General features: G+C 37.0%; 2 protein-coding genes and 1 long non-coding RNA gene across 3 annotated transcripts; 2 read left to right on the plus strand and 1 right to left on the minus strand.

Moving 5' to 3' along the window:
* The first annotated feature begins 22,799 nt into the window (after positions 1 to 22,799).
* LOC111905443 (uncharacterized) lies at positions 22,800 to 25,592 on the plus strand. The gene has a single exon (XM_023901139.2). It carries the CDS (start codon positions 23,020 to 23,022, stop codon positions 25,321 to 25,323), a length of 2,304 nt encoding a protein of 767 aa, XP_023756907.1. The 5' UTR covers positions 22,800 to 23,019; the 3' UTR covers positions 25,324 to 25,592.
* An 808-nt stretch (positions 25,593 to 26,400) lies between these two features.
* On the plus strand, positions 26,401 to 28,685 carry LOC111905406 (uncharacterized). The gene is made up of 3 exons (XR_002854854.3): positions 26,401 to 27,355; positions 27,701 to 27,749; positions 28,504 to 28,685. It is a non-coding gene; the product is annotated as an uncharacterized LOC111905406 (long non-coding RNA).
* Positions 28,686 to 30,706: 2,021 nt separating this feature from the next.
* Positions 30,707 to 43,317, minus strand: LOC111905407 (DNA polymerase epsilon catalytic subunit A). The gene is made up of 47 exons (XM_023901108.3): positions 43,000 to 43,317; positions 42,845 to 42,910; positions 42,707 to 42,766; positions 42,491 to 42,586; positions 42,198 to 42,358; positions 42,012 to 42,100; positions 41,694 to 41,911; positions 41,528 to 41,614; positions 41,307 to 41,441; positions 41,077 to 41,199; positions 40,905 to 40,988; positions 40,639 to 40,803; positions 40,360 to 40,536; positions 40,150 to 40,263; positions 39,969 to 40,073; positions 39,635 to 39,753; positions 39,416 to 39,554; positions 39,226 to 39,320; positions 39,032 to 39,137; positions 38,858 to 38,937; positions 38,590 to 38,766; positions 38,408 to 38,495; positions 38,225 to 38,305; positions 38,002 to 38,145; positions 37,805 to 37,900; positions 37,415 to 37,615; positions 36,620 to 36,674; positions 36,384 to 36,526; positions 35,670 to 36,248; positions 35,384 to 35,581; positions 35,089 to 35,163; positions 34,790 to 34,980; positions 34,521 to 34,704; positions 34,383 to 34,447; positions 34,063 to 34,297; positions 33,895 to 33,978; positions 33,320 to 33,394; positions 33,157 to 33,216; positions 32,814 to 33,076; positions 32,684 to 32,732; positions 32,428 to 32,588; positions 32,258 to 32,324; positions 32,052 to 32,171; positions 31,794 to 31,964; positions 31,512 to 31,694; positions 31,322 to 31,428; positions 30,707 to 31,244 (listed from the first exon to the last, which is right to left on the minus strand). Exons 1-47 carry the CDS (start codon positions 43,159 to 43,161, stop codon positions 30,878 to 30,880), a joined length of 6,600 nt encoding a protein of 2,199 aa, XP_023756876.1. The 5' UTR covers positions 43,162 to 43,317; the 3' UTR covers positions 30,707 to 30,877.
* Positions 43,318 to 72,089: the final 28,772 nt, after the last annotated feature.

A 72,089-nucleotide genomic window follows, 5' to 3' on the forward strand; every position in this document is an offset into this window, starting at 1 on the left:
TAATCGAGTAATGAGATTAGGGTACTTCCTATTTGAATGTTCCTCGCACTCCCAAGTGAACTCCGGTCTTCGCTTGGCGTTCCAGCGAACCTTCACTAATGGGATGCGGATTCGTTATGCTCGCTTGATTCCTCGGTTCGCAGTTTCCTACGGGTTTTTTTCTACGAAGTTAGGGTTCCCAATGATTGCTATTAAGATGATTGGGTTTATACAGTCACGTCAGAAAAATGCTTTGTCCATGCTGGAGACGCGAATAGACTATAGTGGAATTCATGGAATTCCGAAAGTAGTCGTGGTCTGACAAGGGTTGGACCAATTCCTATAAAGAATCTCGAATGGTCCTAAGCTTTCGAAAAGATAGAGCTTTTCATTTCTCAGAACATAATGTACTTCTATGGTGGGATCATCACTGGTGTGATCGCCATTTTGAAGTTCCAAACGTTCTCTCATATTAGGGGTGTAGTGCTTCGGGTTGGTTCTTAGAAAGCTCATGTCGATTTCGGATTCGTGTTTCCTACTGATTGGCTTTTGGAGGTTTTCTGGATCATCGGATGTATTGGCTACACACTGGCATGTAATTGATTTCGTGGAATCTATCTCAACTTAGTGCAAAATGGACCTGCACTTCTGATTCTTGAGGTGTTTCTAACGGAGACTCTCAAAGTTAATGAGATAGGGCCTTAGCAGACGATGGTTAGAGGGTTTTAGATTTCTTTGTCATCTAACAGATTCTTTCATAGTATGATTCTTAACTTGGAAGGAATCACGCTCTTACTTGCTTCGCTGTTTCATGGATAGTAGCCTCTGTTCAGGCTAACTTAGTCCTTGGAGATTTTTTGAAGTGTTGGACTATCTCGGGAGGTGGTTCTACTATTTCTGTGTGAGATAGTATCCATGGAACACCTAGTAGCCCAATAAATCTCTAAAACATGCCCTATTCTCTAAGGCGTCGGTTTATTTCAGTTGCAGAAAGCGCGTGTTCTTGTATAACCCATCGACTAACACCTAGACTGGTGTCAAGTCTATAATCTCTTCGGGATCTAGGTTATAAGGCTTAACGCAACCTACTTTCGCACTTAATTCAAGTATTCTTGGCTGCGGAGGTTATCCTGTGGTTCTTGGCATTCTAGGATTCACTTCGGAGAATACAGTCTATTATCTATAGGGCAACGGTGACTTCTTCCACTTGAGGAGGTGGAGCGTCCTAGGCACTACTTGTCGGTAATGGGGTGGATGAAGTGCCTGAGTAGTGCGAGCATCTTTGGCAACTACTCTTCCGAAGGTTCTGAGTTTTCTCGATCTAGATCAAATCTAGAGAGTATAGGGTTCCGTCACTCGGAACTCTAATCTCCTCATCCACTCTTCTCAGAGTTTAACTTATCGCAGCTTCCCGCTTTCCGGGATATCCGTTGAGATGCTTAATTCGTGGGATTAAGCGTGAATGGATGGTTGTAGTCAATGTCCTTGACTTTTACGACTCATATTTCTTTACCAACTGAGGGTGTTAGCTACTATGTTGGCTTAACCGAGATGACAACAAATTTCGGGTTTGTGGTCATATTAGTAGCTCAAACTGCAGGGGTTCTCTTGACTCTAGTTCCTATTCTATGGGATAGGATGAAGGGTTTTACTATGAGGTTCGTGGTAGAGCTCATACTTGGCTTAATCACTAATACTTGGTGTATGCAAGCCGTATATAATTGGGGTTCTCTTGACACTAGTTCCTATTCTATGGGATAGGATGAAGGGTTTTACTATGAGGTTCGTGGTAGAGCTCATACTTGGCTTAATCACTAATACTTGGTGTATGCAAGCCGTATATAATTGAGGTCGACAAGATGTTCAGTTGTGCGGCTCCACCCCAAACCCACAACCCAACGAGGAACAGGGAGTAGGGAGGAAGCACACATCTTAAATCTTATTGATCTGAATTATATACCACTCTAATGCATATACTCGATAGGAGTACATTAACCCCATGAGTTCTTCCCTCTTGGTTCACGAACCTGATTATGGGGTGCTAAGGGTCTCTTTGGGGGATCTACGGAGAAAGCTTCGGGTGGTTATCGTCTTCTGGAATGCCTGCAGTGTCATTCGCTTTGGGTTCTATTTGTCTAAGGAAGGGTTGGTTAACAGCGTGTGATACCCTACTCCGGGGTATTTCGGAAAGTTTTAGATAAGAGAGATGACTAGCGGGTCGCATTAGGTTTTATTATTAGGTTCGGAAGAATCTTTATTTGTCGAAATGGCTATGGTGAAAGTTCTTTTTACACAGCACTAGGAATTTAAACATGGTTGCACTAAGTCGAACCATGATTGATAGAGTTGTCGAAGTTAGCATACATCGACATGACATAGAATGAGGGTCGATAGGGCCATGTGCCGAAAGGGCACACAAGTTCTTGGCGTCTCAGGTTTTGTCCCGTGTATCACTGCTGCGGATACTTGGACCGATAGAGTCGACGCAGAACCATAGAGGGTCCTGAGGTTTCGGAATAATGTACTTTTCATGAATGGATTCTCACGAGGCATCTCTATAATCGCCTAGTATATACTAGTCATGTATAATTAAGGTGGGAAGGATTGTTGACTGAGCGACTCTGCCCTAAATCCACAACCAAACGAGGAACAGGAAATGAGGCAGCATCACTCACTCGAGGTCTATCCATCTTAATTATACATGGCTTTAACGTATATACCGAACCATTATAGCTTTACCTGATGAAAATTTTGAATTCTTACTACAGTGCTGCGACTTTCGCCTTAACGAGAGGGTAATTACATTTAGAATTAGCCTTTTAATGTTTTCGGTTAGCTATCTAGGATTGATAGACATACCAAAATCTACCGGGTTCCTTGATGCTTCTCCCAAGGCATTGGAGTTAGACTCCTCCTGTGCCCTTGTCGTTTCCTTCAGTAGGGCAGTCCTTCTTGAAGTGTCCAATTTCACCACATAGATGGCATACTATGACATCCCCAAAATCACGGCCAGAAAAGACCGATTTTCATTTATGCTTTTAAATAATTTCAGAGTAAATCCTTTTGATTTGAAAGAGTTGCGGAATTTGTTCCCAAAACAAAACATGATAAAATAATATTTATCAAAGCATTTCATCAAGAGATGCATTTTTATTATATAATCAAAACTCGCGATGTCATGTTCCGATACAGACCATAAAGCATAAACGATAACATTACAAGTCATTCAACAAATATATACATATACAGACTTGTAAACAAAACAACAAGATGATCCATCCATCTTACGCCCTTGCGCCACTACCTGTAATACAAATAAAACTGAGTGGGTCAGGCTTGGGAGCCTGGTGAGCATATAGGGTTTTCAACCCACAATAAATAAGTTATATTTAATTTCACCAACCAATCACTATCCCGATTACCCATTCCCGTTATCCTCACTTTACGTCCCTAAAATAACATCTATCTCAAGGGACCTATACTAGGATTTTCATCGGGACGGACATCACTGCGAAGGGGTTTCCTCAACAATAGATATCCTAAAGGCAACCATGAGGGGGATAGAGTACACCGGTGAACACATCGTTCACAACACCTACAGGTTATGAACCTGCTAGCGTTCCACTGGACTGTCTAGAAAGAGTCTGTGGTCGTTATCCATACTCCGCTGAATAACTAGATCAACAACAACAACAACATCGAGGCCTCTCATCTGTTTATTACACACCAACTATCTACCCATGTTCTACCCAACATATTAGTAGATAAAATATATATTTTCATACATAGTTTAAAACCTGTATATCATTTTCATTCAATATATATTCCACATAACAGATGAGGCATACCACATAACACGTATTTCATAGAAAGCAATTCAGATCTATGAGATGGAATAAAGTGAATATCCATTCATGCATACAATCACGAAATATACACATAACAAGTATATCGCATATAATACTTCATAGTTACTTGTTAGAAGAAAGTAACCGCACCCTTACACATATAAACCACCATTTACTTAATACATTCGAACCATACTTGTATTATTATCGTGTTTATGAAAGGTAGTATACACTCACTTGATCAGAAGACGATCGGACAGCACTACGACTTGCAGAAGTAGAAATCCTCAGCAGATCTGGAAGATCTTCACAAAAATCGAACTTCTCACGGGTAGAGCTTCGACTCGGGAACCGCACTTCTCGGGATCTTCGGGATCTCGGGACTTGCCTCGGGGCTAGAGTATGATACCGGGGCTTCGGGGTATTTCTGGCACGCAAAACGATGCAAAACGGGAGAGAGAAGAGAAGAAATTGGCAAAAGACTCGGCTGCCTTCGCATCCTATTTATAGGAGGCTGGAGCCTCGGAGTACGCGGGGTGTACAGGCGTACGCGGGGAGTACTGGCCTCCGAAGTCGTCACTGCATGCGTCATCCGAAGTGTCGACACTCTTCGGAGTACGCGGGGCGTACTCGAGTACGCGGCGCGTACCTCGGATCAGATCGATGACTACTCTTCGGATAAGGCTTCCGATTTAATGATTTAATTTAATTCCAAAATAATTAACAAACTTCAGAAATTCATATCTTCTTCATACGAACTCCGTTTTCGACGTTCTTTATATCCACGCGAAGGTGAGACTACGCTCTACAACTTTCGTTTAGACTCCGTCGGCGAATTTTGAATTTATTTTTTATTATTTATTTTTAATAGGCCGCGACAGAAAAACTTCGTTATAAATTCATAACTTCTTCGTTTGACTTCCGTTCTCGCCTAACTTTTTATCGCTTCGATACCAACAATGAGACCTTCGATCCTCTTTTAGAATGCTTCGGCTAAAAACCGCTCGATCTCAAATCGAGTATTTCAGGCTGCATACCGCTAAGTCGAAACTTCGATAAATCATAACTTTCTCATACGAAGTCAGATTTGGGCGTTCTATATATATTCGGAAACCTCGTTTCAACTACTATAACATTATCCAAAGATATTAACTTTATTTTACACTTAAATTTTGACGCTTATTTTTATTCTTAATTAATCAAACCAAATAATTAAGCAATTAAGCACAAAACACATAATACTCAAATAATACATTCTTATAATTTCAAAACGGGTTACAAAGGTTAACCTAGACTATTACATTGCTAAAAATGGCAAGCCCGGAAACACATGCGTTACAATTCTCTCCACCTTAGAATGATTCCGTCCCCGGAATCACACATCAACAAACAAATGCGGATAGCGACCCATCATGTCACTCTCCGTCTCCCAGGTGAGATTCGGCCCATTCGTGTGTTTCCATCGGACAAGCACCAACCCAACCATCTTGCGTCGCAATTTCTTAGTCTTTTGGTCAACAATTGCCTCTGGTTCCTCAATCAACCTTTTGTTCTCATCAATTCTCAATTCAGAAATTGGAATTATGTCGGGAACTTCTCCCGTGAACTTCCTCAAATAACACACATGAAAAGTGTTATGAATTCCATTTAGTTCTTCTGGTAGTTCGAGCTTGTAAGCTTGGTTCCCAATCCTATGAAGAACTTTAAACGGTCCAATAAACCTTGGACTCAACTTTCCTCTTTTACCAAATCTTATAAGTCCCTTCCACAGCGAGACTTTAAGCAAAACCGAATCCCCAACCTCAAAAGTCATCGGTCTTTCCTTCTTGTCAGCATAGCTCTTTTGGCGATCCTGAGCTGCTAACATTCTTTCCCTAATTATTTTCAACTTTTCAGCAGTTTGATGAACCAACTCCGGTCCCATAAACTGCTTTTCCCCAGCCTCAAGCCAACAAGACGGCGTACGACACTTCTGTCCATACAAAGCTTGGTAAGGTGCCATCTTTATGCTCGAGTGAAAACTATTATTGTAGGAAAATTCTACCAAAGGTAAATGTTCATCCCAATTACCTAGGAATTCCAAGGTACATGCTCTCAGCATATCTTCAAGTGTTTGTATCGTTCTTTCGCTCTGACCATCAGTCTGCGGATGGTAAGCTGTACTTAAACATAACTTGGTACCCAATTCCTCTTGTAGACTTTTCCAAAATCGCAAGGTGAAACGGCTATCACGATCCGACACAATCATTAACGGAACACCGTGAAGCCTCACAATTTCCTTCACGTAAGAATTCGCAAGCTTCTCCATAGACCATTTCTCCTTGGCCGCTATGAAATACGCACTCTTAGTGAATCGATCAACGACCACCCAAATCATGTCGTGACCATTCTTTGTTCTGGGCAGTTTAGTGACAAAATCCATAGCAATATCTTCCCACTTACCCATTGGCACAGGCAAAGGTTCTAAACTCCCATACGGTTTCTGATGTTGTGTCTTTACTCTCGCACAAGTCACACACTCAGCCACATACCTTGCAACATCAAGCTTCATCGTCGGCCACCAGTAGTAGGGTTTCAGGTCCCTATACATTTTAGTGCTACCCGGATGAATCGAGTACATGGTCTTGTGAGCTTCTTCCGTCAGAAGATCTCTAATTCCTCCGGACTTAGGTATCCAAATCCGATCTTGGAACACCTTCAGTCCATGACTGTTTACACCGAACACCTACGTTTTTCCCAAACGTTCCTCTTTTCGGTCATTCTTCTCAGAAGCTTCGCTTTGAGCTTTCTTTATACTTTCCAAAATGGTCGAGACAACTTCAATTCTCAACGCTCTTGGCCTTTTCCTTTCAAGATTGACTTTCCGACTGAGAGCATCAGCAACAACATTAGCTTTACCGGGGTGGTAAAGTATCTCACAGGCATAGTCTTTAAGTAATTCCAGCCAGCGTCGTTGCCTCATATTCAATTCCTTCTGATTAAAGAGATATTGGAGACTCTTATGATCAGTGAAAAATTTGCACTTCGTGCCATAGAGGTAATGCCTCCATATTTTCAGAGCGAAAACTATCGCTGCCAACTCCAAATCATGAGTCGGGTAATTCTTTTCATGCTCTTTCAGCTGTCGAGACGCATATGCTATCACCTTTTCTCTTTGGGTCAAAACACAACCCAATCCAACCCCAGACGCATCGCTATAAACAGCGAAGTCTTCAACTCCATCGGGTAGAGAAAGTATCGGTGCCTCGCATAGCTTCTTCTTTAGCTTCTCGAATGCTTCCTTATGCTTATCACTCTAAGCATAAGTAGCTCCTTTGTGGGTCAGAGCTGACAATGGACTAGCAATCGAAGAAAAGCCTTGGATAAACCTTCGGTAATATCCAGCTAATCCTAAAAAGCTTCGAATCTCCGTGGGACTTTTCGGTTGCTCCCACTTTGTCACAGCTTCAATCTTTGCTGGATCAACCATTATCCCTTCTTGGTTGACCACGTGACCCAAGAATTGGACTTCACAAATCCAAAAATCACATTTGGAGAACTTAGCATACAGCTTCTCCTTCTTCAAGACTTCTAACACTTCTCGCAAGTGTCTACCATGCTCCTCTTGGCTTTTCGAGTAAATCAGAATGTCGTCTATGAACACTATCACGGATTTATCAAGGAACGGATTACAAACCCTATTCATTAAATCCATGAATGCTGCTGGAGCATTGGTTAGTCCAAACGACATAACCAAAAACTCGTAGTGTCCATATCGCGTTCTGAATGCAGTCTTCTCTATATCCTGCTCTCTTACCTTCAGCTGATGATATCTTGACCTTAGATCGATCTTCGAGAAATAGCTCGAACTTGCAATTGATCAAACAGGTCATAAATCCTTGGCAATGGATATTTATTCTTTATTGTTGCCTTATTCAGCTCTCTGTAATCAATGCACATTCTCATGCTTCCATCCTTCTTCTTCACAAATAACACCGGAGCTCCCCAGGGTGATGAACTAGGTCTAATGAAACATTTGTCCAATAACTCCTGAAGTTGCATCATTAGCTCCTTCATCTCCGTCGGTGCTAATCGATAAGGTGCTTTCGCAATTGGCGTTGTTCCTGGCAACAAGTCAATACGGAATTCCACTTGTCGATCAGGCGGTAATCCAGGAAGATCTTCGGGAAATACTTCCGGATAATCACACACAACTGGAATGTTCTGCATCACCTTCTTTTCCTTCTTAGCATCAATCACGAATGCTAGATATGATGTACACCCCTTGGTCAAACATTTTCTGGCTTTCATCAATGAAATGATTCCAGAATTCACTCTGCGTTTGTCCCCATACACCATAAACGAATCTTTCCCAGGCGGGTTTACTTTGACTATTTTCTTCTTGCATAAAATTTCGGCATCATTGGCGCTAAGCCAATCCATGCCAAGCACGATGTCGAAACCATTAAGTTTTATAGGCAATAACTCCTCGTGGAACTTATTTCCATTCAGATCAATTAAGATGTTTTTCATACGATGGCTAACAGGTACAAACTTGCCACTAGCAACCTCGACTAACAAGGCATCATCTAGTCTAACAACAGGCAAAGCTAGCTTTCTACCAAATTCATGCGATATAAAGGAGTAGTTGGCTCCAGAATCAAATAAAATTTGGGCAGGCAATTCGTTAACGAGAAAGGTATCTGAAGCGACATCAGCTTCATCTTTAGCAGCTTCCAGTGTCATCTGGAATGCTCTCGCCTTTGGTCTTGGTGGAATGTTGGGTCTAGCTACCTCCTTCTTCTTCGGGCAGTCCCTCAACATGTGTCCCTCCTCACCACAACCATAGCAAACTTTCTTAGTGAGGGTACATTCATTGGCATAGTGCCCTGGCTTTCCACACTTGTAGCATGTGTTCTCCACCTCACATCTTCCATGATGCTTCTTCTTACATTTGTCGCACCACCTCGCTTCACCTCCACTTCCCCTCGAACCAGACTTCGAGAACTTGTTTTTCTTGTTGGACCCTGAAGTTCCATCGAACTTCCTCTTTTCTCCAACATCTGTCCTTTCCAGACCCTTTTCCTTCTGCTGGGCCTCCACATTTTTAGCTGCACGAACAGCCGTTTTCAGAGTAGTTGCCATCTTGACTGTCGGACCAAAGTCGTCCGGCAGTCCATTAGCAAACCTCTCTATCTTGGAGAGTTCCGTTGGCACTAGGTACGGAAACAACTTCATTTTCTCAGTAAATGCGGTAGCATAGTCGTCTATGCTCATCTTCCCCTTCTTCAAGTTTTGGAACTCATTGTTCAGATCAATCAGATCTATCTCTGAACAATACTGCACCCTTAGTTGCTCCAAGAACTCCTCCCATGACATTTTCAGGGCTTCTCCTCGTGGCATAGTATCTGCCAACAACTTCCACCAACTCAAGACTCCATTCTTCAGTTGTCTGACTGCAAAGACAGTCTTCTGTTTGTTGCTACAGTCGCAACTTTCAAATACCATCTCCATTTCGGAGATCCAATCCATTATCTCAACTGGCTTTGGGCTTCCAGAAAGACTTGGCGGCTTGGCGCCCAAGAAGTTCTTGTACATTCGCCCATCCTTGTTGTTTCTCCTTTCCGGATCGTTCTTTCGTTCTCCTTGAGTCCCAACTTGACTCATAATGCGACTATTGTTCCCTTCCTCCGATTGCTCGGGAATCAATTCGGGTTCCTCAATAGGTATGATAGGTTCATCCCTATTATCATGCAACATTTGTCGCATCTCCTCCCTTTGTTCGGCTAGCATAGCCCGAATCATGGCTTGCACCGCAGCCATTGTTATTGGTTCTGGTGCTGCTGCTACAACAGGTACTTGCTCAATTACTGGCGGTTGATTCCTGTTTTCATCCGCATTTCCAACGCCACTTCTCGTTCTCACCATTTTTGATCTACACACCGAATAAGGTGAAATTTAGATCTTCATTCACGATAGATATTCAAATCATCCTTATTACTCCGAAACGTTTACATGCTAGTTCTAATACCGTATACACACGCTTAGAATCCTACACACATAAGGTTTCCAGATCCGGTCGGCAACAGACCGTAGATCCGAACAATTAATATCATATATGGCAACATATAACATTTAGCACATAAAAGCATTTCAGAAAACTTTCCTAAAATAAACTAGTGCTCGTGTCTAAAATCCAACAGACACACAACTCACAATTCCACTTAGCATTCTAAGTTTAAGTCTAGAAATACCAACAAATTCCTAGTTCGCTTAAACTAATGCTCTGATACCAACTATGACATCCCCAAAATCACGGCTAGAAAAGACCGATTTTCATTTATGCTTTTAAATAATTTTAGAGTAAATCCTTTTGATTTGAAAGAGTTGCGGAATTTGTTCCCAAAACAAAACATGATAAAATAATATTTATCAAAGCATTTCATCAAGAGATGCATTTTTATTATATAATCAAAACTCGGGATGTCATGTTCCGATACAGACCATAAAGCATAAACGATAACATTACAAGTCATTCAACAAATATATACATATACAGACTTGTAAACAAAACAACAAGATGATCCATCCATCTTACGCACTTGCGCCATTACCTGTAATACAAATAAAACTGAGTGGGTCAGGCTTGGGAGCCTGGTGAGCATATAGGGTTTTCAACCCACAATAAATAAGTTATATTTAATTTCACCAACCAATCACTATCCCGATTACCCATTCCCGTTATCCTCACTTTACGTCCCTAAAATAACATCTATCTCAAGGGACCTAATCTAGGATTTTCATCGGGACGGACATCACTGCGAAGGGGTTTCCTCAACAATAGATATCCTAAAGGCAACCATGAGGGGGATAGAGTACACCGGTGAACACATCGTTCACAACACCTATAGGTTATGAACCTGCTAGCGTTCCACTGGACTGTCTAGAAAGAATCCATGGTCGTTATCCATACTCCGCTGAATAACTAGATCAACAACAACAACAACATCGAGGCCTCTCATCTGTTTATTACACACCAACTATCTACCCATGTTCTACCCAACATATTAGTAGATAAAATATATATTTTCATACATAGTTTAAAACCTGTATATCATTTTCATTCAATATATATTCCACATAACAGATGAGGCATACCACATAACACGTATTTCATAGAAAGCGATTCAGATCTATGAGATGGAATAAAGTGAATATCCATTCACGCATACAATCACGAAATATACACATAACAAGTATATCGCATATAATACTTCATAGTTACTTGTTAGAAGAAAGTAACCGCACCCTTACACATATAAACCACCATTTACTTAATACATTCGAACCATACTTGTATTATTATCGTGTTTATGAAAGGTAGTATACACTCACTTGATCAGAAGACGATCGGACAGCACTACGACTTGCAAAAGTAGAAATCCTCAGCAGATCTGGAAGATCTTCACAAAAATCGAACTTCTCGCGGGCAGAGCTTCGACTCGGGAACCGCACTTCTCGGGATCTTCGGGATCTCGGGACTTGCCTCGGGGCTAGAGTATGATACCGGGGCTTCGGGGTATTTCTGGCATGCAAAACGATGCAAAACGGGAGAGACAAAAGAAGAAATTGGCAAAAGACTCGGCTGCCTTCGCATCCTATTTATAGGAGGCTGGAGCCTCGGAGTACGCGGGGTGTACAGGCGTACGCGGGGCGTACTGGCCTCCGAAGTCATCACTGCATGCGTCATCCGAAGTGTCGACACTCTTTGGAGTACGCGGGGTGTACCTCGGATCAGATCGATGACTACTCTTCGGATAAGGCTTCCGATTTAATGATTTAATTTAATTCCAAAATAATTAATAAACTTCAGAAATTCATATCTTCTTCATACGAACTCCGTTTTCGACGTTCTTTATATCCACGCGAAGGTGAGACTACGCTCTACAACTTTCGTTTAGACTCCGTTGGCTAATTTTGAATTTATTTTTTATTATTTATTTTTAATAGGCCGCGACAGAAAAACTTCGTTATAAATTCATAACTTCTTCATTTGACGTCCGTTCTCGCCTAACTTTTTATCGCTTCGATACCAACAACGAGACCTTCGATCCTCTTTTAGAATGCTTCGGCTAAAAACCGCTCGATCTCAAATCGAGTATTTCAGGTTGCATACCGCTAAGTCGAAACTTCGATAAATCATAACTTTCTCATACGAAGTCAGATTTGGGCGTTCTATATATATTCGGAAACCTCGTTTCAACTACTACAACATTATCCAAAGATATTTAGTTTATTTTACTCTTAAATTTTGACGCTTATTTTTATTCTTAATTAATCAAACCAAATAATTAAGCAATTAAGCACAAAACACATAATACTCAAATAATACATTCTTATAATTTCAAAACGGGTTACAAAGGTTAACCTAGACTATTACATTGCTAAAAATGGCAAGCCCGGAAACATAGGCGTTACAATTCTCTCCACCTTAGAATGATTCCGTCCCCGGAATCACACATCAACAAACAAATGCGGATAGCGACCCATCATGTCACTCTCCGTCTCCCAGGTGAGATTCGGCCCATTCATGTGTTTCCATCGGACAAGCACTAACCCAACCATCTTGCGTCGTAATTACAGAACATAACATAGATGCAGCTCGGTACTAGACTGTCTTCACAAAAGCTCCTAGGATGTACCTGTCTATTGCTGACCTGAGAATACAAGTTATTTTGAAAGCGAGTATCAGCATTTTATAATGTTGGTGAGTCCATAAGTATTTAGTGTCATTTGTATAAATACGCATTTTTATTCAAAATAACTTTATGAAAAGTAGTAGTTTAGAATCTATGGTGTATTAGCGTCCTTTCCAGAAAATCCTATATTTTCTAAATAAAAGCAGTCTTCTACCAAGACTTGACAGAGTTATGTTTTAAAGAGTAATTTTCCCTTACATACTATCATTACCAAAATACGGTATTTGACTTTAAAGAAAGTAGGAGAATACACTAGAAAAACTACTAGGGGAAAATAACATATGCCTCAGCAGAAATACTGCTGACTAAGGCAAAAGAAATCACAGACTCCAGGGGAGTATCGAATGAATGATACGCCTGGCTCAGTCTAACAAAAGGAAACACAGACCCCATACGGTATCAAATGAACGATACGGCTAGCAAGGTCTAAAACAAAGAATACAGAGACCCCAGACAGTATCAAATGCACGATACAACTAGCAAGGTCTAAAACAAAGAAACACAAACCCCAGACAGTATCAAATGAACGATACGGCTAGCAAGGTCTAAAACAAGGAGATACAGACTCCGGATAGTATCGAATGAACTAAACAGCTAGTAAAGTCTAAAACATCCGTTAATCCTAAGTGGGTTGTCTCGAAGTACAGTGTTGATTCTCGTTACCTTAAGGCAATGAATTATAAGGTAAACATGGAGATACTCGTAACCATACTGATTGACACTAGAGTACTTGACGCCCTGCAAGCGTCGGAATAAATGTGACATTTGTCACCCCTTGGCTTGGTAGGCCGAGGACTATAGCTAGCAGTTAGGGTGCGGGAGTGTCAGTCCAGTATAGATCTATACACACAATGCCCGATCTCCCTCTAGGAGACTCTGGTTACCAACTTGACAACGGGGAAATCCGTGTCCTGAAGATGTATCTCGTATTCTGAATTCTATTAGAGGCGTTGGAATAATGATATAGACTCACGAATGAACTGACTCCTTTGGAATTCTCGTACTAGAAAGAGTAAATAGAACCTCCTGACTATTCCTATAATAGTTACTAGTGTCTCTGGTCTATGAACGTTGACTGGAAGGATGCCCTTGCTACCCAAGGGAAATGAACTGGTCGATGGAAACCTTTATGTCTATACATGTATACATGATATATAACTAATGTTTAAACGACCTTCGAACGGATAACCGATACCCACCAGACCACATCCAAACGAGGAAAAGGAAATAGGGCGAGCTAGCCTTCCTAAGTCTTTTAAACATTATTTATATAATTATACAAATAGAGGCATGCATTTAACGAAGTAAAAGAATAGAAGAAAATTCTGATGAAAACCTTTACACATAAGAAGTTTACGACTTGATGTCAGTTTGTAAAACAAGTTTTGAAAATCTTTGGAATCCTTTGAAAAACCTTTCATAACAACTTTGAAATTGATTTTTTTATAAGACATATTAAGTGAAGAAAACCTTTGGAAAACCTTTAACAATAGTTGAAAGCGAGATTTGGAACATCTTAAGCTGGATAAAACAGTTATCATGCAAAAATGTATTTGGCTATACAGTTATTAATCACATGTGATTTATATAATAACTGTATAGATCAACTTGTACTCCCCCCATATAAAAGCAGTTAAAATCGTTTAAAAGGTTAATTCAGGGGTATGAACTCACCTGACATTGGCGTTTCGGATGAATGGACGGTATAGGATGCTAAGTGTCAAGTGAGGACTTGACCACAAACGTGAATCCTATTTAACATGTAATGATACATTTAAGTATCTAATTAGTCATTTAATAACTAATTAAGCAAGTAAGGATGTCTTACTACATAAAAACACTTTGCTACAAGTGCTAGAAGTACCAAGGGTTGCATATAAGGTGTGTATGGACTCACATTGGAGTTTACTCTTCAAATAATGGCCCCTATGGGTGTTTACGGTTTCAAGAACATTTCCCCCATGAGTTTACGGGCGTAAACTCATGGTAGTGGTGTCATGGGATGTTTAAAGGTCTTATCTCACTCATAGAATCATGCTAGAGTCGAATCAAGGGCTAAGGAAGTGATTGGGGCTCAAGACCATTTCCCCCATGAGTTTACGGGCGTAAACTCATGGTATTGGTGTCATGGGATGTTTAAAGGTCTTATCTCACTCATAGAATCATGCTAGAGTCGAATCAAGGGCTAAGGAAGTGATTGGGGCTCAAAATGGACACAATAGGGAGTTTACGGTCCTTGGACCACTCCTTGGGGAGTTTACGGCCGTAAACACATGAGTTTACGGTCGTAAACTCATGTTAGTCCATTTCTTTTGTGCTTTGGTGGTTCTAGGCTATGTAGGCAAGGTTCTAGTCACTTATATGAGCATAGGAAGGTGTTAAAGGCACTTAAACACCTTGGAAAGGTGTTTACGGTTTTGGGAGACCTTCCCAAACCGTAAACTCACGTGTTGCTCATTTGGGCATGTTTTGGTGCATCACATGAAGGAATACAAGGCTCTAGGCACTCATGGAAGCTTTTGGAGGTGTTTGAGGGGTAGTTTAACACCCAAAAAGGTGTTTATGGTCCTTGAAGATGGTTTTACGGTCCAATAATGTTCTTGGGCCGTAAACTCATGTTTACTCCCCATATGTTAAGATTTTGGTGTTCTAAGCTCATATGTGCAAGTCCACAAGTCATATCTAAGCCCTAGGAGTGATTTAGAAGGGTTTTGGGGCTTCAAAATCCCACTTATGAGTGTTTACGGTCCAAGAGTGTTCTTGGGCCGTAAACACATAATTTTGCCACTTTTGGATGTCTTAAACACGAATTTGCATGTTAAATGAGCTAAACAACAAGTTAGGGTAGATCACTTACTAGTTTGGGGCTTGAAAGAGGCGATTTTTGACCAAACCCAATTTGTAGAGAGAGAAAGTAGAGAGAGGAGGTGTCTAAGGTGTGAAAAAGGTTGGGATGAAACCCACTCAACCCTTATATAGGGTTGAGTTTACAGCCTGGGTGGGGGTCCACCCAACACCTACCGCAAACGGGGTTTTTCGCGACTTCCGTTAAACACGGCAAATTTTAATTTATACCTCCTTATTTTTGGTTCGCTTGACGAATATTATTTAAAATATTCCAACGGGTTTAAATCCGGTCAAAAATATTTTGGGATAAATTTGGCTAATTTTTGACGTGCTTAATTACGACGTTAAAACTAACGGAAATTTTTGGGTTGTCACAGAGGAGACGGTGGGGATAGACCACCACACGGGGGAGCACGCAGTGTACCATCGGGTTGCCAATCTTGTAAGTTACATGAAATTTTTAAGTATTAGATATATTAAAGTTATAAATTTATAAATTTTCAATTCTATATGTAAATGTAGCAATAGCAAAGAATGTGAATGTGAAGAAGCGTGGCAAAGGGAGAAACTTAAATTTGTACGATGAGTTTGAAAACAACAAGTGTAACCCTTTGGATTTGGATATTGATATCTCCGGGCGGACGTACCGATTTGTGGGGGACAACGGGCAAATGTTTGTCAGACTGATCTCAAATCTGGTGGGATCAAAGGTATCGTTGCATTATCATACTTGGCGTCGTGTTCCTATTGATTACAAAAATGATTTATATCCCGTGCTAGAGGTAAGTATACAATATATTTTATATGTATTGAATTTTAGACTTATTAAATATTTTTTTACTAATCAAATATGTTTTTCCTTTTGCAGACTTATTTTGATATTAATAGGTACCAGGGCACAGACTTGTGGGAACCCCTTCGAGCGGGTATCCAAGCAGACATGCAAAGAGCTTATCGAGACCGCAAGCATGATATGAAAAACCATTTTGATAGAGTTGGTGGATATCATGATGTGGAAAGGGCAAGAAGATGTCCAAAGACTGATTGGTCCGCCGAAGCTTGGAACAAAATGATTGATTTGTTATTTTTGACTGATGAATACAAACGCACGTCAGACAAAAATAAAATTTGTAGGTCGAAACTTCCGCACACAAGTGCTCACGGATGTAGACCCTATTGTCATGGGATGACTCTTTTAGACTAGTCAATACCGTGTGCCACTTAGTGCTTCTCCGACTAAGTCAGGCTAACTTCGACGATCTAGATGTACTAACGAACTTAGGAAGCAAGAGTTACGACAAGGGACACTTCAATAAAGCTTCTATTATATAACTCAACTTCTTTACAAGGCAACTTCTTGATGGTTTTGACAAATGAGTCCTCCCCCTATTTATAGGAACCTTACACCTCCTCAAATGGAAGTTTCTAGGTCCCGATCATTCATGACTAATCTAGACTCTTCCTGTTATATACATAGATTTAACAAGACTCTAGAATATGGTAGACTTGTATACGATGCTCTAGAAATCTCTAAGTCGTCCTGACATTATCCAAATCAGTCTTGTATGATCTAGCGTGTTCTAGATCCTTCCAAAGTCTTCCGGGTCGTTCTAGCTTCGTCTAGCGTCCTCTTGATTATTTCGGATCGTTCTCCTTTGTTCCACGGACATCTACAATATTCTAGCATCTTCCAGGGTCTCGTAGAGCATTCCTGATCTCTCCGGAGACTTCTCGAATATACTTGATCATTTCGGAGTTCTCTAGACGATCGCGGAATTTTCCAGAAACTTGGTCCGTGACACCCTCCCCCACTTAAACCCTTGACGTCCTCGTCAAGTCTTCTATACATATGTCTCGATGTTGTCACCGTGCTACTTCGTGTCTTTTCGTTTCCTCCAAAGTATCTCTTCGAGTAAGGCGTGCTTTTATTTCTTGATGTACTTTGAATCCTATTTCTTCTCTCAGCCTCGTAAAACCTTGAGTAACTCGTCATGTGGGATATGGATCCCTGTTCCTTCAAACGTGCCTCGCTTATTTGAACTTCCCCTTTTGGCTTCATATTCTTCTTGATAAAAGTGCTCTGGTCATAACACATCTTCATAGTTGAAAGGGATCGAGCTTTTGTTTTTCTTCTTTCTAAGGGAATTATATGGATAGTTGATCCCTTGGTTATACGTAGGGTGTTGTCTCTTTCGAACGACCAAGGACATACCATATCCAGGAAATCCATTCCTAGTACCATGCGATAGTCGTCCATCGGAACCACTATCAAGTCGATGGTCCCTTCCCATTCTGCAATCTTCATGGGTATTCCACGAGAAACTCCGATGATCGGATTAGATGGAGAGTTGACAACCTTCAATCGACCTAACTCCTTTGTATAATGAATACCCAACTTCCTTGCTTCTTCCTCTGCGATGAAACTATGTGTTGCTCCAGAATCTACTAGCGCCTTAGTGTTCCTTGCCTTCACTTTAACTTCGACGAACATGAGACTCCCTCCTTTATTTTTTTCCTTCTTAGTAGATTTTATCTCATCTTTCGATATTGAGTTCAGAAAACGCATTGAGCTTATTTGTGCTTCGTCTTCTTCTTCTTGCAAAACCATCGCATAGAAAGTCTTTTTCTTCGGACAGTCTCGGATCAAGTGAGGACCATCACACAAGTAGCACTTGATCTCCTTTCGCTCTTCTCTTCGGTTTCTTCCTTCGATTTCTTTTCCTTTCGTATTTAAAGGTTGGGGTGTGTTTTGTTTTGATTCTAGTCCCGTCATAGTTTGTTCTCCCCCACTATTCTTCTTAACCGTGCTTTCTTTTCGAAATTCCATTAGATCTTCTGCCACGGCAATAGCTTCGTCAATGTCTTTGACATTTCTCCTCTTGAGCTCGTTGTAGGCCCAAGATTGTAGTCCATCCATGAAATAGAAAAGTTTTTCCTTCTCCTGCATGTCGGGTAACTCTAGCATCAAGCTCGTGAACTAGACTATATAGTCTCGGATGGATCCCGTATGCTTTAGCCCACAAAGTTTCTTCATCGCTATGTCTTCAGCATTATGTGGGCAGAATTGTCTCTTGAGTTGCCTCTTGAATTCTTCCCATGTGTCTATGGTATATAATCCTTTTTCAATATCACCGTGCTTCCTTCGCCACCATAGAGCCTCACTCTCGCATAGATAAAGTACGGCTGTATCTACCTTCGTCTTGTCGTCCTTCACTTGACTAGCATTGAAGTAGCATTCCATCGACCAAAAGAATTCGTCAAGTTCTTTGGGTTCGCGTTTACCTCCATACTTCAATGGTTTGGGTGCTTCTGTGTGCGGAAATGTTCTTGCAATGGTCCCTCCAGTGATTGCTGCCTTGCACAGGTTTACTTCGGCTTGTAATGCGTCTACCTTCTCACGGAACTCGCTCCGCAGAGTGTTAATAAGTCCAAGGACTTCTTCCTTGATGACACCGATGGTCTCCTTCAATCCATCGCTCGTGTCACTTATCTCGGCAACGAACTGATCGACGGTATCCTTCCATTCAAGGATCTCACCGACGTTAATCTCTGTCCTTGTAAGCTTGTTCTCTAAGCTTGCCAAGGCATCTATCGATTGGTCCCTCTTCCTGGACTTTCTTCCTTTCTCTTCGACAACAGGGGGCACGTTTGCGACTTCACTACTTCCTGCTTCCGTAGTCATGATCTCTTGCTTGTACGAACTCCGTCTCTGATACCACGTGTCACGGGATGACTCTTTTAGACTAGTCAATACCGTGTGCCACTTAGTGCTTCTCCGACTAAGTCAGGCTAACTTCGACGATCTAGATGTACTAACGAACTTAGGAAGCAAGAGTTACGACAAGGGACACTTCAATAAAGCTTCTATTATATAACTCAACTTCTTTACAAGGCAACTTCTTGATGGTTTTGACAAATGAGTCCTCCCCCTATTTATAGGAACCTTACACCTCCTCAAATGGAAGTTTCTAGGTCCCGGTCATTCATGACTAATCTAGACTCTTCCTGTTATATACATAGATTTAACAAGACTCTAGAATATGGTAGACTTGTATACGATGCTCTAGAAATCTCTAAGTCGTCCTGACATTATCCAAATCATTCTTGTATGATCTAGCATGTTCTAGATCCTTCCAAAGTCTTCCGGGTCGTTCTAGCTTCGTCTAGCGTCCTCTTGATTATTTCGGATCGTTCTCCTTTGTTCCATGGACATCTACAATATTCTAGCATCTTCCAGGGTCTCATAGAGCATTCCTGATCTCTCTGGAGACTTCTCGAATATACTTGATCGTTCCGGAGTTCTCTAGACGACCGCGGAATTTTCCAGAAACTTGGTCCGTGACACTATGCTCAACAACGTTATTTAAAGGCAATAAAATATTATAGTATTAGTTAAAAGTGTTATTAACATTTGTATAAATATATTTATTGATTTCACTTATTATAGGAAAAAATGGGAATGAAGCCGCAACATATTGAAGGTTGGAGACAAATGCGCTACAAAGAAGGTTCGGGTTGGTGTACAAGTCGAGCACAAGAAGATTGGGTAAGTGATAAACGAAATGAATGTGTTGTTTAAATATATTATTATTATTAATTATAGTTTTTTGTTTAAGGAATATTATTATTATTGTAATGTTTAAGTTTAGTTGTTTGTTTTAATTAACGTATGTTTATTGTTTTCTTTGTTTTAGGACAAAATTCGAGAAGAATATGAGAAAATGCAAAGTAAGGTTGGGGAAGGTGGAATAGTAGACGAGGAAGAATGTTTAGAACGTGCCCTTGGGACGGACGAGGGCATGCTCGCGGGGTGGGTAGGAGACCAACCGCCAACTTCGGTTTAATGCCAAATGAACGATGTTCCACTTCAAAATCGTCACAATCTCAACCCCAATCTTAATCCCAATGTCAATCCCAATTTGATGCACAAAAAATGCAAGAATACTTTCAACAATATAATGCATCATTGGCGGTATGTATTTCGAGCTTCCAACCACCTCCATTTCCTAACTTTCTAGTCAACTCTAACACACAAGCAAGTACCTCTCAACAAGTTGCTGAAAGGATGGAAGAAGAAGAAGAAGAAGAAGGATATGATTATGATAATGATGTTTGATGTTTTTTTAGTGATTTGAACAATATTAGTTAACTACTAGACTTGAATTTGATGTTTTGAATTTGAACAATGGTACTTAGTTAATGCATTTTAAGTGATATATGTTGGAATGTGCTTTGGATTTGTTAAAAATGCAGGAATGATAATGTACTAAATTTGTAAAATAAAAAAAAAATAAAAAAAAAAAAACAGTACCTATCCCGACGACATGTCGTCGTTATAGGTATGTCATTGGCTCCTGTTAAAACCCTATCGTGACGACTTGTTATCGTAATTGTGGCGACAACATGTCGTCGCTAACGGTTTGCCGACGACAAGTCGTCGCTATAGGTAATTAATAAAACTTTATTTTTTAACCCCAAAAATATGATTGACAAACTCTATCCCGACGACAAGTCGTCGGAATAAGTGACGTCATCGCGACGACATCTGTACCGACGACTCTATTGACCTATGCCGACACGACTACGCCGACGACTCTATACCGACGACAAGTCGTCGGGATAGGGTCCGAAATTGTCGTCACCATAGGGTTTTATTGTTGTAGTGTATCAACAAAGTAATCTTGGGTTATACGCATTTCGACAGCTTCACAATCTCTCCCCACAAGAGTTGTCGAATTGGTGCACACGTTTGAACTTGCAGTATCCTGAATAGCGTTTGTGCAGTTCAAGCAAGTGCTGGCAAAAGTTGAATATTATTATTTTCATATTCGGATGAAGATGACAAAAGATTATTTTGGTTCCATAGCATATTTGATGGGTACATGATCATCAAAACTAGTTAGAGGACAAATATATTGAATTTGAGAGAGTTTGAATGGAATTGGAGAGGGTTAAAATGGAATTGGAAAGAATTTGAATGCAATTTGAAAGAATGTATGGTTTTTTGGAATGGCAGAAAGTTGTTATATAGATAATAAAAAATAAATAAATAGATAGATAATTTGAATTTGTAGTTGGTGTACAGTTAAAGAGAAGAGAAGTGGGAAATATTGAATGACTTACCAAACCCTTGCATTCCTCATTTTTACGTTACTAACGGTTGGAGGAATGTTGTAGCCGGCACTACCGCAGATGACCCAAGCTCCACCCTTAGATTGGGAGGAGTGGTCTTGCTAAAACAACTCGCCATCCTCGCTGCAAGTTATGAAAACCATCCTTAGCTCTCGCTAGGGGGATTGCTAAGGAAAAGTCGTTGCCATTGTAGCGAGGGGAGAGAGAGTCCAAAGGCCTGCTATGATTGGTGGATTGCATTGACCAAATTCAAAGTTTGTGGAAGACGTCAATTCCAACTACTTTATTTCATATATTTTCTATTTATTTGCAAATTACTTTCTCATTTTTTTTACCGGCTTAGTTTATTTAATATACTTTTATAAAGAATTCAATTCCAACCATCTTTCTCATTTACTTTTTCATTTAACTTTCAACAACTCCCTCGATACTATAACTCTTTGTGGTTTAAAAAAATAAAATGTATTTAATATTTATGCATAAAAAATGTTTGTGTATTAAAATAAATTAATTTAATTAAACTAGAAAAAAATGCTAAGAATATTATCACTCCCTACCAAATGTTAAGATTAGATGTTAAATGGAGAAGAATAATATGGTAATCAAAAAGCTAACGTAACAAGATACTAGAAGTGTTATCAATCCCTTTAGCCTTAACGCCATCTTTTTAGCTTGTCCCTAATTACCTAGATTTTTATGTTGTCATTCGAGCCTCTTTAAAAAGTTGATCGCATGAGAATCTAAATTCTTATACATATAAACATTATTTCATGTTTCAAATTTAATATAGAATAGACATAATTTTGAATTTTGAATATTTTGTAGAATATGCCACATATAATTAACATCCTTCTCGTGATATGCATACATGAATTAATTATTAAAAATATATAATTTATATTGTTCTTTTCAGAGATGTGTTTCTCTAAAATTGCGTAGCATGCTTTCATTCTATGTCAATTTGTTTGTTTTCATAACCCAAAAAAAATATGCTCACACTCATATCAACGTTGAGTCGCAATACAACAACGTGGATCAAGCCAGTAGGTCTAGAAATAAAAATAATTAAAACTGTATGTAGTATTCTAAATTTTGTGTTCATAGTCATAGAAAGTAACTCGACTCCGGTACTCTCAAAGTCCACTGAACATTAAAGGGATATGTGGCCGACATGCTTTAACGAAAGTCATTAGTAGTTTCTTCGTATCTTTCAAGTGATCCATCACATCCTTGACTTTCATTGTATGTAAGATGGAAGTTTGATGGGTGGGATGATCAAATATAGATCAAAGAAACATGAAATTTTTATTGTTATTTAAATTCATTCATAAACCTAGACGCAACATACCTTCATTTTTCTCCAGACAAACTGCATCTCCAATTAATTACACCCCATTCGCATACCAGATTAATTAGTGCATGCTATAGAGAAAACCTGGTACAGACAGTTCCTTTCCCTTAGAAGGAACATAATCATGGATCCCAACTTACTAAATAATTATCACCAATTCCTGCTACTTAAGGCGTCTTGCCCAGATATAACAGCTGGTTACTTATCATCCTTGTGGGATCTAATATACCAGTCACATCAGCAGAACCAGTACAGCAAACCTATGCCATGGATTGGGATGTATATCGCATTAGCATCTCTGTTTTGTATCCTTGCAATGGTGGCTGATCTATTACATGGCCTGAGGAACAGAAAGCTCTGGTTTCCATGTAAATATTTCACTCTGAATGCAGCTTCTCTCACTGTGATAGCTGTTGCAATAAAGCTACCCATGGATCTAACTAATCTAACGCCAGGATATATCGACCAGGGTGCAAAGCTTGGAAGCACGAGCTTTATGTGCACCATGATGGCTAATTTATTGCCATCTCTAGCAACCATGGACAGCAAGGAACTTTTCTCAAACATGATAGCTTTAGGTATTCTGGTAATCACCTTGGTTGTCAATGTTTGCATTCAAGTATACACGGGAGTTCTCTTCTATTCTGTAGATGATGCCAAGCTCCTTGACAGTGAAATACCGTTTATTTTAAGAGTTATTGTTGTGGCCATCTTTGTGGTTCCGATGCTCATGTTGCTGATAATATATGCATGTTCATCTTTAGCAATTCTCAAGTCCAAAGAGATTCTAGAATCCAAATACGAAGCAGCTCATGAAACAAATTTAAAGAATCAAGAGTTGCAGCAACCAGGAAGATTATTAACTGTTGAGAAGCTAAAGCAACATGTGAGCAACTACTGGATCATGGCAGGAACTGGAAGCCCCCAGTTCATGATCGCTTGCTCAACTACAACCTCTGCTTCAGGGGTAATATGTGTTTTAAGCAATGGCATAATTATATATCTCTTGAGTTCCCTTTTTCAAAACCTAGGAGACCACAATTCAGATTATAAGTGGTCAATGTTGGTGATTTTTACAATACAATCTATCGGAACCATATTGGGTACAATTGCCCCACTTGCCAGGTGTTTTGCAGCCTTAAGCTTTAAGTTCTCAGTAAAATGGATATGGAAGCAAGTTAAAATCTGTAATGTAGAGAGCTACTGGACTCTGAAGTTACATGATTGGAAACATAGTAGTGTACCATTCCCATCCAGTGGCCGCAATTGCAAGGTTGTCATCCAGTTTTTGAAAATCCTAAGTCTCAGCATTTGTATAGGATTCCAGAAGACAGTCGTGGTAGCATGCAAGATCATAGCAGTGATTCCAATTCTGATAGCCGTGATTCCAATTTTCTTTGTGATATGTTTCGTGTATTGTTTCCGTTGTTTGAAGTGGTTAAAGGCCATGTTTAGGGCCACAAGCACTGTGTTGGGACAAAATCCTGTGCATCTAGGGAAAGATAAAGATCTAAGACAGTATGTTTTGCAACTTCAAGATGACATTGAGTTTGCTGATAGAACACTGAAAGGCATGTTAAAATCTGTGAATCGCTTGATCCAAAAAGCTGAACAACAACCACCCAAGAACCTTATGAAGCTTCTAGTGGAATCTAGAGGTTTTGAAGGAGTTGAAAAGATTGACAGCCATCTTGTCTCGCCTTTACTTTCAGAAGAATATCTCAACTGTTGGAGTTTGCCATTGGTAACTCTGACATCCATCGTCATGTCTCTTCCGAACATCCAAAAGAACAAAGTTGATTGCTTGGTGAGTGGTGTGAGTGAAGGTCTTGTATATGTCAAATTTGTGGAAGAATGCCTGAATGCTACTGATAATCATGTAAGAATTCAAAAGGCAGCTAAAACTTTGTGGGTAGAAGTTGAAGTATACCACAAATGGTTAGGACACAAGCTGCCAAAACCTAAGCCTAGAGTAAATACACCTGGGCATATTCTTCAATGGTTAAGGAATACAGCCAAGAACATGGTCATCAAGGTAGAAAGTATGGATATCCAAGGCCGAAAGGATAATTCAAAATACAGTTCTATTTGTGCCAATTCAATGTATCGTATCACTGAAACAATCTTGCTCTCCTACCATGAGAACATTGAAGAGGTTAGCCAAGAGGAACTATTTGCAGAGTTATCATCAATGATCGCAGATATATTAGCTGCTTGTCTCACCAACTTACCCCAAGTCATTATAAGGAAATGCCACACAAGTGCCATAGAGAAAAGGGAGGCGAGTGTCCAAGCTGCTGCCCAACTTCTTGGTGAGACTACACAGATAATCAACAGCCTTCAAGATCGTCAACTTCCAAGCTTGAATCCAAAGGACTTGGCTTTTATTGATAAATGGCATTCTTACTTAAAGCACCCTTTTCCTTGACAAGCATTTATGTTCTGCAAGTAACCAGACGTCCAGACAAGTTCATAAAGATTTGTCATAAATTTTAGTACTTAATATGTAGATTTTGTCCATGTTTATTTGCTTTCCTATGTTAGTTTATGAGCCTCCTTTCATACTTGTTTTGAGTCTGTGTTTGTCATGGGGTTTCAAAGTCATTGGGACCCTTGCTCAAACAAATTTTAAATCTGGTGTTATAAAATGTTAATAACTTATTGCACATAAAATTAAATTCATATAAGTTTTTCTAATGGTCCTTTTTCACTCAACATATATACTCTCCATTTCTCCTAAGCATTAAGTGGATGTATTTGTTTGTTGACGATGGTTTGATGAAAAAATTATTAAAGCGTCTAATATGGAGGTTTTTTGAGATGGTAATTATTTAGAATCAATCTCATAAAATGTTTCTTACTATTAGATGGTAGCTTTTGGGGTCAATATATATTATGAACAATTTTATTCCATTAAATGTTTTTTCCTTTATTTTGAGTTTTGTGTTGTGTATTAATCTCTAATATTCGATAATGATCCATTTTAATTCATTAACTATATTTTTAGAGCTTTATTATTTTTGACTAATTAGTATGTTTTATTTTAACGAGGCATCGGCCTATCAAACTCTTTCGGCTAACGACAATCCACCACACAAAGAAGCGGTGAGTGAAAAAGACACTTATTTAATAGTAACTTTATAGGTTGTTTCCTTATATTTCTCTTATAATATGGTTTCATGAATGAGATATATTCTTAATTCGACTAATGATCATTAATTAAACATATGAGGACACATGTTGTATTATTTTCTTTTAAATATAGTAATCATATTACATATATAAATTCATGTTCCTTTATAAAATTTTATAGTTATATGTGAGGTGAGTTTTAAATAATATAAAATTATATGATTTAAATGAATTATCTTTAATTAATTTTAAATGATTATTTATAATTAATAAGATTCTTTAGGCATATCTATCTTTCAGTTTAATTATCCAATTTTAAAAGATTAAAATAATATTTAAAACTAAAGATAAACCCTAAAATCAAAATTATAGCAAAAAATCCTGAAACGTGAAAATTGGCGACAGGCGCACGGTGTCTAAATCTAGGTGTCCACCAATACTTCCACCTCCCGCCTCCTTCAGTGTCGTGAGTTCCTCCATTACCAGATGAAATTGATTTTCTTTTTTCTCAAAATTTTATTTTTTAGATTCTATCAAAATCGATTTCTTTCTTCACAAAAATTGATTTGTTGAAATCGATTTTATTGCTTCTTTTCTCATCTGTGAAATCCATTGATTATTTGAAATCGACGTTGAAGGATTCAGAATCGGAAGTCACAGGTTAATCAAATCGTTAAGAGTTTCAGTCTCAATATTGAAATCGATTTGGAAGTTCTGGAATCGGAATTTGAAAACGGTAATCATTCAGAAGCAAAAACGAAACTGAAATTGGAATCGGAGCTTGCAAGCATTCGGTGATGTAGGCTCGTATGTTACAACCGATTCACATTCAGAGTTTTGGAATCAGAACTTAAAATCCTTCGAATCAAAATCGGAGATATGCGTTTGGTGTTCAAGGCTCGGGTTTTTCGTCTCACAATCAATTTTTGAATCTCAAAATTGAAATCGCTTTGAAATTCATAAACGATTCGAAAGCAGAACAATCTCATCGAATCGTTCAGAATTTGGATGTCATCGGAACGCTGGGCAGTGTTGATTCGATGGCAAACTTGATTTTGACTTTTACAAGTCAACTACGTGTTTTATCAGATTAAATGAAGAAGATGACTTCATTTACAATTTCAGCCCTCGGAAGTTACAAAGATTGACAGAATTATCCCTGTTTCTAAATCCTTTACTAATCCATGGTTTTAACCATTCAGGGCATCTCATGTTTACAATCAACGCCAACAACCAGATTTTGATCAGAACCGACAGTTCCGAACGCAAGGATATCTACCACAATGTTATGGACAATTTTGGCGACTTATCTACTCTAATAAATGAAGGTTTTTTGTCACATGTCCTCTTCTTCTTCATTTGGACACATGGCATTTTCTAAAATTTTAAATTTTCTATTTTCCACTTGTCATTTTATTGTATTTTTCATTTTATGAAATTAAAATTCCACATTTAATATCTAAGGTAATATATATGTAAGGTATTTATTAGAAAATGGTTTATATATGTAATGTATCCAATACATTAAAGTCTTATTAATTTTAATAATTCAAAAAATTTCTCATTTTTCTTCTAAATTCAAGCTTTTCAAATTGTTAAAATTTTATATTTGATTTTTTTTTTAAATAAACTCATGTAATATATGGGTCTCACACCTAGTGGTTCTAATATAGGACTATGGTAAATGAGAGGAAGCAAAACCAGGACCTCCAGCTGGATGCGGTAATGAATGTTTTTGTAAAATTCTTCTACTTTCTTTTAGTTGGCATTGACATATTGGGAACGTTTGTGCTTGAAATTGGAATGATTTAGTGCTAACATTCTACTGTTACTTTTTTTGGAATGATTTTAGTGCTAACTTGCTAGTGTTAATTTTACATTCCAATATTCTATCTTTGACTTCAATTTCACCATTCTACTCATAAACTTTTTTTGCTATTAATTTTATTTTTCTTTTTCATTGTCGACTATTTATTTTTTAGTTGTAATCTAAGTTTTGTATTATCTATGAAAAATGAATAGTATGAATATTTGTTTTTGAATCTCGAAATTGTAGCTAGTTGGTTTGTTTATCAACCATAGTAAATTTAGTTTATTCAACATGATATAGGTTTTAATTGCTACCTTACCTCTTTGTTTATATAATTTAATTTTATTCTTTGAATTGCCTTGTACTTTGTTGTGGCAATTTATGAACTAACAACATCACATGGTTGAAGTTATTTGCTAATATATGTATTTCTTGAGATTTTACATAATTTTTTTGTCCTCTAAATGTTCGATGAAATGTTTATAAAATCTCATCTCTTTCATTGTAGTTTTAGGATTACATTCTATTCTGTCAGAATATATTCTGCCAGAATAAAATCTATGTATTCTGTCATATTCTATGTATTCTACCAGAATATATAAAGTGATAATTAATTGCAAGTAACATGTTTTTAACCATTATTAGTTGTTGTTGTATTTGTGATAGGAATGGCTGGAAGAATGCATTGAAGACCTAATAGGAATAACTTGAAGAATGAATAACATTTGATCATACTCACAATTTTAGAATGTTGTTATTTTTTTAGAATTTTATTCAGTTTTGTTGATATTCTTTTAGAATATGTATACTTATATTAAAATGTATAAGGCTTTTAATCTGTAAGAATATGTATGAATTTGTAGTTAAGTTCGGATGTATAAGAATATATTAGAATGTTGTTATTTTTTAACCTCGGATTCAATAATGTTGTTATTCTTCAATAATATTCTAATAGATTAAATTTTGAAAGAACATCATTCTAACAAAAAAATATTCTGGCAGAATAAAATCGGTTATGTATACAAATTACGTTAGAATTAAAATTGAATTAATTAAAAAAATTCAGATTTTTAAAATTAGGAGAATTAATTATACATAAATATCCGAAAATTTCCTTTTATAAATGTAGTTAATTGTCCAAAATACCATTTTGCTAAAATTTGTGTGCCTATATGGTACATGGTATCCCATTGTAATATCATACACCCTCAAATCATATACATTGATTAATTTCATCCGTTGGTCCAGATCTGTGCATTCTGGCACACAATAGTTACTAAAAACAAAATAACCTAAGCCTATATATATATATATATATATATATATATATATATATATATATATCTATATATATATATATATAACTACGTTTAACTATTCTAACTGATTATTGTGTGGATAGCGTATGATATGAGAATTACTAAAAGAATAAGTTGTTTAGTAATGCGAATACGTTCAATCTTACAAAAATATCGTTATTTTCATGCATTCTAGCTAATTTTTATTTATTTTTGTTCTCACACATCATTTTTCACTCATTTTCATTCTGACAGAATACGACTCGATAAACATTCTGACAGAAATTAAAATAATAATAATAAGTGTATAATAACCTTATAGACGATTTAATTAGTGAGAATGTGTGTTAATAACAATAGTTATGTAAGATTGAACGTATTCGCATTGTTAAACAACTTATTCTCTTAATAATTCTCATAGCATACGATATCTGCACAATAATTAGTTAGAATATATAATACTTAAGCCTCTATATATATATATATATATATATATATATATATATATATATATATATATATATATATATATATATATATATATATATATATATATTAGGATGTACGTGTATGTGTGTGTATGTTTGCCGTTTAAAAATAATAATAATTAATAAATTGTTTGCTGTTTATTTGTTTAAAACCTATCAATCTTATCCAATTATTTAGTTATATTATTTCAATTATTTAGTTATATTATTTGACGACCGTATGTTATAATTTGCTTCCTTTGCATGCCGGTGGAAGATATTCATAAAAAATTGATTTTACAATGAGAAATTAAATATTATCTACATTTTATTTCTACTTATCTTCCTACCATATCAAATGTTCACATGTATCACATTTAATGACACATTTAATGAAATTGATAATATTTTAGTCTACTTGTCACCATTTAATATGGATAGAAACAATGTTTTAAAAACTGGTTTTTTAATTGAACTGTTCGGATAACGTTTTCCGTTTCAACCGGTTCTATATTTTTATATGTTTTTAATTATCCTGAATACATTGATTAAAAAATGTCATCTTTTTAGTATCACAAACATAAATAGAATGCAACATATAAAAACAATGATTATAAAAACCAAAATCAAACAAAGAAACCCAAAATAAACACAAAAATTCAAGACTATCCGGTTCAATCCGGTCCATTCCGGTTCAATTCAGCCGGTTGAACCGGTTTTTTACCAAAACCGGCCGGTTCAATCCGGTCAGTAAATCGTTATAAAACCGGTCCAAATTGAACCGTCATCACCTCCGGTTCCCGGTTCGACCGGCCAGTTAGAACCGGTTTTTAAAACACTGGACAGAAGAATAGTAGGAATAATATCAATATACCATTCATCATAATTAGACTAGATAGTGTAATGTTTTGGTTTCTTTTTAAACTTATAACTCATGTTTCTAACTTAATGACTAGTCCATATAGTTGGAGACTTTTTTTGAGTTACATGTTTGTATTCACCAATGTTAGAAACTTGGACTCATAATGTTTAGAAGTTTAAATCTTTTACAAAAGTGTTGTATTACCAGCCTACAAACGAACTTCTCAATCTTGACAACTTCAGTTTTTAATGCTACATTTTCATGAATAGATAAACATCCAAAATCATAACTATGATACATATACACAAACATAAATACATCAGAAACTTCATCAACTCTATAACCAAATTCCCAAACATCTTTCTCAACCATTTATGCATATCTATCTAAAAATAATAATCAATTCAGTTCAACTAAACCTGTTTTAGCTCCAAAATCCATGACACACATTCGACAAGCAGCTCAAACTTTTGGTGTATGCCAATGTTTAAAAACACTTCCATCTTCTTCATGAAAACAGTGACTTCCTCTTTGAGACAAAAGGAGCCCGCACACCCACAATATTCTGCCAGGTGTGCAGCTTTGATTTGCTTGCATTTTAAACAAACCAAGTCTTGAAGATGATAAAGTCGTTCTCTCTGTCGAACTATCTGAAGAAGAGCATTTTCCATGACTTCACGGTTGTAGGGTTGACCACACTGTGGGACCCCACATCTCCATTCTTGTGTTAATAAACCTCTGTCACGACACAAGTCTAGGTCTCTACAGTCGTTGCAGTAGCTGTAAACATTATTATATTTGTGGGCCCATGTCAGAAATATGATTAGAGTTTAGAAATTTTGTATTTTTATTTTTACCTGCAAATGACATTTGGCAAGGTGAAGGAAAAGGAACAGTCTTGAAACTGTGCCTCTGGAGCAAACTCCCTTACACGTACATATCTCAACAGATTCTTCCTCATTATCTGCATTTTTTATTTCAATAACAAAAAAATCAAAATCAAAAAACATAAAGTAAATAAATAAAGACAAAAGAATTAGTTATTACCAGAATATCATGTTGCACATTCTGGTCAAGGACAAGAACAGCACAGACATGCTTAATAAACTCAAGTGCAGGATCTCCTTTATAAACATTGTCTTCATCTTCTTTAGATTTCCCTTTCCCTTTCGTGTGAAGAACAAGATCACGAACTATTTTCAATAGTCTATCTGTGAAGTAAGAATTAACCTGTAACAAAAAAAAATGATTTCACAATTAAACCAAAACAAAATATCCGGATTTTGCAAGAATATATAAAAAAAATTAATAATAATTTGTAATTCGAACCTGTTCCCTAAGATGTTCAGTGATGCATGACTCGAATGATTCAGCAGCAGCAGCTGTGATTGATGGAGTGCAGGAGTCACTGTTTCTTATAGCTGCTCTTTTCATGGTTTCATCTTGTGTAAACTTCCATGGGAGGTGCATGAACTCAGTGACTATAAAAACGAAATGATCCTGTAAAACAAAAAAGAATCTAACTGGTTTCAGATGACAATTATATATGATAATACATGGAAGGGGTAAAATTGTAAATTGTATGACCTGAGTCTCCTTGGGGAGGTTTTCTGCTATATTCCAGCTGGAGACTAATTCCACTTGAGGCTCATCATATGTGTTATCATCTGTTTGATCTAATTTAGCCTGAAGTCCACCATAGTTGTACTATCATAAAATAGCAAAAACAAGCATCAGAGACAAAACCTTTGTTAGAATAAAAACAATATAAAAATAACTATGAAGTAGCTAACCTGATCCATGAATAGAAGTGAGTGCCAGAATTGCATAGGTTCAAGCTCAATCCACTCAAATAAGTCTCTAGAAAACCATTAAACTTGGAGATCAGAGAATACAATTAAAAAAAAAGGAAATGGTTGTAGAGTTTTAAGTGGGTTTGGTATTTCTTGGATAAGAGAACAACCTTTCTTGTAAAGCTTTGAGTAGACTATCACAGTAAGCTTGGGCTGCAAATAAGTCTGACTTTCCAGTGTCAAGTATGACTTTTGAGAAGTTAGCAAATATAATGGTGGCACCCAACTTTCTAAATTCAGACAGCAGTAGTGCAAACACCTTTTGCATCACCTGTATGTTCATAATCAATAATCATACCCTTGTCAAATACACTGTCTTTCACATTTTTCTTCAACTTAACTTTTTTTCTTCAGATTAAATAATACCTTGTGAAGCATTCGATGAAGAGCTGGATCATGAAGAGCTGACCTTGGGCTATTTACACAAGTCAAAAAGTGTCAACTTGAATTGAAATACAAAACATGAATTTTTTGAAAGATTAATATAAATAATTACCTGCAGAGCCATCTGTATAAATGTTGCAACATTGCATCAGCAAATATATTTCCTGATGAAACCGCATCAGCAAGGCATCTTTGAATCAACTGTTTGAGGACACGAAATGCAGATGAACATGAAGTGGCCTCATCTAACCCTAATTGTTCATTGGGAAGATGTGATCCAGAGGTCAAATCATGGTCAAACCCAAATAAGGTACCTCCCTCCATTTCATTTATTTGGTTGCTTTTTAACAGAGCATTTACAGCCAGGTGATGAATCTGTATCAATTACAAATATGAATTACAACATTTGGAGTTTAGTAGTTTAAATTAGGGGTGAAAAACAGGAAATTGCATACCTTTAGCTCAACTGTGACTTTCCTATAAGCACCAGGGTAAATCAGAACAGGTTGATTGACCTATTTTTCAAAAAAAATGTTAATTGGGTCATTAAAGAACCATATAAAAATGCTAGTTATTTATTAAATTCACTTAGAAGTTTATGTAGTTCTTGATACTGACCTCATCAGAGTAACAAGTTTCTTCTTCAGTATCCCCTCCAAGATCTGGAATTCCATTATCTGATACCCAAAGTATCTGCATATGTTATAAAGAATTTGAGGTAAATTAATGGATCTAATACTTGTTAAATTTATGAAGCAAATTGTGGATGATAGCAACATTACTTTACTCTAACTACCAATATGGGCAATGTACATACTGCTAATATCTGTAAGGAAATGTAGGTACAATGCACCATTTTTTTACCAATAATAGCAACATACTTCGCTCCCGTTGCCAATATGAGAGATATACCTTACTTTTTACCCATAGTGGAAACAATCTTAGATTCTACTACCAATACAGGCATTGTACTTTATTTGTTAAATATTATTATCATTGATCAAGAAATGTAAGTAAATTGCTATTGTGGTTAAGGATTTGTAAGCATGTTGCTATTATATGTACAGAAGATGCTATTATTGCTATTATCAATAAAAGAAATTGAAGCACATTGCTTTTCGGTGTAAGGGAATGAAAGTAGATTGCTATTATGCATAAAAAGGGCAATGTATAATAGTAAACCAAAGACAGACCTGTTGGTGATCGCGTAAAGCTCTTGCAAAGAAGATATCTGCGGTGTGCATAAGCCAATCCAGTTCAAAGTTGCCTAATGGAATCTGTCCAAAATTGAAAAATTATATAAACTTATAAATGAGAAAAAAGGAAATGAAAATTAGATATATTAACATAAATAATGTTACATGGGAATATCTGGAAAGAGAGATTCTTTCATTCAACCAGCGAGGTGATGCAGCACAACGTTGCATCCCAATTTTTGCAGCAAAAGATTGCCAGGCAAGAGTGGGATAGTGACAATCACGAGCATTTGAAGGAATAGAAACACATGGAAAATCATCTAAAGCTCTTATACTCAATTTCATTAACTTAACATCTGGGCATTCGATTACACCAATTGCAGGTCCATGAACCTCATCTCTGTAAAAAAAGTAAAAAGTTTATGTTACTCTTTCTTTATTTATGTTTAGTATAATTTTTATAATCTCAAAAGACGATGTAATACCTAAATTCACTAATGGTTCTTTGAAAGATCCTTTCAGCATCTTTAGGGGTTCCAACATACTCCACCTGATAGTTTCCACTTAAAAAATTATAATTTACTTCAAAAAGAAATTTTGAGTTTAAAAAAGTTAAACCTCACCTTAAAATTGGAGGAACCTCTGGACATGGAAGATTCAACTGATAAAGCTTGGCAAGCTTCACGAAACTGTTTATCTAAAATATTGGGAGTTAATTCTTTATTCTGGAAGGGGTTGACAATTACTGCATGGATTACTGAAGATGAAGGAAAGTATACAACATAGATTCCCCTTACTTCAGATATGCTGAAATGATAGATATATACATAAGAAAATTAATTTTCACCCTTTTTTTAAAGTACCCGATGTATAACAGAAAACTGAAAGTTACCTATGATATAAGTAGAAGAAAGGAATTGGAGATTCAAGATAAGAGCACTCTGTAGTGGTTTTCATATGCAATTCACTCAGATTCCAACCCTCTTTTGCATTTCGTTTTTTAGCTGATTTATCCACTTTGCAAACACATCCAATTTGGAGAATTGAACTGAAATCCAACCCGACTTTTGTTTCGTATATTCCCTGAAAAGGTATATACGATAAAGTTAGCTTAACAAGTAATTGAATAATCAGATAAACTAAATAAGTTATAATTGAACGATTATAACACAAATATGATAATAAACTCACCTCCACTTCAGGATCTGCTAGGTGAGCAGCAAGTTTCCTGCTTTCTGTCTTAAACTGATCTTCATCAACTATGACCTATATAAAGTGTACTTATTATTAACCTCATTACGATTTTTGTTATTTCAAATGTAAGGGTAAAAAGGTCATTTTGTTTCATTCAAACTGTTTGTTCGGTCCATACAAGAAACAGACCTCATGTGTATTATACTTCATCTAGAAAGACATGATTACCCATACAGGACTTGATGGAGAGGAAAAACAAAACATCTCGTAAATGTAATATCAATAGACCTACCTCAATGAGGTTATGAGAATGGTGTCCATGAGGGAGAATCTTGTTGACACGTCTTCCAGGAAAGTCTTCAGTTACAGGAGCTTTAGAATTAAGGTAAAATACTCTTGGAACTTTTATACCAATCTTATGCATCATTCCATCAACAACAGCCCAAGCAAAAAACTGTCCAAGTTCAGAACTTGGAACAAGTTGAATTATCTGGCCAAAACAATAATTACATAAGAGTCAGGGGCATAATGGGTATAAATATAATGGGTACAATTCCAAATGCATGAGAATATATTACCTGCCAGTGGCTACGTGTAAGGGCTAGTTCGTGTCTTTCAAAGTACGAATTTACCCCTGTTCTACCCTGAGCTTGTTTTTTATTTGACACACCACTACGGATCTCAGTAACTCCATTCCTTTGGGTATTTTTGTCCAAACTGTCCAACTTTTGTTTCTTCTTTTTTTCACGAACTTGTTTCCATTTTCTTTTTCTTTGATTAAGCCATCCTTGGTAATCCACATGACTGTCTATATTATCCTCCACAGGGATATCAACCACTGGATTCATGCTTTGACCGTGGTCAACTTTTTCCTTGGAAGAGCTTGTTTTACCATTATTTTCGTAAGAACGAACAACAGGTCTAGGGGTAGAATTGGAAGATTTTCCTTTGCTCCCGAAATCCTCCAAGTCCACAACTTCTTGTTCTTGAAGTACATGTTCTTTTCCATTTGTGTCGTTTCTCACCTCCTCTTCATTGGCCTTTTTCATTGAACTAAACATGACATTTAATTTTCTTTGCCTCATTTTGTCATCCTTTTCACGAACCTTCTTGTGTAACCATGGAGGATGAACTACTCTTGGAACAGGATTTGAAACCTGACATAAATGATTATACTCCACTGTGAATACAGTTTTAATATATAAAGTACAACCGATATTGGTCTCTATATGTAGAGAACAAAAAATTATGAATATTATTACTCCATAAAGAGATTATTAAAAATGTTATACCTTCTGCATTGCTGCAGGAATAGTAATGGTTTTTTGAATAGCAGAGCTAAGACGTTGTTTGTAATATTCCCAGTCAATAATGGACCGAATGCCAATATCTGATGAGATTTTACACCACTTTTTCACATAGAACTTCATAATTTCTGCAAAAAATAAATAAATAAACAGGTATATAAGTTTTTGTACGTTTAAACTATTTAAACAATTTAAACATAGAGGCCTAGAGTTTTTTTTACCTGGATCAGTTTCAAATATTGCAACAGGAACTGCACGTTCACTCACCGGGGTCCCCTGTTGACATACAGATTAAAATTAATGTCAATAGTAGAAAATTTTAAACAAAATAATAAGAATAGGAAACCAACTTTACACATGCTTAAAGCTCTAAACGTTATTTATTATCTTACTTTTACTCATGCTAAAAGCCCTATATGTTATTGAGTGCAATACGTATTACGCGTTTAAAAATAGACAAATTGCTGTAAATAGCAACGTACTTTAACTTTTTTTATCAATAAAGGCGTTGTACTTTACTTTTTACCCATAATAGCAACTTACTTTTGTTTTTACCCATTATAGCAACATACTTATATTTTTTTTACCAATATTAATATATTATAGTCAAATGTACTTTATTTATTAAATATTGCTATTATCAGTAAAAAAATGTAAATATGTTGCTAATAAGGACCAAAATAGTAAGTATGTTTCAATTTTGTATAAAGAAAATGTAAGTTTGTTGCTATTGTGACATAAATATTTGCTATTAATGTTTAAAAAAAAGGTATATACGTTAAATAGTGTAAATATGTTGCTAATATGAGAAAAAGGTAAAGTGCATTGCCTATATAGGAAAAATAAATAAGATATGCAGTTACTTCTCGCAATTTTCCCTTTACACATTATTTATAAAATCATATTTTACAAATCTAAAATCCTGAAATGTTATCTCGGTTGCAAGATTATGGAAGTAGAATGCACAAATGAAGATATTTAAAAGTAAGTTTTTTAAAGATAAATTACACAATTACCTTTGGTTCACATGCAACAACATATTGGCAACGAAGTCCTTTGTCTTTAACCATGGTATCACCAAGAAAATCAGCCAAACGTTTTGCTGTGGTTACAGCACATGATTTCTGCACTCCATAATCTACTAAAGACTTGCTCATTGTGCTCGATTCTGATATGTAATCAAGCAATTCACTATCTGCAATATCATTGCCTTGATTCTGAAAATATATACTAATTAGTAACAAGACCAAAATAATATACAGAAAACTGCAAAAACTCGGCAACTTACTTTGCTCTAGCTACCAATATGGGAAATATAACATAAACATGGTAGAAAACTTTGAACAAAAGAGATTGAGAAAACACCAGAAATGGCAAAAATGAAGTTTGGTTTACAAATTACATACATCAAGAAGATCAAGCCAGCGGTTTGCAACAGAAGCAACTGCAGAATAGCATTCCTCTAAAGTTGACCCGTGAAGAAATTTGTCAAAGAGCTCAGCCTGAAAAGAAAAGTATATCAAGAATTATGAATAAAATACATGAAAGTCAATGTACAAAAAACCATAAAGTCAAACAAGTTTGTTAGAGAAAGAGAGTGTACTTGGAAAACTTTAATGAGCTTTAGTTCACCCCTTCTCTTTATCTCAAAACCTTTAAGCTCAGCAAGGGTACCATCGTCATTAAAAACAGCATACCTTTTTTTAATCAATTTATTCTCTTCTTTAGAAGCAGGAAGAATCATTGCCTACATTCACAATAAACATTATGATTAATAACTAATAATTGTCAAAATATGATGTCACTTTTGGGATTCAACTAATTACCTTATATGGTCCATCCACTTCAAATTCAATTGAGCATTCACTGTGTGTTGTATATGTTCTGTTGATAGGATCTTTGAGAGTCTGATGAAAAAATTGAAAATAAGAAGTTTGTAGTTTGTACAATATTATATATTTCTAATAAGCTATACAAAATATAAAAAGAGGATTTATATTTTATCTAACCTGGTATTGGTCATTTGTGTTGTTTCTTGCCACATCAACATTGAGCATAACACATGGATATGAAATTGTAAACTTCTTCTTTGAGTCTCTGTGATCAAATTTTCATAAAAGGGCATAACTGTCAACATCAAATCATGATGATCATTTTCCAAATGAATAACTAGGTATGAAAAAGAGGATACCTAAATTTAAAGGTAAAGTTTTCCGGGAATGACCCTGGCAAAACACACCAGATACCATCTGTGTCTAATTCTAGTGGTTTTCCAATTTTTTTAACAAGTTCATGGGCATTCTGGATAATTTTTGCACCAGTATATGTAACAACTCCAGCCATTTCCATTGAATACCATCTTGCACCTCTGTAACAATATCATTTTATTTTTACATTAAATAACAAAATACAAAATCCATATGTACATGATGAAATGAAACTTAGTGTAAAAAACATACTTGCGCATGACATATCCATAGAAGGAATTCAAAATACATTTATGAGCAAGCTGAAGAGAGTCATAGAGAACCACCATATCCTGCAATATTAATAAAAAAACTATAAAAACCCTAAACACTAACAATTATTATTACTTATTACAGTATAAGATGTTTTAGTGAAGATAAAATTACTTGTGCTTCCTGGATCTTAATAGGATTTCCACTAGCTTTTGCTTCTGACAACTTCCCTTTCCATAATTTATTAAGCCCTTTATATTCATATCTTCTATCACGAAAACTATAAAGCACAAAAAAAAACATGTTATAAAAACAAATGCAGACAATTATATTATCAGTTTAGTTTGCAATTTTAGTTAAATGCTTGCCTTCTGACAGTATCAACATAAAATGCATTTTCACGCATGCAAATCCCTGCTTCTCTAGTTTCAGTAGTTGGCTTCTCAAGCACTCGTTTATACGCCTTTAACACACGCATCACAAAATGTTATAATAAAGAATGCTGACATGTCATGTCACATAAAATTTAAAGTTTATAATATGGAAAATTATATATACCTTTTGGCAGTATTTCTTTAAACGATCTTTCAGCTTCAGTTGTTGATCCACTTTAGGTAGCTCAAGGAAGGACTTTGATTTGAATCCATCAACAGCAACAACTTCAGATTCAATTTGCCTCTTCAAATGATAGTAATCACTAATACCCAAATTTAAAATCAGTAAACAGCTGATAGTAAATTAAGTTACAATAGAGGGGTAAATCCGTAAATAAGGTACCTTCTCTTTGCTGTGTATGTCTCTCCGCGCCACTTCCATTCAAGTTTCCTAAGACAAGTTTTTCCAGGGCGATTGAAATCACATGCAGTGCACACCTCATCTGTAACTATTGATGGTGGCTGACATGGCACATAAGTATTGTTAGGTAAAATATACATATGGCAATGTCCTTTATTTTTATCCATAAAAACAATCTAATATCATTACCTTACCCATAATAGCAACATACTTCATGTTTTAAATTGCATATATTGGTGGAAAGAGGAGAGTATGTTGCTATTCTCTGCAACTTATCCATTATTTTAAATTCTAAATAACTGATTGATTTGCATACCTGAAGTCTGTTTGTTAATATAATATTGGGATACATAGCAGCAACATCAAGATGATAAATAAGAGGACATTCTTCACGTGTAGGTTCATCTCGTAATGATGCAAGCTGCATAAATAAATGTTTCATAGAGACTTTAATTGACCAATAAAATACAAGATTATCAATTAACTATTAACATTACCTTTTCTGTAATAGCATCCTTTACTTCATCGTAATTTGAGACTGTTTCAATGTCCATTTTACCCTCCACTTTAATAGCATATTGAAGATCCCGATCAAGGTTTTCTATAAGTTGCTGTGAAAAAAGATATATAATTTAAATTTTTTAGTTGTCAACCAAAGTGATTAATAACTGTAAAAATAAAAATACCATAAATGAGTTGTAAATTACCGTGAAAGCAGATGAATCAAGTTTGAAAGAAGTTGGAAGGTCGGATCTGAAAACACCAGTTTCCAAACACTCCACATGGCCACCAATGTATGTCTCACTCTCCAAAAGGCGCCCATTATGAAACTTTTCTGCTTCAGATTGGTGCTTGTTTGGACATACAACATTTGCCACATATGCCTGCATGCATTTACATTAACACCATAATTCATGTATAAAAAGAACATGATAAGGTGATATCTCCTGCAATTTACCCTTATATAATATGTCCAAACCACATACCTCAACCATGAGGAGCATTTCACAAAGGGTCCCACTTCCTTTACGCAAGACTTCATCAGGAGGCATTGGTATTATAGTTGCAAGAGAGAAAATGAAGGGATGAACATAAGTCATATACAAGTAGTATGTTGACACAGCATCAGATACTGAATATGAAGCCATCATCTGAAATAAACCAGGTTTTTTTCCAAAAATGGAGCATATAAGAATTGTTCTAGAAAACTTAAAATGCACCATAGAAATAAGTTACTTCTACAAATGTATACCTGTGGTTTTTCCATTGCAAAACGAACCATATCTTCAGGATTTACTTCCAATGGATCATAGCCCAATTTGGCTTTAGTGACAGCCTGATATCATGTAGAGGATAAATTCAGTTGTGAATTTGAAAAATAGTTGAATATTGAAATGAATTATAATAATGATAATAATAATTACCTTCAAACCATGGCTTCCTTGAGGTAGATAACTATCACGTTTGACCCATGCAAAACAATCCAGATGACATGCAAATTTAGCACGACATTCACCTTGCACTGTGTCACATTGAAACCCTAGCTCCTGCAGCCCAAAAAAAGTTGAGCAATAAATAATAATAACAATCATTATTCTAGTATATTTTAAATTGTCCTTCAAATAGATAACTTGAGAAATTAACATTGACATACATCCTTCATTATCAGGCCATGATGAGCTGCCCTTCTTTCCATGAATGGCCAATCAAAAAAGTCACCATTGTATGTGACATAAATACCAGGTTTCACCTCTGCCATATGAGCAAACCATGATTTGATAAGTTCTTCCTGCAAAGAGAGATTAAATTCTTGAATCAAGCATGCATATCAGGTACCAGATAAATAAAATCTGAAGGAATATTCAGAAATCACACCTCATTCTTCACATTTGTCACTTTAAAGTATCCTTCAAATTCAGCTTTTGGTGTATATTCCAAATCCTCTATATCTTCACCAACACACTGTACCAAAACATTAATAGTGAATACCATACATCAGAAAAAAAAAAATCAAAAATAGTGGTGTGTTTATTGTACCTACCTCTCTATTGATAATCAAATATCCTTTTCCATCAACCATGTATGAAATCATCATAACTAAATCATATTCAGCATCTGGAAATTTTAAAGGAAGCTTTGTTGTCTCTATGTCAAATGCACAGACATGAACTTCAGCACGTTGCAGAAGATCATGCCTCCTCTCTAACTTAATTCCATCACTAGACACACTAACATCATACCACAATCCGGATCTTACATCTGAAAAGTATCATCAAGAGTAAGATAAAGTGAGATGTGTTACATTTTATAAAACAATGATATGATATAGAAGAAGTTTATTATAAGATAAAGTTTTCACCATTGTCAATGGCAAAACGAACATGATAAGGCACATCATACTCCCGTAGATCAGAGATGCAATCTATAAAATCTTGAATTCGTTCTTTGCTGTGATGTCAACAAATCAGGTCAGCAACTTATTTAATTTAGAAGATTAAAGATTTAGCAATTGCTACAATCTCACTTTCCATCATGAAATGCATACCTTTTGCCTGACATTATGGACTCATATGCCTCTGAAGCATTAAACTTTTCTTGATTTCTTTCAACCACGTGCATCAGGTCACGCTTTACATCCATCAATTGTTGTACAGTGTCAAATGATATCTTTAAGTAAGTTTTCCTCAATCCAGAAAGATGGTTTTTCTGCCATTAGCATAGAATAAATTATAAGGGAATCAATAATTATTCAAAATAACAAGACACGTAAGTATCGTCAGCTAGCATAGGAAAAAAGACAATAGACAGACAAACATAAAGCATAATACAAGGACTTACAAGATCAAGGTCCTCTTTCTCTACTATTTGAATATCAGCAATTTTCCCTTCATATCTTCTTCTTAAATATGCATCAACATCCATTTCCATCTTATCCTATAAGTTTAAACAGCACGAAATTTGAAAAATTAAATGAAATGACATAACCCAATGATTGGTTTAGCATAGGTCTCAAGTTATAGCCTCGGAGCAAAGCCCATTTCCATATAGGCATACCTTCGTAGCAGCATAAAAATAAGGTCTGAACTTGTACTTGGCTTTAAAAGTCGAACCATCCTATTATCAACATCAATTAGAGATTAAATATCACTTCGATTATACTAGGGTAAAAAATCAATTATATAAAAAATTCACCTGGCAGACGAAATATAGGTCGACACAGCTATATTCTCTCTGCGTATCTTGGTCCTCCCACGATGACTATATAGAAAAATGAAATCGAGTCAATGAGGTCCAACCATGCTTCAATTCAGAAATGATTTCAGGAAAACAGAACTGTATGAACTTACAGTAGAAAATGTGAGTAGCCAGCCGAGGCGCTTTTCTCCTTCGGTGAATAGATCAAAGCCGAGCTTGGTCTCGAGCTTTTCTTCGGTTGATAGAATGAGTTTCTGCTTCTTTGAAATCCTTGTGTCTTTGCGGTCTGCTCTTCTTCGATTATCGCCGTTCATTTTTGGAGAAGTGTTACAGTGAATCGCGTAAAGAGATCTGGATTGATTACAACGTAGATAGATGTAAAGAACCCTCGATGAAGGTGGATTTGGGGCGGGGGATGAAAATGAGAGGGAGAAATGGCTGGCTAAAGTTTTCCCGCTCTTTTGTCAATGTGATATGTAGACTGTGGAGTGTGGAGTGTTCCAAATGACGTTTTTGTCCCTCCGATTATAAAATAGATAGATCTGTCGTGAATCGTTGAACTTGTTTAATTATCAAGTTCTGTAGACTGTGGAGTGTTTCAAATGATGTTTTTGTCCCCCGGATTAAAAAATAGATAAACATCGAGAGATTTTAGTCTAACTCAACTCATTTAATTACTTTTGTCCAAATCTTTCAAACATGTTTAAAGTTTTAATCTCTCAACTAGTAAATAACCGGAAAAACTAGTAATTGGGATGCAAAATAGTTAAATTTATAGTAAGTTTAAAGTAAGGATGTTAAATAGTCACGTAGGACTCATTTCCGTGGGATGCACTCCACGTCCCGTATGCTCCCATTGACATCCCTAGTTTAAAGGGAAAAATAGGAGTTACGGAGTGGGGGAGGGATCATGAGAATAAAGTGGTAGTTGAGGGCATTTTGTAGTTTAAGGAAGAACCGAAAAATTGAAAATAAAGTCAATTAGTTTCCACATTGACTAAGGTCTCGTTTGATAGTTTCTGTCCGGAAAAGTGTTGTCTGGAAATTGTTGTATGGAAAAGTATTCTGATTGGGAAATAAACCATGGTATTTGATTGTACATCTAATTGACAGTGCTAAATGATGAAAAATAATAATATTATCATGTTGGTATATACTATGATGGATCATGGATGAAGTTGTTGAATAATTATAAAAATATACAAATTGTCATACAAAATCAAAATTACACAATAATCATTTAAAAATTGAGAAATTACTAATCTAACCAAATTCATTAATGACTTATCACTTTTTAGTCAAAATTTAGGACTTATTACAAAATAGTCATCGAAAACGTAAGTAGTTAAAATGACCTATTGTTTCGCTCATTTACCTACTGTTTTGATTTTAGTATATAAGGATTTTTTTTCATTTTACATTACGAAACCGTAGACAAAAAAATTGTCTACTATTTCCTCTGAGAAGTCTACTGTTTCCCAAATAGTAGATTAAAAATGGTCTACTGTTTCGTCCAAAACCTACGGTTTTGGTTTTTTTATTTTTTAAGATGAAAAAAAAAATACTAACTTTTACTCTAAAATATATTTTTCTTTTAATATATATTAGGTACGATATAGTAGTCAAAATACATGAATTAGTAGTCAAAATACCAAAAAAAAATCAAAACCGTACGTTTTTAGACGAAACAGTAGATCATTTTTAATCTACTCTTTGGGAAACAGTAGACCATTTTTTCGTCTACGGTTTCGTAATGAAAAATGAAAAAAAAATCTTATATACTAAAATTAAAATAGTAGGTAAATTGGCGAAACAATAGACCATTTAAACCACCTACGGTTTCGATGGCTATTTTGTAATAAATCCTAAATTTTGGCTAAAAAGTAATAAGTCATTAATGAATTTGGTTAGATTAGTAATTTTCCCTTTAAAATTCCAAATAGAATGTCGATTAAGTTGTTTTTTTTTCAAGTTGATGTTATGTTGTTATTCTTTCTAACAATTTTAATTTTTTTTATAACTCAACATTTGATTATTGACCCGGTTTGTCTGATAGTGGTGGGAATGATGAATTTTTAAAAAATATATTAGGATGATGGCTGTTTTGTCCAAAAAAATAAGAATTAATCTAATAAAAATGAATTAAAAAAACTAACTAAAAGAAACTAATAATCCAATAAATTAATATTTATTAATATATAAATATTATGTATTTATAAATAATATTTTTTAATATATAATAATCCATTAAAAAGAAATTTTAAAAAAATTATTATTTAAAAGAGATTAATAATCCGATAAAATAATATTAATTAATAGATAAATATTATATATTAAAAATAATATTTATTAATATATAATAATCCAATAAAAAAGAAATTAAAAATTTATTTAAAAGAAATTAATATTCCAATAAATAAAGAGTTTGGGGCATAATTGTCTTTCCAGCCTATTATACCAAAAAGATATGGTTTTGAAGCTTTCTGGGAAAGACATATCTTACCGGAAAATACATATTTTTTGTACATATCAAACAGTCTTTCCGATCCATTCAGTCAGAAAGATTTATTTTGACCTGAAAAGATGTCTATCAAATAGGGTCTAAGCCAAAGTTTTTCTTTTACATATTATTTGGTTTTGGATCTTTCTAGTTTATGTATATAATTCACAAAACTTTTGTGTAAACGAACTTATCCGTTTCAAGCCATATTCAAGTTGAAATTCATAAGTCTAATTTTACCCATTTAGTTTTTATGTCGTGTCGTATCATTCATTCTGTTAAACGAATCGAAAAATCTTATCCCAAATTCTATTTTGTGTAAATGCCACCTCTAAAATAGATTATTAATAAATAAACAAGAGAGGAAAAAATAAAGTCATTAATATTGGATCGGTCCATTACTCATAAAGCCCAAAAAACAAAGAATTGAAATGATATATATGTAGAAGCCCAAAATACAAAGAATAGAATCGATAATATATTCGTTCATACCTAATAAAAAAATCATTATTAATATATTATGATTATGACATGTGGGATCTTTCTAACCCATAATTTTATCGATTTTACCTTTCTATTCATATGAGAGTTAAGGGGTTCAAGTTTCGGTAGAGACATAGGTGATTATTTAGAATAGATTAGTTAGTTTGTCGTTAAAAAAAAAAAAAAGTCTATTTGAGCATAAAATGCGGACGATTCGTCTTTCTTAATATATCGTCTTTCCTTTTGGTGTTAATAAAAAAATAAGCCATAACCATATATAAGTATATTAACCTATAATATAATACTACTATAATATTTTCAATGCAATCCATCATCAACATATTTCCATATATTTATAATTACTTTAAGCTTTAACTTTTAAAAATAATGATTTTTATATTATTTAATATGGAATACTTCTAATATTAATCAAACAAATTTTGAAGCACGTAAAAAAATCTAAATTAATTTGATTACGATTAGATAATATCATGCATTATAGTACATTCATTCTCCTATAAAATAACAAAATTTGAGCAACTTTTTACAACCAACATATATTCATGAAACGATATGGGTTTCCGATCTATTCCGCTCTTAAAGAATTCGATCAACTTTTAGAGCCCGAAATGTTGATCGGTCCTATGATTCAAGCAATTAATCGCATGTTGGTATGTTTTATGGTGTACTTGAAGCCATTTATTGTAGATTGTGATAAATAATAATAGGTGACTCTCCTGTACCGTCAATACGAAATGAGTAAGACTTAAGATGGTAAGAGGACTTGAGAATATAAAAGACGTGTGATTGTTAAAGATGAACTCATTATGACTAATGTTATTATGAACTTATTTTCTTTAATTTGCTTTATTTAAGAGTTTCGACACATATGTATCTCACTAGGCTTCTTAGCCTAACATAGTATTTTGATGTGAGTCTCAGACAATGTTTTAAAAATCGGTTTTTTAGTTGAACCGGTATAGTAAGCGGTTCCCGGTTCGATCGCCGGGTCAACCGGTTTCAATATTTTTCATGTTTTTTTTCTTATTTTCTTACACATACATACATATATAATTTATGAATTTGATGTTTACAAGTTCAAACATTAAAAATACACATACAAATAAGTTGTAGATGATTCCAGATACATTAAAATAACATATAATCATAAGTTTTAGTGTTTTACATCAATCCATATACGTCAAAAAGAAAATAAAGTATAATACCAAAACAAGATATAGTTTTAAATGAATACAAACACATCAAAAAACTTTATAACATTTATCCTATGTTTTTATTTATAGAAAACTAAATAGATTTGGAAAAAAAAAATCTCCAAAGTTTATTGTGCAAATGGTTTTTTTTCATGTATTTTTTTCGATTTAACCGGTTTATTTTGACCGGTTCAACCGGGTTTTTCTAAAAACCGGCCGGTTCAATCCGGTTAAGAAATCGACATAAAACCGGTGATAGTTGAATCGCTCTTACCACCGGTTCCCGGTCCAACCGGTTTTTAAAACATTGGTCTCAGGTATATGTCAACAGGGATGCTCTAGAGTTGTCCTGTAGTTTTTAGCATTTATCTATTATGTGTGATTGGCTTAGTCGGGTAAGCTTTTACTTATGAGTTGGTATACAATAGTTGACATCCTGTGAGTTTTTAATTATAAACATTAAAAAAAAAAAAAACAAAAAAAAAAACATATGCTTTAAAATTTGGGAATTGTCGATTTTAAATAAACGATTTGTTTAAATTTGATTTTAAATGATTTTGAAAATAACCAAAAAAATGATGAATGTCATAATATAAGGGAGTGTCCATTTGAGATTTTTTTATTCATATATGATTGCTCGACAACCATATATAAATAATCTAAAGGAAATAAACATATTTGAATAATAATATATGATTCAATCAAAACATGATATATATATATATATATATATATATATATATATATATATATATATATATATATATATATATATATATGAATCATATATGATTACTCTTTTTCTTTTGTAATTATCGAGCAATTGACTGTAGGTGGCCTTTTGTATCTCTTTTTTTTCTTCAGAAAATCCCATTACTGAAGACCCCAATTTGGTTGTTATTTATATGTGACTAAATATCTAGAGTTAATTGCTATTTTAGGTGGCGATGTATTTAGGTTTGGAGCCCGTCATGGCATTCAATTGGGCCTGATTTTGTCTCATCTCGTCCTGAATTCCAAATTCAGCTAGTAGGCTGCAATTTGAAGAGGTTGTGGTCCATGGTTTTGTCATACTTCCAACACCTCCTCGTCAAAAGCTCTTTTTACCAAGGTGTAACACCTCATATTTTAAACCAAATCTTTCATTTTTAAATTACCAAAAGAATATTCATAAACCAAGTCATCAGAAACATAAGTGTCAGATACAAATCATCATCACAAAATATTATAGTATCATATACTGCCCTGGTAACAAATCTTCCAGCGAGTGTGTACAATCAAACTTGCACCTTCTCACGATCCTCACAAGTACCTAAAACACGTATATCAACAACCGTAAGCACAAAGCTTAGTGAGTTCCCCAAGATACCACATACAACACAACATAAGCAAACATCTATGGGTTATCAACAACCTTGGGGACTATCGGCAGTCCCAGTGGGGAACAACACACCCTATGGAGACTACCTGCAGTCTCAGTCACACATAAACAACATAATACATAATAACAATTAGACCCGGTTAGTCATCACAAATACAGTTATTCTATCACACATGTAAGAATAAGTGAGGAGACTCACCTGATACTGATGACGAATAAATCTCACACCCGAACTGCCGGAACTAAACTCCGCCTAATAACACAATAATTAACCCTAATTAATAATTAAGGTCCATAACGAAACTTGCAAGTCCAAATCACACAACTAAGACCCTTAAGGGAAAAAGACCATTTTGCCCCTCCCATGGTCCAAAACCTTAAATCTTAAAGTCAGCAAAATTCAACTGCTCAGTGCATCCGTTGGGCGTACTCTCCTCCTACGCGGAGCGTACTCGAAAATCAAGCGGGGTCGGGGTCACACCTGGCTACGTTGGGCGTAGCCCTTAATACATGGGGCGTACACCGTCTGACCCCAAATATCACGCCAAAATGGTATTAATGGTTAAGACATGCATCCATACTCATATATTACCGTCTTATAATGTCTTAACCCATAAAATCATCGACTTTAAGCCTTTGCATGGCTAGAAAGGACCCAATACACAAAACTCTAACTTCCATCACACTCTAAGTCACTTAACTAATGCATGGGCTAAAGGAAATGATCAAGCAACCATTTTTATGAATCTACAATACCTACTATGCATGAAAGGACATCTAATATGCTTTATAGTGCTCCATACTCACAAAGGTCCAAGCTTCGGGAAAAAAGCTCATAAAAACTCATTTATGGAGATCTAAAAGGAAACATATCAAGGTATAAACTTTATACCTTTAAAAGATGCACAAGGTGAACTAGTTTCTGGATCTACCAGCTTACAAGCAACACCTCCTTCTTCAATAGCCTTATTCTTCAACAAATGAGCACCAAAATCACTAATAATCTCAAAAATCTCACACACAAAGCTTAGACTCAAGATTAGGGTTTTGAGGGAAGGGTGGCTGAAACGTCCCAAAATTAAGACCAAAATTTTCCGTTCTTAAATTAATAAAACTATTATCCAAAACATCATCGTAAAACCATGGTTGAACAAAGTGTATCAAATACATCATTGTTTGGTGGTTAAACCAACAAATAATGGGATAAAATAATAACAATAAAATGTAAATCACTGCTACTACTTACACTAAAGATATTATAGAGTAAGCAGGATCGGTCCACAGGAATACGAGACTTTTTATTTAGCCATATTTTCAGACATCATACAATTAATGTTTAAGTGGGGGTTATGTTTCAATTCAAATTAAACTTCATAAACAAACGAGACTAATGATAAAATTCAATAAAAGAAGTGCATTTTCGATTCTGATTCCTATACATGTGTTGTGTTGTAAAATGTAATATGATTGTGATTCATGTTCAATATAGGTTGGTAATTTAGATATTAATAAACTCTAATATTCAAGTTGACAAAAGTGTTTTATTCAAAACATGTTCTTCAAATAAAACTTCATTTAATTGATCCAATTCAAATAAGTTATTGCATTAAATCATTAAATGACATTAAGTTCTTGCAACAATTACCAACAATGTCCAACATTTCTCATAAGTTCACGAATATGAACATCTAATCTTTGATTACACTAATTTTGATCTATTTACAACCAATCAAGTGCATGTTACTAATATCAAATCATAAAACATATACGAATTTCACAATTTGATTAACTAGATTGATAAGAACCCTAATTCATTGATCAAGTGAAAAAGAGAACCAATCAAACACATAATTAAGATCAAATCAAAGATTACTAGATGATAAACATAAAGTCAAGTGCAAATTACAACCTAACAACAAACGCTTAAGAATCCAGAATCATAAATGATAAAGAAATTAGTCACACATGTATAAGTTAAACTACAAATTTAACAAGTTTGATCTTCAAATTAACTTACAAAATGCAAATTAAAGTGTTTCCAAATGATCTTCTTCAAGCTACCAACTAAAATCTTCTTCTAAGAGTCGTCCTTGGTGTTTTCGAATGAATATGAGCCTGTCTGATGGTTTAAAGTCTCGAAATTCGATCATAAAATAAAACCGCCCTGGAAGTTATACGATAGACACGACCCCATGTCAAATTGTAAAGGAATGACACGACCCCGTGTCATTCAAAAAGTTGGGAGTTTTCTCATTTGCAGCCACTTGTCGTTGATAAACCAATTAACACGACCTGTGTCTACTCTTCTGTGAAAAATTCTTGTTTTCTTCAATTCTGCTCCGAAAAATCCGCATCTTTGCTTCCGGTCCTTTTTCACCATCCCGATTCATCTCCAACTTCCAGAACCACCTGAAATGGCATAAAAAGTGTGGAAATAAAGTGTGCCAAAATTTGTCCTAAAACAAGTAAAATGCATGGATTATTACTAAATTGAAATGCAGAAGAGTGAATTAAACATTCTTCAATAGTGCATGAAATGCACTTAACAATCATAAAATATCAAAGTAATCATAAATGAGAGATGAGGAGGTGTGTGCATTACAATCATCTTGGCTCTTCCCATTCGAACCATAAGTACCTGAAAACATAAATTTAAAACAGTAAGCATAAATCTTAGCGAGTTCCCCAAAATATAACATACCATACATTATAAATACATAATGGGCTCCTCTCGGCATCGAGCCCCGCTCAGTATATAGATCTGTCAGTCATCGAGCCCCGCCCTATATATATATATATATATATATATATATATATATATATATATATATATATAGGTTCAAATGTGGATTGACATCTATTGTGTGGACGTGTGGATAATGTTATTTTGTGAGAATGACAAAGACAATATGTTGTTTGATAATATGAATACGTTCAATCTTACATAACTATTGTTATTATCACACATTCTCACTAATTAAATCGTCTACAAGGTTATTATAGACTTTTTATTATTATTCTCATTCCGTTAGAATGTTTATTGAGTCGTATTCTGTAAGAATGAAAAATGAGTGAAAAGTGATGTGTGAGAACAAAAATGAATAAGAATTAGTGAGAATGCATGAAAATGATGATATTTGTGTGAGGTTAAACATATTTGCAGTCCGCACAATAGTTGTCCATCCACATTATAACCTAGCCCTATATATATATATATATATATATATATATATATATATATAATCATATAACAGATAAACACATAACACATTCAATAATTAAAAAGATAAATAACATACAAAATGGTCATCAGGCCCTGCATGGTAAGAATATAAGCACATAACACATGCAAGAGTCACGCAGACATCTAGCGTCCTAACATAACAAACCATGGGCCGACATTGGTGCATTTGTGTCACAGCTAGGAATTTTGATGCTTTGTAGACATTGAACAATGATAACATGGTGATTAAAACTTGAAAACATGTAAGATGCTTATTCAATGACAACAAAAATTTCATCAAACGCTCTATGCAAACACTTCAAATAGCCAAATAAAGTTGGAAACTCTAGAAATCCCGGTTTAAGTCCATTTTGGACTAGGATTTCCTTATTGGGCCTAATGGACCAATAAGCTTCCAATTTGACTATTTTGGGCTTAGGAACCTTAATTGGGCCCTAATTGAACCCACTTTCATTTATTTTAACATTTTGGGGCATAATGGGCCTAGAATGAAATAAAATACCTTAATGGGCCATAACAAAACTAAATAGCCCTAATGGGCCATAAAACTCATACTTTGATAAATATTGGGCCGTGAATTACTCTAAAAGGCCCAATGGGCTGAAAACCTACTTAATGGGCTCATGGTTTCGAACAAAATCAAGCAATGGCCCAAGATAAACTACTTCCTTCCTCCCAAGTCTAAGAATTCGGCCCAACGACAAAAGAAAGGGGGAGGAGTTGACTTTTGAGGTTGCCACCTCACTAATACACCACATACTTCCATGCATGGACCAACATGCATCTATAATGGTCATCTCAACTCTCTCTCTCTCTCTCTCTTCTTCTTTCTATTACTCTCGGCCGAGAACCCATCACACACACACCCATACTCTGCCAAAATTCTTTCAAACACTCACAAGAACACTCTTACATATTCTCTCTAATTTTCGAGAATTTGAAGCATTCCAAGGAGGTTATTCCACAAAAATCATCATCTTATGTAATTTGATGCTTGGATCGATAATCTAGACTCTTTATTTTATCAAAAATCTCTTCTTAACTCATATAAACTCATGATTATCCTCCTAGAAACCTCTAAGATCGAAATCAGCCCAAGAAAGCTTGTTAGGGCCGAAAATAACATCAAACTCTTCCATCTCCTCATAAAATCGAAATCAACAAGAAAATGTGAGATCATACCCCTCTATTTTCAGTTTTCATATGTTTTATGGGGGAGAATACAAGTAAAATGTGTAGATCTATGTGTGTGTATGTTATGTGTGATTTCATGTGTTTACGTGTAAATGTGTCATAAAAAGAATAGAAACTTCGAGATCTATGGCTCTAAGAGGAAGATAAACATGATCTAAGTTATATTACACTAAAACAAGTCAAGAAAATTACCCTCTAAGATTAAAATATACATATTGCAATATAAAACTCATTTTTGGACTTTAATTGTCAAACAAACAAAAGTTGGGTTGAAAAATTGCTATTCACAGTTTTCTCAAGGATTAAAAGAGTCAAAACAGTAAAAATAAGTGTTTTTATGAATATCATACTGTTTTAAAGGTTAGAAATAAAATTTATGGCTTAATGGGCCAAATTTTGGGCTTTTCGGCCCAATAAGCCAAAACTTGCGAAAATTATAACTTTCAAGGGGTTGAAATGATAAACTTCTCAAAACAGGGGGAAAAACGGTGAATAAAACTAATTCAGGGGTTAAAATGATGTATTTTCCAAACAAGGATAAAAAAAAGTAAACTTTTTGGATTTTGGGCCAAAATTGTAAAAGTTGCGAAAGGTTTGGGCTTAAACTGAAAAATTCATTTCTGGAGGGGCTGAAATGGTCAAAGAGCAAATTCCGAACCAAAAACATCATTTAAACCAGTCTAGGGGTTAAAAATGTCACGAAAATGGTTTAAGGGACAAAAATGTCTTTCTTTTTAAACTGAGGGACTAAAATTTGACATTTTTTATAAGGGCTAAAAAGGGTCAATCCCAATATTTTGAGCCAATTACTTTATTATTAAGATATTTGAGTCAAAATAAAAATACCAAACTATAACTCATGAAAGTGGAAAGATGAAAATACGTATAATTCCAAACATCGTTATAAATAACCGACCGGCCTCGTGCCGGTACGGAATTAACAATCACTCAATCAAACTTTCCAACAATTATAATATATACCTAAAACAAGTAAACATTCAAATCCTTGGGCTTGAAAGTCTTAAAACATGCTTATTGGGCATTCGTGACCCATTAACATAACTTTTGAGTCCAACGATAAAAATAAATGTTATTGGGCCTCCTGTGACCCAATTACATGTTTAAGGGACCCTCAGAGGCTTTTATGTGCTATTGGGCCTCGATGGCCCATTAGAATTGCTAGTAAGGTCCAAATAAATCCTATGCCAGCTGGACCCACGCGTCCGTCGCATACTCGACAGCCATAAATAACAAACGTGATTTGTAGGATCTCGTGGTCCTCTTCTTCTCGTCTGTTAGGCTCACCATCAATTCAAGTAAACAAATACAGGTCGATAATCAATAGTAATCAAATTCATTGGGATTTAGTGAGTAATAATGGGTGGCACCAACGAGTGTCAGTCATAGTCTGTAATTATAATCAAAGTCTCCTGGAGGGAGAGCGAGAGTTTGTGTATAGATCTATACGGGGGTGACTCCCCCACACCTCAGCTGTTCGCTACAGTTAGACTCGGCGAGTCTAGGATGACAAAATCTTAAGATCAATTACGGCGTTCGCCAGAGTGCCAAGACAGACGAACTAGTCATTATCATGCATGGTTATAACGACTCACATAAATAAATCCAATATTATTCAAGTAATCAAGGCAAATCAAAATCATTCGTTGTGATGGAATAACAATTCGAACTATTATACGATATTTTGTTATCGAAAAACATCGGGTTTTCCGGGGGAGATCAACATTTTCACTGGTGCTTTTAATACAAAGCTTTTCATTTATACACATTTTGAAATCATCATGCATATATTTACGGATCTTCACACTTTTATATATACAATTGTCTTTTCAGAAAATATCGGATTTTCTAGGTTGTTTTCTTACAAACTATACAAAACATTTTCATATCAAACATGCTTATGAACTCACCAACATTCCATATGTTGACCGTTTTCAAAATAACTTGTATTCTCAGGTAACAGGTAAGTCGAGGAGTAACACCAAGTATGTTAGGGTATTATGCTTTTGGAAAAACTATCAAACAATTTATATTAAGGATATATAATGATTAAACAATGTACTTGATGTGAACAATGTCAGTTGTAATGTATTGATGCATGGAGATGTTTATGTTCTGATTCATGTATATTCATTGTGATGATATTCAATTTAAGTCACGCAAGCCCTCAGACGTTTCCGCCGTCTGGTTCGAGGTGTGACATGTTGGTATCAAAGCTTTGTTTATAGTGAACTAGCATATCTAACCACACATTGATATGCAACTATAAACCAAAGAAGGGACCAAAAACAACTCTGAACAAAACAAAACAAATAAAACACAACGATAAAACACCTCTACTTGTACGATATAGGGAAAATAACATAGTACCAAATCAAATAAGATAATGTTGGCATCTCGGTTAAGTCGGGATTGTTCTTAGTGGTATTAAGGGGGTGAATGTAGCCTGATCAACTACATTTCCTCCGAGGTACAACTATCACATGCCTCGAGGAAATCGCGATGGTCGGTAAACTTAAAAACATACCCCTTGTCTACCAAGAAGAGAACATCAACTCAAATTTATATAATAATTAAAACATCTTAGGAGTAATAATAGTTTATTCATATACCTCCTCTCAGTCACTATGGAAGGGGAGCACCAGGGCATTCAGTTTCATCAGGCCTTAGTGGCCCACGGGATGATTGAGGGTGAGCCTGAGGGAGATCAAGGGGGAGCACACGGCATGGGGCCTGACGAGTACACGGACACAGACTACGAGTTTGATGGGATCGATGACGACATGGAGGAGGAACAAGACTCAGACAAGGATTCTGCCACATCACCTGCCAGTGAGGCGCAGCTGGACCACCCCGCCCCACCAGGGAATCCCGCGAGAGAGAATCGCTCTCCAGAAGCTGAGATTGTTGCTCTGCGGCAACAACTATTTGCCATGGAAGCACGAGCGGTGCAAGCTGAATAGGAAAGAGATGAAGTCATTGGAGAAATGACTGAGATGGCCCAGTTGTTGGCACAAAACTTCGGTATATGACCTCGCTTCCATCGTAGGATGCTCCTTAGAATGTTAGGACCAACCTTACTTTACTAGTACTATGATCTATACTATGTACCATCGACTATATGTTTAAGTGATTACACTACTCATAGAGTTGTTACGCTGCCGAACTCGCACCACTTATGTATGCTCTTTCGAGCAATTTCCATGTAGATGTTATTAGTGAAAAAATATGTGTTCTATCGTGATGTTGTTATCTGTTATGTGTTGTGTATCCATGATTGTATGTCAACATGTGAAACAACTTAAGTACATGCACTACAACTAGTTTATAGAACCACAAACTCACAAAAATCATAGACACTCAACGTCTTTCCGTTCCATGACAGAAAGATGCCTCAACGACCAACCCGTGGGAACCCTGGACCAACCCCACCCGAGGTCAACTCAGCTGCATTCCAAGCAACTGTATTTGCTGCGGTCACCACAACTACGACACAAATCCACCAAGGGAACAATGGGGGAGGCAATGGACAAGGAGTTGGAAGTTCGAACAACGGAATAAATCAAGGCCCTACCAAGACATACTCCTACAAAGATTTCACCAATGACAAGCCACGAACCTGTAATGGAACTGGGGGAATGATAACCCTAAAAAGATGGATTGAGAAGGTGGAATTAGTGTTCGAGATATGTGAATGCCCTAAGGAGATGAAGGTGAAGTTTTCTGCATGCACGTTCATGGATCAAGCTCTCACCTGGTAGAACGGACATGTAGAAGTCATGACTCTCCCTGTAGCCAACTCTATGCTGTGGGCGGAGTTGAAAGAAATGTTGATGGCCGAGTACTGCCCGCTAGGCGAGATTCAGAAGTTGGAGCAAGAGTTGTGGAACCTTACTGTCCGAAACTCCGACATTGATGCATACATATCAAGGTTTAGCGAACTGTCTTTGTTGTTCCCTGGCATGATTACTTCAGAGGGAAAGAAAATCGAACGATTCATCTGGGGATTAACCTCCCCAATCCAAGGAAATGTGATAGCTGCAAATCCTGAAACCTTCGATGGTGCCAAGAGATTGGCCAAGAAGCTGTACGACCACAACAACAAAAAGGGTGAGAAGTCGGGAGAAACCGAAAACAAGAAGGAGAGTGGCAGCAAGAAGGGAAAGAATAACAAGAGGAAGGGACGACAAGGATCAGAGTCGTCAAAGAAGCAACGAACAGTGACAATTAATGTTGCAACCACCCAAGTTCCCTCCACACCACATGCTCCAGTCTCAGCTACTCCAAGTGCTCCTAGGCAGTATTCCATAAATCTCCCAAAGTGCAACAAGTGCAGTCTCCATCATAACGACGAATGCAGGGAGATGCATTGTACCGGTTGCAATTGAAAGGGTCACACGGCAAAATATTGCAGGACCTATCCTCCCCAGAACCAGTAGCAAGGAAACAATAACAACAACAACAACCGCAACAACAACAACAGCAACAACAACACCAACAACAATGACAACAATGCAGGACCAAGCCACACCTGCTATGGATGTGGAAAGACTAAGCATTTCCGTCGAAATTGCCCCAACAACAACAACCCTGGGAATGGAGGAACAGGAAGAGTGTTGACCATGGGTCACGGAGAAGCGGTTCAGGGTTCCGCTGTTGTCAACAATATGTTTCTCCTAAACCACACTTATGCATGCATCCTATTTGATACCGTAACAAAACGAAGCTTCGTGAGCAATAGATTTAAACACTTGTTAAAACAACAACCTCAGAAGCTTAATGAAACCTTTACGGTGGAAATGGCCAATGGGAAAATAGAATCCACTGGGGAAATCTACATCGGATGTACCCTAACCTTGAACCAACATATCTTTCAAATAAACTTAATGCATGTTTCCATTAGGATTTTTTATGTGATTATCAGCATGGATTGGTTAAGCCCCCACCATGCTGAAATTACGTGTCACGAGAAGGCTATTCGCCTTCACCTTCCAAATCACGAAACCCTTATTATATACGGAGACAAACCCAGTACGAACCTTCGTCTCATCTCGTGCATTAAGTCATAGAAGTATCTACGAAAGAAAGACTTGACGTTTCTAGCTCATATAGTGGATAAATCCAAGGAAGAGTTCAACATTCGAGATATTCCAGTAGCTTGCGAGTTCTTGGATGTCTTTCCTAAAGATCTTCCGGGGATACCCCCAGAAAGAAAAGTCGGGTTCCGAATTGATCTTGTACCAGGAGCTACACCCATCGCCAAATCGCCCTACAGATTGGCTCCTGCTGAGATGCAAGAGCTGTCCAGCCAACTGGGTGAGCTTTTGGACAAAGGATTCATCCGACCCAGTTTCTCACCCTGGGGAAATCCGGTTCTCTTTGTTAAGAAGAAAGACGGATCCTTTAGGATGTGTATTGACTACAGGGAACTAAATAAGCTCACTATCAAAAATCGCTATCCACTTCCGCAAATCAACGACCTATTTGACCAACTCCAAGGTGAAACCTATTTATCTAAGATAGATTTGCGATCCAGATACCACCAGCTCAAGGTCCGGGAAGAGGATATCCCCAAAACCACTTTCCGAACTCGTTATGGACATTACGAATTTGTTGTAATGCGCTTTCGGTCTAACGAATGCCCCTGCCGCATTCATGGACCTAATGAATCGAATCTGTCGACCATTCCTCGACAACTTTGTCATCGTTTCATTGACGACATTCTAGTTTATTCTTGAATCGAAGAGTACCATGGCCAACATCTTCGGCAAATCCTGGAAACCCTGCGAACCGAAAAGCTATACGCAAAACTCTCTAAGTGTGAGTTCTGGCTTCGTAGTGTGAACTTTTTGGGTCATGTTGTTAGTCAAGAAGGGATACACATGGATCCTTGTAAGGTCAAAGCCATTGAAGGACAGGCGATCCCAACGATACCCACATAAATTCGTCAATTTTTAGGTCTCACAGGCTATTACAGGAGGTTCATCCAAAACGTATCTAAGACAACCAAGCCACTTACCTTGCTTACGCAGAAGGGTGTACCCTTTGAATGGATAGATAAGCAAGAGGTTGCATTCTGAACTCTGAAGCAAGCACTCTGCAGTGCACCGGTACTATCGCTACTAGAGGGAACAAAGGACTTCGTAATTTACTGCGATGCGTCGAATCAAGGCTTAGGCTGTGTACTTATGCAGCGAGGGAAGGTGATAGTTTATGCGTCCCGACAACTAAAGACACATGAGGTGAATTATACCACCCATGATCTCGAATTGGGAGTTATGGTCTTCGCCTTGCAAATCTGGATGCACTACCTTTATGGTACAAAGTGCATCATTTTCACTGACCACAAAGAGTCTCCAACATATTTTAAATCAAAAAGAGTTGAACATGAGGCAACGAAGATGGGTTGAACTGCTAAACGATTATGAGTGCGAGATCAAGTATCACCCAGGCAAGGCTAACATGGTAGCTGATGCCTTAAGTAGGAAGGAATACTCAAATCACTGTGTGAAAACTATCTCCATAACCATTCAATCCCACTTTACCTCGCAAATCAGAGCAGCTCAGTCTGATGCCATGAAGATAGAAAACAAAACAAACGAAGCATTACATGGAATGGAAAAGAATTTCGAAACGAAAGGAGGACGAAACATATTATTTCACGAACCACATTTGGATCCCTAAACTTGGGGGATTCAGAGAAGTAGTCATGAATGAAGCCCACAAGACACAATACTCCATCCATCCAGGTTCTGATAAAATGTACTTGGATATCAAGCAACATTATTGGTGGCCTAACATGAAGGTAGAAATTGCCACTTACGTTAGCAAGTGTCTCACGTGTGCTAAAGTAAAGGTGGAATATCAGAAGCCCTCGGGATTACTACAACAACCAGTAATTACCGAGTAGAAATGGGAAAGGATTACTATGGACTTTCTGACCAAATTACCCAAGTCAACAGATGGATTGGATGCCATATGGGTAATAGTCGACAAATTGACGAAATCTGCTCATTTCCTGCCAAATAAAGAATCCTACAAGATGGGGAGGTTGACCATGATATACGTCAAAGAGGTAGTGAGACTTCAATATCTATCATCTCCGACCGAGATAGTAGATTCACTTCGTGTTTTTGGCAATCACTTCAAAAGGCTATGGGAACACATCTCGACATGAGTACTGCTTATCATCCATAAACGGATGGTCAAAGTGAGCGAACCATTCAAACCCTTGAAGACATGCTTCACGTGTGTGTGATAGACTTTGGAAAGTCATGGGATACCCACTTGTCTTTAATCAAATTCTCATACAACAACAATTATCACTCAAGCATCAAAGTTGCTCCTTTTGAAGCACTATACGGGCGTAAATGTAGATCACCGTTGTGTTGGGATGAGGTAGGTGATACTCAGCTAGCAGGAAGACAGACATCAAGCAATGCATTAACAGGACCAGAGATCATACGCGAAACAACAGAGAAAATAGCTCAAATCAGAGCTCGACTATAAGCATCACGAGACCGACAGAAGAGCTACGCTGATAAACGGCGAAAGCCCTTGGAATTTCAAGTCGGGGGATCGGGTGTTGTTAAAAATCTCTCCCTGTAAAGGGGCGATTCGTTTTGGGAAACGGGGAAAACTAAACCCACGATACGTTGGACCCTTCGAGATTCTTGCCCGAATCGGTCCAGTGGCTTATAGACGGCAACTACTTGCCGAGCTCAACAGTGTACACCCCATGTTCCACGTTTCCAATTTGAAAAAGTGTTTATCCGAAGAAACCCTCATCATTCCACTTGAAGAAATCGAAATCAATGAGAATCTCCTGTTCATCGAAAAACCAGTCGAAATCATGGACAGGGAGGTGAAGCGTACTAAGCAAAGTTGCATTCCGATTGTGAGAGTCCGGTGGAATGCGAAGCGTGTACTAGAATTCACACGGTAATGCGAAGACCAGATGAAGCAGAAGTACCCTCGCCTATTCTCGCATCCTTGAATTCAGCTTCAAAAAGAATTTCGGGACGAAATTCCCTCTAACGGGGGGATGATGTCACAACTAGGAATTTTGATGCTTTGTAAACATTGAACAATGATAACATGGTGATTAAAACTTGAAAGCATGTAAGATGCTTATTTAATGACAACAAAAATTTCATGAAACGCTCTATACAAACACTTCAAATAGCCAAATAAAGTTGGAAACTCTAAAAATCCCGGTTTAAGTCCATTTTGGACTAGGATTTCCTTATTGGGCCTAATGGACCAATAAGCTTCCAATTTGACTATTTTGGGCTTAAGACCCTTAAATGGGCCCTAATTGGACCCACTTTCATTTATTTTAACATTTTTGGGCATAATGGGCCTAGAATGAAATAAAATACCTTAATAGGCCATAACAAAACTAAATAGCCCTAATAGGCCATAAAACTCATACTTTGATAAACATTGGGCCGTGAATTACTCTAAAAGGCCTAATGGGCTGAAAACCTACTTAATGGGCTCATGGTTTCGAACAAAATCAAGCAATGGCCCAAGATAAACTACTTCCTTCCTCCTAAGTCCAAGAATTCGGCCCAACTACAAAAGAAAGGGGGAGGAGTTGACTTTTAAGGTTGCCACCTCACTAATACACCACATACTTCCATGCATGGACCAACATGCATCTATAATGGTCATCTCAACTCTCTCTCTCTCTCTCTCTTCTTCTTTCTATTACTCTCGGCCGAGAACCCATCACACACACACCCATACTCTGCCAAAATTCTTTCAAACACTCACAAGAACACTCTTACATATTCTCTCTAATTTTCGAGAATTTGAAGCATTCCAAGGAGGTTATTCCACAAAAATCATCATCTTATGTAATTTGATGCTTGGATCGATAATCTAGACTCTTTATTTTATCAAAAATCTCTTCTTAACTCATATAAACTCATGATTATCCTCCTAGAAACCTCTAAGATCGAAATCAGCCCAAGAAAGCTTGCTAGGGCCGAAAATAGCATCAAACTCTTCCATCTCCTCATAAAATCGAAATCAACAAGAAAATGTGAGATCATACCCCTCTATTTTCGGTTTTCATATGTTTTATGGGGGAGAATACAAGTAAAATGTGTAGATCTATGTGTGTGTATGTTATGTGTGATTTCATGTGTTTACGTGTAAATGTGTCACAAAAAGAATAGAAACTTCGAGATCTATGGCTCTAAGAGGAAGATAAACATGATCTAAGTTATATTACACTAAAACAAGTCAAGAAAATTACCCTCTAAGATTAAAATATACATATTGCAATATAAAACTCATTTTTGGACTTTAATTGTCAAACAAACAAAAGTTGGGTTGAAAAATTGCTATTCACGGTTTTCTCAAGGATTAAAAGAGTCAAAACAGTAAAAATAAGTGTTTTTATGAATATCATACTCTCTAAAAGTTAGAAATAAAATTTATGGCTTAATGGGCCAAATTTTGGGCTTTTCGGCCCAATGAGCCAAAACTTGCGAAAATTACAACTTTCAAGGGGTTGAAATGATAAACTTCTCAAAACAAGGGGAAAACGGTGAATAAAACTAATTCAGGGGTTAAAATGATGTATTTTCCAAACAAGGATAAAAAATGTAAACTTTTTGGATTTTGGGCCAAAAATTGTAAAAATTGCAAAAAGTTTGGGCTTAAACTGAAAAATTCATTTCTGGAGGGGCTGAAATGGCCAAAGAGAAAATTCCTAACCAAAAACATCATTTAAACAAGTCTAGGGGTTAAAAATGTCACGAAAATGGTTTAAGGGACAAAAATGTCTTTCTTTTTAAACTGTGGGACTAAAATTTGACATTTTTTATAAGGGCTAAAAAGGGTCAATTCCAATATTTTGAGCCAATTACTTTATTATTAAGATATTTGAGTCAAAATAAAAATACCAAACTATAACTCATGAAAGTGGAAAGATGAAAATACGTATAATTTCAAACATCGTTATAAATAACCGACCGGCCTCGTGCCGGTACGGAATTAACAATCACTCAATCAAACTTTCCAACAATTATAATATATACCTAAAACATGTAAACATTCAAATCCTTGGGCTTGAAAGTCTCAAAACATGTTTATTGGGCCTTCGTGACCCATTAACATAACTTTTGAGTCCAACGATAAAAATAAATGTTATTGGGCCACCTGTGACCCAATTACATGTTTAAGGGACCCTTAATGGCTTTTAGGTGCTATTGGGCCTCGGTGGCCGATTAGCATTGCTAGTAAGGTCCAAATAAATCATATACGAGCTAGAACCACGCGCCCATCGCATACTTGACAGCCATAAATAAAAAACGGGATTTGTAGGATCTCGTGGTCCTCTTCTTCTCGTCTATTAGGCTCACCATCAATTCAAGTATACAAATACAGGTCGATAATCAATAGTAATCAAATTCATTGGGATTTAGTGAATAATAACGGGTGGCACCAACGAGTGTCAGTCGTAGTCTTTAGTTATAATCAAAGTCTCCTGGAGGGAGAGCGAGAGTTTGTGTATAGATCTATACGTGAGTGACTCCCCCACACCTCAACTGTTCGCTACAGTTAGACTCGGCCAGTCTAGGGTGACACAATCTTAAGATCAATTACGGCGTTCGCCAGAGTGCCAAGACAGACGAACTAGTCATTATCATGCATGGTTATAACGACTCACATAAATAAATCCAATATTATTCGAGTAATCAAGGCAAATCAAAATCATTCGTTGTGATGGAATAACAATTCGAACTATTATACGATATTTTGTTATCGAAAAACATCGGGTTTTCCGGGGGAGATCAACATTTTCACTGGTGCTTTTAATACAAAGCTTTTCATTTATACACGTTTTGAAATCATCATGCATATATTTACGGATCTTCACACTTTTATATATACAATTGTCTTTTCAGAAAATATCGGATTTTCTAGGTTGTTTTCTTACAAACTATACAAAACATTTTCATATCAAACATGCTTATGAACTCACCAACATTCCATATGTTGACCGTTTTCAAAATAACTTGTATTCTCAGGTAACAGGTAAGTCGAGGAGTAACACCAAGTATGTTAGGGTATTATGCTTTTGGAAAAACTATCAAACAATTTATATTAAGGATATGTAATGATTAAACAGTTTACTTGATGTGAACAATGTCAGTTGTAATGTATTCATGCATGGTGATGTTTATGTTATGATTCATGTATATTCATTGTGATGATATTCAGTTTAAGTCACGTCAGCCCTCAGACGTTTCCGTCGTCTGGTTTGGGGGTGTGACAATTTGACCCACTAGACACAGTGAGAAAACTGACATCTAGCTACTGAACCAGTTAATGAATCTCTGTCTGTTGGTCCAGAATATCTCTGCGCTATCAACATCAAATAATATCCAATTATTAATTGGATTTTGACCCATTACCAAGAATCTAAACTACTTAGCCCATAACTAGGGTAAAGGAAAATTTTAACCTTTATCTAACTTGACCCAAAGCTAAGGCCCAACTTAAGTACTCACAAGGCCCAAATCCAAAGGGGCAACCTAAGGCCCAATCTTCCAAATTAGGCCCAAAACCCATCATGGGTCTAAATCCAAGGAAGCCCAACATACTAGTCTATAGTCCAAAACAGAAGTCTAATGGCCCAAAAAGGCTCACGCTTACAAACCCAAACTATGGCTCAACACCGAGGATCACCAAGACTAAAAGCCCACCTATTGAGTATGTGGGGCGTACTCAGCTCGTACGTTTAGCATACTCCATCCGGGGCTAGTACGCGCAGCGTACCAACTGGGTACGCCCAATGTACTCCTCAGATTGCCAGCTTACTCCAATAAGCACTTAATCAGTTGAGACATCAAGCCAAACTCTCAGATCTGGTCCTAAAGGGTGACTTATCACATAAAGTTGGCAACGTTACACTCATGCATGGATTAATGTGACTCAAATATCAAAAAGAGCTTAATAAAGATCTTAATACTTGCATGAACCAAAAACATCCATAAAGTTTGCATTTTTATGAACACGGGCTCTAAATGGAGTTAAGATCTAACATCCATTGTTTCTGGAGTAGATCAAAAGCTTATATTTACTTCAAAAGATTAAAAAATGCCCAAGAAACACCACAAAGTATATCTAACACAAATGAACATCAAGGTGAGAGCTTTTTACCTCAAAAAGCATGCAAATGAGAAGGTGATCCTAGATCTACAAGCTCAAGCTACTCCTCTAAGCATTCCTCTTCTTCTTATTTACCACAGAACACCAACAGATCACTTTTCAAGCTCAAATTTCACCAAAAGCTCTCAGGGTTTTCGTTTTCAGAGTAAAGGGAGATGGAGGTTGGTCAATAAAGGTCTAAGAAGGAGTTTAAGTCATTTAAATAGGGTGCAAACCCTGAAAATTAGGGTTTGCCCATGCACTACGTATGTTATCTGTACTACACATACCATCTGCGTACATGGGTGGAATTCGCGATCATCAAATGGGCTAGTACATTAAGCATACTCATAAAGTACGCCCTGCGTACTAGCCAAGGACCAAAATGTTAACAAATTACATAAACAACTAAAAGAGAAACTTACCAAAACTTGAATGTTACAGTGGCTAATAAGGAATGTCCAAGAGGGACATATGGTGGATTAAATAGGGAGCAAACCCTTAAAATTAGGGTTTAAAGGTTAAGCTGGTACACTCAGCATACCACAGGTATGCCCAACATAATAGCATGGCTTTCGTGATCCGGGTTCTCATAAGTACGTTGAGCATACCTCAAGTACGCCCAATGTATGGGCTGAATTGCGATTATTTAAATAGTGAGTTACTAAATGCAAACTTTGATTAGATAAAGGGCTAAAATGAAAGTACCTGATAATCGAATGTTACAATTCTCCCTCACTAGAATCAGACTTCGCCCTTGAGTTCATCCTAGGGAAATAGATCAGGATAGTGCTCGCGCATCTCAGACTTAGGCTCCCACGTCCACTGCGAGACTTTCTGGTGTTGCCACTGAACTTTGACCAAGTTCACTTGTAACACTCCAAAAATTACAATAAATTAAAATTTTCAAAAAACTCAACCATTCATCAACATTGTTTATAAAACAGTCATTGTTTTAAAAGTGTTATTTCATATCAGAGTTTTCCCCAAGACCTAAATACATAAAATTGGAAGTTGTGTACGATCACGCTTTCGCCTTCCCACGATCCTCGGAAGTACCCGAAACAATAAACTAAAATTGTAATCCAAAGCTTATTGAGTTCCATCGAAGTAAAACCACACAAACATATAATCAAACAGATGATGGGTTCACAACCTCTTGGTTAGATTACCCTTAGCCCACAACCTTTCGGCTGGAATGCCTCGGTCTGTTGACTTACAATATAAAGCAGTACAGTCTCAACCCCATCATACCATATCGACATATACATAACAAATAACATATATCTAGCAATAGATCACCATATAACAAGTTAACAGACTAGCAGGCAAATTTACAGATCACTACTGTATAGCAACATCCTATATACCAGGATACATAACTAAATGGATGGACATTGGTGCCTTCGACCCACAAGAAAAGTGAGGAACTCACCTCATAGTCTGAACGATAAGTGATAAGGTCTCGGTTCTGAATCTCAGCTCTACCCGTCACCTATCCATCAAAAGTGACCAATTCTCAAACACAACCCAAAATACCCTTAGGTCAAACTTAGTCAAAATCCTGGTCAAAGTCAACAACACTTAATGTCAAATATCCCACCCCACATCGTAACCAGAACTTGGTCACATCATGATAGTCCACTCGGTCTGATTCCAACTTGACTCAACCCAACCTAGCAAACTCAGTTAAAGAAATCACCTGAACCGACATCATGACATGAGCACCCACTCTCATGTCGTGAGCTCCAAGGATCTTAACAGAAAACGGGGGTTATTCAAATCTCATGTCGTGAGATCTTGTATCTCACGTCGTGAGCATTGTCTGAAGCTAAAGTCACCATTTTTATGTCCTTATTCGTTAGGTCCTCAAATCCATCTCATCCAAAAGTTAAAGGGGACTCCTAAAATCCATAAAAATGTTCCTTTATGGCCATGCTTGCACCATGCATGATCCAACCCATTCCAGGTCAAAAGCGAAGAAATATGCTTCAAACTCCCATGCATGCCTCTTATACCTCACCAACTTCCAACTCTGAACAATATGATGATCAAGGAACTCTTATAATCCATAAAGTTGCTAACTTTATGGATTTTATTTCACTCAAACATGCTAAACATGAAGAAAAGTGGACAAAATCCTAAATCTACCCATGATATGTAATAAAGTTTAGATCTTTGATACTTACAAAGGTCCAACAACAAGAAGAGGTGATGATAATGTTGTTACTTGTCCCCTCCACCACTAGATTACTCCTTTCCTCTTCTTCTCTTATTCTTCAAGCTAGAAAATGGTTAAGAACTTCAAGGATGATAAATCTCAGGGTTCTCTAGGGCTTAGAGTGTGAGGGGGACAGAGGGTGAACAACCCTAGTCCCTATTTCCTTTAAATACCAAAAATTAGGGTTTTTGGTCCTCAAAACGCTCTCACATCGAGAGCATTAGACAGCTTACGTCGTGAGCCTCAAAATGATGTGCAAGTCCAAATTACTCCTCACGACGTGAGCAAGCATTCCTCACGTCATGAGAATGGCCAAAATCGAAAACTTTTAACTCAATAATAATAATAATAATAATAATAATAATAATAATAATAATAATAATAATTTGCACCTAACCCGAGTGTTACATCACTACCTTGTTCCTCAAGGTCTTCACTCTCCAATCCAGATTTTTCACATGCTTCTCGATGTAATTCAGGCAATCATCGACCTGAATATTCTCCAAAGGAACCACAGCTATCTCGTCAGCTATACACTTCCTTAAATGGGAAACATGGAAGGTATCATGAATCTGTTTCAACTCCTCCGATAGCTCCAACCAGTAAGCCACCTTGATCACACGGGACAACACTCTGAACGGGCTGATAAAACTGGGGCCCAGCTTGCCTCGCTTCCTAAAGCGGACAACACCCTTCCAGGGTGATTTAGAAGCGCTAAATCCCCACTCTAGCTCAGAGCATCGCCAATATGCATAACTCTTTTGGCATCTCTAGATCGTAAGTAATCTCTATCTAACTTGTTGGATAAGCTCAGTCGTCTTGAGCACTATCTTCGTGCTCCCCATCACTCGATGTCTGACCTCGACCCAACAAATAGGAGTCTGACACCTCCTCCCATATAGAAGCTTAAAGGGAGGCATGCCGATAATGGTATGATGGTTGTTGTTATAAGAAAAATCAGCCAACGGGAGACAGGAGTCCCAACTCCCACCAAAGTTAATGATATAGGCACGTAACATATCCTCGAGCTTCTGAATGTTCCAGTCGCTCTGCTCGTCCACCTGCAGATAATATGTAGTACTTAAATGTAACTAGGTACCCAACTCCTTGTGAAAACTCTTCCAAAAACTGGAAGTGAAACGAACATCCCAGTCCGACACAATCGAAGTCGGTACCCCATACCAAGTCACCACCTTTCAGACATAAATCCCTGCCAACTTCTCTGCAGAAGAGCCCTCGCTAATGGCTAGAAAGTGAGCACTCTTCATCATACGGTCCACTATCACCCAAATAGCATCAAAACCCCTCTCAATCTTCGGCAATTTTGTAATAAAATCCATGGTTACCTGCTCCCACTTCCATAGTTGATCCTCTAAGGGTTGCAACTTGCCATGACGGCGCTGGTGCTCGGCCTTAACCTTCTGGCAGGTCAAACATTGCTCTACAAACCAAGCCACATATCTCTTCATACATGGTCACCAATAACTATACTTCATGTCGAGATACATCTTTGTAGCCCTTGGATGAATGGAAAATCTTGACTTGTGGGCCTCCTCCATCAATATTCATCGAGCCTCGCCCACATAAGGTACCCAAACCCACTAGTGAAGAGTCAAAAGCCCTCTGTTGTCGATATCAAATGTTGAAATCTGACCAATCACCCACTCACTTTTCCGATTCTCTTCCTTTATGGACTCCGACTGCGCTTCTTTTATAATTTCCAAAATGGGGTCATCACAGTCATCCTCATACACACATCCCGAATCGGGTCACTAACCGCCCTCCGGCTCAAGGCGTCGGCCACCACATTGGCCTTGGATTGATGATACAAAATCTTACAGTCGTAATCTTTCACTACATCCAACCACCTCCTCTGCCTCATGTTCAGGTTAGGTTGATCCATAAAATATCTCAGGCTCTTATGGTCCGTGTAGATGGTACACTGAACAGCAAAAAGATAGTGGCGCCAAATCTTGAGAGCGAAAACCACTTCCCGCAACTCCAAATCATAAGTGGGATATTTTGCTTCGTGTGGCTTCAGCGGCCTTGAAGCGTATGCAATCACACGCCCCTTATGCATCAACACAACACCAACCCTACGATGAACGCATTACAATAGACTACGAGATCCTCAATTCCCTCGGGGAGGGCAAGTACAGGTGCCACACACAATCTCTGGCAAAGAATCTCGAATGATGCCTGCTGCTCAAGCCCCCAACTGAACACAACATCCTTCCTCGTCAACTTAGCGAGAGGAACACTAATCTTGGAGAAGTCTTGAATGAATCTCTAGTAATATCCTGTGAAACTGAGGAATCTTCGAATCTCAGATGGAGATCTCGACGCTTACCATCGCATCACCGCCTCTATTTTGTCTCTATCAACCAAGATATCATTCTGGTTGACGAGGTATTCCATAAAATGAGCCTCGCGCGACCAGAAGTCGCACTTGGAAAACTTGACATAGAGCCTCTCCATCCACAAAACTCTAAGAATCTCGCGTAAATGCTCATTGTGTTGCTCTACGGTCTTCAAATAGACTAAAATTTCATCGATGAAGACGATCACCGATCGATCCAACATGGGCTTGTACACCCAGTTCATGAGATCCCTAAATGTTGTCGGTGCATTGGTGAGCCCAAAAGGCATCACCACAAACATGTAATGCCTATAGCGAGTTCTGAAGACCGTCTTCTAAATATCCTCTTCTCGCACCCTCATCTGATGGTAACTAGACCTTAAATCGATCTTGGAAAACCATGATGCCCCCTTCTAACTAATTGAAATATCATCAATCCTCGGTAATGGATAACGGTTCTTCACTATCAGCTTGTTCAACTCCCGGTAATCAGTACACATCCGTTGTGGATCGTCCTTCTTTCTGACAATAAGGATCGGTGCTCCCCAAGGAGAACTGATCGACTGAATACACCCTTTTCCCAATAGTTCCTGAAGCAGAGAGAATAATTATTGCATTTCAACAGGTGCAAGATGGTACGTTCCTTGGCAATCGGTACCGCACCCGGAATCAGATTGATCTGAAACTCCACTTGCCTCATAGGAGGCACACCCAGTAACTCCTCTGGTAAAACAACGGGAAAATCGCATACAATAGGAAAATTAGAAATGGAAATCGATCCCTTATCCTCAACCCGAGTATCCACTACATATGCCAAATAACCCATACACCCGTGTTGCAAACTTTGTCTCGCTCTGGCGGCATAACAGAAGGCTGATCCCAACCTAGTACCCTCACCGTACATGGTCAACACTTCCCTACTGGGGTCTCAAACCATCACCATCTGACACTCACGGCCAATCAGAGCCCCAAATCAGCTCAACCAATTCATACCCACAATCACACTAACGTATCCCATCATAATAGTATAACACCGTGAAAATTTACAACCAATTTAAACTTTTCAAAACAACCCATATTCATTAAGTTATTACCAAAAGGTTTTCAATGCTTTTATTATCAGAGTATCCCAGAACATCAACATAAAACTGAGGAGCGGTACGATTACGCCTTCGCCTTGCCATGGTCTCCTGAGGTACCTGAAACAATACATTGAAACTGTAAGCCCGAAAGCTTAGTGAGTTACCCCCAAAATACCAACCACAATAACATACACATAACATATCATATCATAAGCGGAACAACCATGCATATCGAGTCTACAGTGTGACTGGTCCGCCTGCACCATGCCTTCAGTCCACCCGGTCTACTCTCTCTCCGAGTCTATAGTATGACTGGTCCGCCAACACCTGGCCTTCAGTCCACCTGGTCCACTATATGAGTCTACAGTATGACTGGTCCGCCCGCACCGGGCCTTCAGTCTGTCTGGTCCACTCTCTGAGCCTCAACACGTCTGGTCCACTCTCCGAGCCTCAGCACGTCTAGTCCGCCCTTTTGGGGCCTTCAGCCTATCCGGACCGCTCGTCGGGCCTTCGATCTAACCGGTCCGCCCTAGGTATGTTGGCCTACAACACAAAGCAGGACCCGCCTCAACCCAACCCCAGTTTAACAACCATGTGCACATAAACATATAATCATATAGCAATTCACAACTAATCAACCGATCTAGCAGATCACATAACATAGCAACATCCTAACCAGGATACCGACCTAACCGGTCACTAACATAACACCATCCTATATACCAGGATACCGACCTTAACCAGGTCTCTAACATATACCATCCTAACTATCAGGATGCAGACATAGCAAAGCAATAACATAACAAACAACTACCTGGATTCCCATCCGATAAAGGGCCGACCTTGGTGCCTTAGACCCTGTCGATATAGTGAGGATAACTCACCTGTAACTACTGACTTGAAGAAATAAGACCACGCTACTCCGACCACCAGCACGAACTCCATCACTGATCATTACCAAATAACTAAAACCAATAAACAGCAATAATTACCAAAATACCCTTGGAAGTCAAACTGGTCAACCCTTGGTCAAAGTCAAAGTCCTCAGTCAAAGTCAACTTCCTGGTTGACCCTACTCGCCGAGTCAACCCAAAGACTCATCGAGTTCCTATGCTCAGAAACTCCCATGACACGACCCAACTCGCCGAGTCGCCCCAAGACTCGTCGAGTCCAACAAGCTCTGAGTCCCTTCCTGCTCAACTCACCAAGTCATCCCTCGACTCACCGATTCACAGCTCAACCAGAAAAGGTTAGGACTTCACGACCAGACTCGTCGAGTCCAAGCATAGACTCGCCGAGTCCAAGGCAAACTTCAACAGACTCGTCGAGTTGTTCTTCCAACTCGCCGAGTCCAAACGTGACATCTTCATTTAGACGA

Source organism: Lactuca sativa, chromosome 6 (genome assembly GCF_002870075.4).
Source record: "Lactuca sativa cultivar Salinas chromosome 6, Lsat_Salinas_v11, whole genome shotgun sequence".
NCBI classification, from domain to species: domain Eukaryota; kingdom Viridiplantae; phylum Streptophyta; class Magnoliopsida; order Asterales; family Asteraceae; genus Lactuca; species Lactuca sativa.

Bases quoted from the DNA above. Each gene is read 5' to 3' on its own strand.
- LOC111905443 (XM_023901139.2), top strand. From the start codon at position 23,020: ATGGATCCCAACTTACTAAATAATTATCACCAATTCCTGCTACTTAAG.
- LOC111905407 (XM_023901108.3), bottom strand. From the start codon at position 43,161: ATGAACGGCGATAATCGAAGAAGAGCAGACCGCAAAGACACAAGGATT. The intron at 34,448-34,520 runs GTGAGGTTTAAC...GGAAACTATCAG, and splicing joins GAGGTTCCTCCAATTTTAAG to GTGGAGTATGTTGGAACCCC. The intron at 32,325-32,427 runs GTTGTTCTCTTA...ATGGTTTTCTAG, and splicing joins CTCAAAGCTTTACAAGAAAG to AGACTTATTTGAGTGGATTG.